The 72,089-nt window shown below is 29.3% G+C and overlaps 4 protein-coding genes across 4 annotated transcripts in view; all 4 read right to left on the bottom strand.

The window, feature by feature from the left end:
• Nucleotides 1-4,830, bottom strand: part of LOC136075352 (succinate dehydrogenase [ubiquinone] cytochrome b small subunit, mitochondrial-like) — a 10,550-nt gene extending 5,720 nt beyond the window's left edge. Inside the window, exons 1-2 of the mRNA XM_065788233.1 lie at nucleotides 4,675-4,830; nucleotides 2,910-2,969 (exon numbers count right to left, since the gene is read on the bottom strand). Of these exons, the coding sequence (XP_065644305.1) occupies nucleotides 2,910-2,969; nucleotides 4,675-4,741 (127 nt within the window). The 5' untranslated portion in view covers nucleotides 4,742-4,830. The remainder of the gene's footprint in view (nucleotides 1-2,909; nucleotides 2,970-4,674) is intronic.
• A 2,250-nt stretch (nucleotides 4,831-7,080) lies between these two features.
• On the bottom strand, nucleotides 7,081-8,184 carry LOC136074425 (uncharacterized). The gene has a single exon (XM_065786743.1). The coding sequence runs from the start codon at nucleotides 8,182-8,184 to the stop codon at nucleotides 7,081-7,083; it is 1,104 nt and encodes a 367-aa protein (XP_065642815.1).
• A 23,673-nt stretch (nucleotides 8,185-31,857) lies between these two features.
• On the bottom strand, nucleotides 31,858-36,963 carry LOC136071641 (formin-F-like). Its single transcript, XM_065788232.1, has 2 exons — nucleotides 36,832-36,963; nucleotides 31,858-35,233 (listed from the first exon to the last, which is right to left on the bottom strand). The coding sequence occupies exon 2, from the start codon at nucleotides 35,193-35,195 to the stop codon at nucleotides 32,265-32,267; it is 2,931 nt and encodes a 976-aa protein (XP_065644304.1). The 5' UTR covers nucleotides 35,196-35,233; nucleotides 36,832-36,963; the 3' UTR covers nucleotides 31,858-32,264.
• A 489-nt stretch (nucleotides 36,964-37,452) lies between these two features.
• On the bottom strand, nucleotides 37,453-59,338 carry LOC100201946 (formin-J). Its single transcript, XM_065788231.1, has 2 exons — nucleotides 58,903-59,338; nucleotides 37,453-40,824 (listed from the first exon to the last, which is right to left on the bottom strand). The coding sequence occupies exons 1-2, from the start codon at nucleotides 59,018-59,020 to the stop codon at nucleotides 37,817-37,819; spliced, it is 3,126 nt and encodes a 1,041-aa protein (XP_065644303.1). The 5' UTR covers nucleotides 59,021-59,338; the 3' UTR covers nucleotides 37,453-37,816.
• Between the last annotated feature and the right edge of the window lie 12,751 nt (nucleotides 59,339-72,089).

Raw genomic sequence — 72,089 nt, 5'->3', positions numbered from 1 at the left:
GCTGACCTAAAACGGTTCTTGATCGGCAGTTAGGTCGACATTGCTGAATGCCGACCCTAATTCTGAGGGCTGCCTAAAGTATAGCATTTAGAATTATTTAGTTGGTAAAAGTAATTTACTTTAACTATGGTTTCACATCATTGAGTAAAATTTATAATTTGTTATTTTACTGAGGACACATTACACCAATTATAATTAAATAATTTGTTATTTGGGTCATTCTATGCCAAGTGGCATATACTGACTATTTTGTTAATTAAAAAAAAAAACCCAACAAAAACTTTCAAATTTAACATTGACCACCTTAGATTTTTATGAAACTGTGGGTTAATTAAAATCAATCAGAAAAACAAATACTCAATTTTTCAGCAAAAATCATTTTGTGACTCATGAGATATGGTCATTTGATTTTTCTTAAAATAAAACCTTTAGTAGTAAAACATTTCTCAAAACAAAATCTTTAATACTTTTTAACTCTTTGCTTTAAAAAAAATATCAGAAGAAATATTTTTTTATCATAGACAATTTTGGACTTCAGCAAAAAAATTGACATTGAATTTTATGTCGTGTTTTATCCATAAGGGCAGAGAAAAAAAACTTAAAAAATAATTAGTTAGCTTAAAAAGTTAACTTTTCAGTAAATAATAATGAAGTCCAAAAAATGGCTTCAGCTAGAACTAAAAAATGTGTCTATTCTTCCAACTACTAAAAACTTAGGGATCGAAACTGTATTTAATAACCAATTTTTTTAATATAGGGTACAGTGGTCCAGAAATGTTACTTTTGATGATCTTTGTCATTTTTGAAGCTAACACTGTAAAATTTTTGGTGAAGAATTATTTTACTCTGGCCTATTATAATAATTATTGTTATTCCCCTCACCATGCTTCTGATGGGCACCAAAAATACAAAACTAAAGACAAATGATATAAAAAGTAGATATGTGACACATGTTTCATACTTGATTCTCAACATTCTATTGATTATAAATAGTTACCAGGATGTATGATACATTTTAATTTAATTGTATAAATATCATTTATGTGCAGAACACAAAGAACACATAATATAACAGAATGTTTCACACTTTTTTTTATAAACTTATTTTAACAGACATATTTTTTAAAGACCTTTTAACTAAATAATCTCAAGACATATGGTTAATGACATCTTGCTAGACAGCATAAACATGAAGATTAACACATCAAAGACAACATAAAGAGCACAAAGTAACAACAGCACATAGCATAAGATTGTTGCATACCAAATATTTAAAGTAATGGATCATGCCATATGAAATTATCTAGACCATGTCATCTATGACTCAAAAATGTTTTGTTTTTACATCATTTGCAGTTCATATTAAATAAATAATAACTGCAAAAATTTTAGTTGAAATACTGATTCAGCATTTTTGTTTGGTTTTCTCTGGGTATTCCATCGAGGTGATTGCCACAGACCTCTGCATTGATACAATTGTAAGGGGTTATTTGACACGGGTGTAACAGTAAGTACAGTGATTTGTTGCACTATACATTGAGGGTTGGTGAGAGTTGTACGCTGTTTTAACTTCCTATAGCTGTACATATGATATATATAGTCATTGTAAAGTATGTGTATATGTGTACTGTATTAACATGTATCATCTGTATGAATAATTAGTACAAAATTAGTCGAAAGTCATTTAAATAAGTTTAATGTAAACTGAACATGGATTTTTGCAGTCATATAATATATATGACTGCAAAAAACATACAACAATACCCTGTATACTTTGCAGCAAATAGCATTAATAATCTTAAATCATACTGGGTATTTATAGTTAAAGTATTTCTGTATTATCCCAAAAGAACTTATCTCAGGGCATCCCATCAGGACAAGTGCATCCCATCAGGACAAGACCTCCACATTAACGTTAATAGAAATAGCAGATATTATAACCAAAAAAACTTAACCCATCACAATCGATTTCTGATATATCAAACATAAATTCTTCTCTACCGCCAAACTGACTGCTGTACATTTGATTGAATTGTCAAATGTGTTAGCAGATTAAAAGATGTAAACAGTTATTGTAGAAATTTGATACTATCAGCTTTCAAAAAAATACTCTTTTTTCATCAGCTTTAAAAAAATACTCTAACTTCATCAGGCTTAACACTTCTAAAACATAACAATGATTTTCTTGTTGATATTAATGATGGCTGAAAATAGAAATTGCTATGAATCTATATAAGAAAATACAGGTGGTAGACAGCTTAGTCTTAATTTTCCTTAGACTAATACTTTTTCTTATACTTTAGGCCTTCACGAATAAAAGTATTTGGGGTATCTGGTATATTATCTATCTAGGTATAGCATTTACACATTTTCTTCTTTCTTTATCCAATTTTTTTTTTTTTTTTTGGAAGGCAAGAAATCTTTACAAATTTTGTAACATTGTAGCTATCTCTGCATCCACCTAAAACCCTCGAAAACCACATTCTTACTATTTAGTTCTAGGAAAAAAGCAAATATACATTAAATATAATTGATTTTCATCAAATATTAAATTGAAAGACACTGCATTTTTTTTTTTAATGGGCTGATATAAAAAAATAATATAAAAAAACTTGCCTGCAGTTTTATCAAAAATAGTATGACTACTTGGCTTGTTAGTATAATAGGCCATAAGCAGAACACATAAGTTTGTTTTTAGAAATGCAATATAGTTTTAAATAAGTAAACTTTTATATACATAATTTCTAGTAGTCAGGTAGTAACTTTTAAAAAGTTCGTACTCATACTCAAAGTATACAGGCTTTTATAGAAGAAAAAAAATTTAATAAAACTATCTACTTTTTTAAAACTAAACTATTTCTATTTTAAATAAAAGAACATAAAAATTAAAAGCTATAATTATAAATAACCTATTAATGATGAAGATGAAGGCAAAACAAGTTTTACTCTTAGTCTTTCTGATGTCACACCTAAAAAAAAAAAAGTTTTAAAGAATAATAAAATATAAAAAAGAAAAAAAAAAAAAACTATAAAAAAATATATGTTTAAAAATAAAACCATAAAAAAACTCATCAGAATTCCACTTTACACAAACTTATATAAGTTTTAATATACTTGTGTGTATGTATGTATGCATGTTTATGTGTCCATACTGGACACATAAACATACATACATACATACAATATACATACATACATGTGTGTATGTTTATAGCAATATTGTATATAATATAGGTTATATATGGTTATATAGATATCAACTAATATAGGTAATTAAACAAGTTTATTATTTAGTTAACCTCTGTGTTTAGCTTGTCATTATGCAGATACATGCTTAGACTGCTTTTGAAATTACGTTGGTGTTTGTAAAACTATAAAAAAGTCATTTAAAACTTGAAAAGTCATGTTTCATTTGAAAAGTTCTTTTTTAAAACACCTTATCACAGCAACTGAAAGCTTCTTTCTTACTTTGTCATTTAGAGTAACGCAAGTAACGTTCCACAGTGCAACAAAAAAATATTTGACATTTGACAAAAAAACATAATTATCATGAATGTTACTCTCCTATATCTTTCTTTATAACTAAGCAAGAACCTTGAGGTTTTTTGCATCAATTAGTTTGATATAGAAAGTACTAAGTTTTATATGGCTTCACTTATATATTATTTATGTCTTGAGACCACTATTGATAAAAAAAACTTGCTGCAGGAATATTTTTTCAAAATAAGTTTTTGAATTTAAGGATTCCTAAGTACCAAAACATATCAAATTTGTTGAAAACTTTCATATAGATTAAAAAAGGGATCAGGATTCTAATGGAATGGGGATCCTTTTTAAACATTATACATAATTGGTTAATTCTCAAAGTTTAAATACATTTAAATTGCTTTATTAAAAAAAAAAAAACTTTAAAAAAAAATAGTTTTTTCTTTTTTAATAAAGCAATTTTAATGTATTTAAACTGGGAAAAAAGCAAGTATAGGCTTTTCTCTATTCAAACCAAGTATTTAAAAAAATTTTTTTTTTTAGAAATTATGTATATTATGCATTTTTTTCATTTGTGTACTTTTTTTTTTTTACTATTTGCGATTGATTTTTGATTTGATTTTATTTCGATGCCATTACACAGCCAATTTTCTGTGCAAAAGTACAAGCTGTTATGTCAAAAAATCATCAGTTTTTCCAGCAAAAAAAATTGCAATAACTTTGGATCTACTTTTTCGGATCCACTTTTTTGGATACACTTCTTTGGATCAACCCCTCATTTTTTTAATTCTAAACAATTATGTTAATCATATATATGTCGACGAAAAAAAAATCCTGTGGAATGGTTATAACCATGTTAACGTTAACCATTGTGTTAACGTTAACACAACATGCTTAATTAAACATATTTTATTCGGCTTTTCAAAGATGCTCCATAGCTTCAAATTCATTTTCATATTTCCACTATCATACACAAATAAAAGTTTAAAAATGAACACATTGTGTACAAAGTTTAAGAAGTTTTAGGTTCAAGTTGATCAACCAACTTTAAGTAGGTTGATTAGATCAGTAGGTTGATATCTCATAAATATAGTTGAAATTTTTAAATCTAACTTTTCGTTCTAAAAATTAAAAGATCTGATAATAAAGTCCTTATAAAAATATTGCAAATAATGTTTTTTTCATTACCTTTTAGCATAGAAAATTTCGGTCTTCCGAAACGGATGGCAGCATTGTACAGGGTACAACCGGCCATTTTCTAGATGTTCTTTACTAAAATATAAATATAACTAAGTTTTAAGAAAATCCAATACAAAAACATGTCTCCGCCAAGTCGGTTAAATAACGCCTTCGGCGTAATAGCGTATAATTTTTAGATTAGTTCTAATTATTTTTTTTATTATTATTTTTTTTTTAAACATCTTCGCTTCAAACAAGGCTGCAAGCAGCCACTAATTAAAGTTGAAAGTTACTGTAAGAGAAAAGATGAAGATTGTAGAGCAAGATAACGATTGACGGACGATTTAAAAGATTGCAAATTATATGAATTAGGAAAGCAAGATGAAGGAAGCGAATTCCAAAGAACTGATGTTCGAGGAAAAAAACTAGACGAATAAGCGTTTTTGGAGCACTTAGGAACAGTCACAGAAAAAGGATGACACTTAATTGAATGACGAGTAACACGAGAATGAATTTTAGTAGATGGCACAAGAGACGCTAGCTCTTTCGAGCAGTGCCCATTATAGTATTTGTAGAAAAGAGAAAGAGAAGCAACATTACGACGATGTGATAATGGTTGAAGGTTGGCTGCAAGAGCAGGTCCAACTATGTTTACAATGCGTTTTTGCACCTTGTCTAAAAGAGAAAGGGCATCATTAGAAGATCCACCCCAGATATGGCAACAGTATTCCATACAAAGCCAGATTTGAGATTTATAGAGATAGAGAATAGAATCCAGAGTAACAAAGTGGCGAGCTCGATAAGGAGATGCAACCTTAGCAGATGCTAATTTTGCAACCGATTTGATATATGGTTTCCAAGAAAGATTGGAAGTAAGAGTTAATCCTAGAAGATGAATAGTAGGTGACTCATCGAGTACATCACCGTTCATAAATATAGGAAGATCTAAATTACTGCGATAACGATTGGCTGAAAAAAATCGAGTTTTATCTGAATTAAAGTTCACATGCCACTGTGAGCCCCATGCTGTAGCAGAAGTGAGATCCTTTTCAAGCTCAAATGCCCCCTCCAAGCAATCAGAGGATGTTGGTTTTTTATCACGACAAGAATAAATGGTAGTATCATCAGCAAACAATGCCACCTTAGATGTGAGAATATCTGGAAGATCGTTAATGTAAATTAAAAAAAGTATAGGGCCAAGGATAGAACCTTGAGGAACCCCTGAAGTTACAGAATAAGAAGAAGAATGTTGTCCATCGAGGACAACTTTTATGCTAGGATTGGAAAGGAAGGATTCAATGATCTTAAAGATGTTGCCGGATACACCATAAGAAGAAAGCTTATGGAGAAGACCAGCATGCAAAACTTTATCAAACGCTTTTGAAATGTCAAGAGCGATGGCCTTAACCTCTCCACCTTCATTGGTCAGAAAGTAAGTTATTAGATTCAAGATGAGAAATTAAGTGTTTGTTAATTAAAGATTCAAAAACCTTGCTTATGATAGGAAGAAGATTTATGGGACGGTAGTTAAACGAATCAGATCGCTCCCCAGAATTTTTGAAGATAGGGATAACAGATGCGGCTTTCCAGCAGGCTGGAAAACAAGACTCTGATAAGCACTTGTTGAATAGTTTTGAGAATAGTTTTTATAGACGACAGGTCCGGAGAACACTTCTGCAAGACAATAACAGGTATGTTGTCTGGGCCACAAGCTGTAGAAGAGTCTAAGCAGGAAATCACTTTAGATACAGATGCTGGAGTGATATGAATGTCAAGCAATGAATCAACCTGTTTGTTGGCAATATCAGGTAGAACGCAATTAGTGGAATCAAGAGATGATATTGATGAAAAGTTTTTAGCAAACAGTTCGGCTTTGTCTTTACGTGAGGTGACAAGTTGTAAATATTTAGGACCTTAATATTTTCATATTTTCTTTTTTTAGCGCAGTTTATTATTAACACATTTTAACTAAGTACAATAATATATATATATATATGTATATATATATATATATATATATATATATATATATATATATATATATATATATATATATATATATATATATATATATATATATATATATATATATATATATATATATATATATATATATGTATATATATATAGGGCTGCTATTGTCCTGATCTTTTCGCTGGAGAACGCGATAAAAGTTTTTATTTTAATTAGTTTAGCGCTGGGCTCTCCTCCGTAAAAATCAGGACTATGGTAGCCCTATATATATATATATATACTTATATTCACGATATATCGTGAAAGATATTTTATGTGTGAATAAATTAGGCCTTTTAGATTATAATTCCAAGCGAAACGTTTTTTTTTTTAAATCATAAATCAATATATACTGCAAATAAAATAACTTTCTTAACAATTTAATTGATTTTAAACATATTTTTAGTTAGAAAACGGAACATGCCTAACTTTAGATTTTGCAAAATTTAATCTTAAAGTATCGATATCTACAGATTCAACAAAGATGTTTTCAATGGAAATTATTGATAAATCATTTAAACGTTCCTGGCCCATTGTTGATTGTAAATAGCTTTTTATTAATTTTAATTTGGAAAAACTACGTTCCCCTGTACTCACTGTTACCGGTAGTGTTAATATTCGTAGGGAAATACAAACATTAGGAAACAGTTCTTCAAGCTGACAATCATAGATCCATTTAAGCACAGATTCCGGTAATTTTTTCCCATCTAATTTCCGTGATAACAAATTAAGTTCCAGAAAAAAATCCTCTGAATACACATCTTTTGATTCACCATGAGTCAATACTTTTTCCAGTAATCTGTATTTATTAATTATGTCTTCTTCTCCTATTTTATCAATATCTTTGATACCATACACAAACTCGAACGGTTCTATTGTACTTGAAAAGCTTTCAAATTGTTCATTTATCGATTCTTTAGCTATTTTAAAGAGAACATCAAAAAACTGCTTTTTGAATTTTTTGGTTTGGTTGTATATCACATCTTCTTCAAAAGGTACATCATCAAAAAATCTTTTTCTTTTTCTTACTCTTTTACGTGAAATAGAACTGAATTCGTCATTTAAATTTGCATCATTAGCTAGAATTTTGGCTTTTGAAGTATATATTTTGTAAGAATCTTCAGTGTGTTTAGTAACAAAAAAATTGATAGTTTTCTTTAATGCATTTGCAGCAGTCTTCGCGTATGCAGTTTGAGATTGTAATAGTTTGCTAGTACAATTAATTTTAGTTAATACATCGTGCCAAACTGCAACACCACATATGAATTCAAAATTTTCTAGTTTTGATGCAAGTGATTCAGCAGTTAATTTAGTAATAGAAACTTTTTCAATGTTAACAACTTCTTTCAATGCACAATAAATTTCTTTTGATTCAAATTTTAGAGCACGAACAGCATTTACATGACTTTCCCATCTGGTAGTACTTAATGACTTTACTGTTAATTTGCAACATTTTGATTCAAAAATTTGCCAACGCTTTGTAGTCGCAGATAAAATATTATACATAGCTTGAATGTATAATGAAGTCTATTGAAATGGACTTAGTACCTTTGCATTTTTAGTCATAGATTTAGAAAGACCTATATACTTTATTTCTAAGCAGAATTTTAATTTTGCGCCTTTTTAATGCTGCGCCTGTGTGGCGCAAGCATTAAAAATTTGCCTCAATACTACGGTTCGAGTTAGATATCTATATATTTATATCATTGACTAAGTATTAGTTGTATTTAAATTACACGGAACAAGCGTATTCCATTAGCTAAACAACAATTTACCGTGCTTTAAGTTGTTGAAGATTTGCAGTTGTAGGTCTTTTTTGGTTGTTACCGATTCGATTTATCTTCTGGTAACATTGCCGTTAGTGTCGTACTCGTTCAACGTTTGCTTACGAGTGAGGAAACTTTAATTTTCTGAATCTTGCGGAACGCCACTGCCCAGTGGGATGTTTACACACAAAAGGGTGACCAAAATGATTTTCCGAATACCTGCACAAAGTTATTATTATTTTCAAAAAGTTCATGTACAGAATTTATGTTCAAAATTTCACATAATTTTAATCTTTAATTGCAAATAAGTAATTTAAAAAAAAAAAGTTTTTTTTTTCTTATCGATATTTTCAAAGTTGTTTGTACTTTTCAAACGAAAATTTCATTTTCTTTTTTATTTAAATTATCACCAACTTCTACATTTATATTAAAATTTTTATTAAATTGATTAATATCAATGCCATTATCTGATGTGTCATCATTTTCGTCGTTGCTTGTATTTACGTCTATCTTTTTTAATATATAAAGTCAGTCTTTTTTAGAAAAATATTTTTTATTTTTAGATCCTGTATTTAAAGATAATGAACATTTAATTGGATCTGATGAGCCTTGGAACAAAAATACCCCAAAATATTCTTCCCTTAGCCCAAATGCAAAGGTAATGAATTAATATTTATTTTAATTTATTATCTTATTCTAAATTCAAACTCATTATCATGCTTCGAATTACATTTAGCTATCTTTTAGTGTTAAAAAGGTTTTGAACATGTAAAGTTTTTACCCCCATCAAAATGAGGATGTTGTAAATTTTATATGGTTATATCTCAAAGATAATTTAATGAAATTAAAAATCTGTGGATAAATTGGAGTTTAGTAGAAAGTAGTAAATTAAAATGTATAACTAATTACCCTTGCATTTAGATTAGCAACGGTAAATCTGTTAGAGTATTTTATTATTGTTTCCAGGCTCCAATGAGCCTAATTTTTTGCAAAATATTCTCATTCGACGTGAGCATGGAAGTACTTAAATTTAGAATTTAGATAATTTCTAAAATTATCAAATCTAAAACATTAAAAAACCTGGATCCGGCACTGATAACAGATGCAGCAAAAACATTTTACAAATACCTCGCATTACTAAAAAATAGTTATTTAAAAAAAAGGGCTTAAAAGTAGGACTACATCTTTTTACTAAATTGTTCTTGAGCACATCAATAAATGTTGAGACGATCCTGTAAATAGTTGTAAATCAGTTTTCTAGCTCAAGTAAAGTTAAAATAATAGATTATTTTTCAATATTTTGACTCTAATTTCACAACTGTATTCAAAAAACTTTAAAAACCCTAAGTTATCTAAAACTAGTCTTATAAACCCAAGCCGGCGAGAAGAGTGTATGGGGGTGTTTGACCCACCCACCCTCCATCAATGAATTTTTTGTTTATTTAGTCGGCAAAGTTGATCCTTTTAGACTAGTCAGTCGGCAAATTTCAAATAACGAGGACCTTTTTTTTTTTGTCTGCAAAAATTGTCATGGCACCCCACCCTCCTTGACACATGAAGGGTGGGGTGACGCAAGAAGGTGTCACCCCACGTGACACCTTCTTGCGCCAGCTCTGCATAGACCTTTCCATAAACGTACATATATTTCGAAAAATATTTAAAAATAATTTTATATAAATTGGTCGGAACACCACCTATAAAATTTCTCTTAAACTAAACTTTTAGCCAAAAATTTTAACTTTGCATCTGAATATCTCATTATTATAATGTTTAAAATTTTTGACATTTGAACATACTTTTATTGAATGTAGGTAGATTAGGGTAATATAAGCACCTTGGTACTAAATAATTTCTAATGTAAGCAGTGAAGTTTAAGTTGCTTTGTATTTTTTGAATCGACTTTATGTGGTGATAACAGTTATCAATATAATTAGCATAAATTTATATGCAGTAATTAACGGCTCTCATTTAAAAATGTTTTAATATTTTTTACAATACTAAATATCTTTCTGTAATTTAAATTCAAAAAATTTGTGATTTTATCATTTGAAGATTTGAGTTAATAAATTTAAAAAAAAAGCGAACTAATTTTGTCTTTCCGCATAAAACATTGTAGTATTGTTTCAATAAAAAGTGGTACAAAATTTGATATTTTAATGATAAGTTTTTTAAAAAACAAATTATTATATTCAACAACCTAAGGTGGAATGCAAGAAGCGAACTTGAGTGAAGTTCGACTTGAACTTTCAAGTCTGATTTTATCAAGTTAGACTTCAAAAAAAAACTTGCAAATGCGTAAACGAAACTTGAAAATTTCAAGATCACCCTTGAGTCAGTCAAACTTGAAAAACTTAAAAGGCGTTGATTTGAAGGCGGAATCGGAAAAAAAAACTTTGCAACTAATAGCGACAGAGTATTTGAGAAGGAAAAACCTTTTAAATTAAGCAAATTAACTTTATATTTTTTAAAATAATATTTCTCAGTTTTATACCTTAAATTATTAACTTGCAAAAATAAATTAAAAAGTGTTACAAAAAGAATAAATTTATTTTTTGTATTCTAATTAAAACTTGATATTTATTAAAAAACGCTGGATTTATTATTATTATTTTTTTAAGTGCCCCAAGAAGTCTTAACGGTCTTGTTATAGTGCACCGCGGAAGTGCATTTAAATAGAAGGTTCACGCCTCCTTCCTTGCCGTGACGCGAAAATAAGCCCAGAGCTCGTTTCGAGCCTGAATCTCCTGCTTTTAAAGCAAGCGCTCTAACCACTGCGCCACGGTTCGTGTTACCTTCTATTTAGTCCAAGGCTCTAACTACGACGCAACAACTGATTAACATTTAAATGGCATATATGCTGCTATCAATAAAGCATATTTGTCGAACACAAAGTTTTAATTATTCATTTTTCTTGTTAAAATTTTTATTAGAAAAAGAAAAAATTAAACTCTTACAAGGCTGCAAGCACTCATTACGTTTGGAGTTAACAGGCTACAAGCACTCATTACGTTTGAAGTTAACAGAAAATTAATTAAAAAGTATGACAACAGCTTTCAATACCAGGACGAATATAATATTTATAGAGATAGAGAACGAAATCAGTAGAAGAAAATGGTTAATACAAGTTAGATTTCATCTAATGTACGACAGAACCTATTTTTATTGCAACGGTTAACAAGTCAGCAATAGAACGATCGGGTCAAAATCTGTATAGATCAGAGGCGCATCCAGCATTTTATAGTCTTTGAGAAAGCTAACCTCCGGACACAGAGCAAGCTCCAAACAATTATGTTTAAACTTATGTCAAATAAGAATGCTTTGTAAAAAATTGCCCCTCAGTTCTAGCTGACTTGTATCATTGAAGTGACAGGAAAAGTGCGGTCAATATATGAATTAGAGAAAAAGTTTTTTTGCATTTATTAAGTTTATTATATAAACAATCAATTTCAGCTAAATAAAATTATTTATTTTTTGAATTTTAGTAAAATAAAGGAAAAGAAGACTGGTGAAACTGGTCTAATTAAACTCTAATATTCTAACAAGAGTCGACATTTTGCAAATATTGCCACAAAATTATTTAATTCTATTTTAAAATTTTATAGGGATAATGCAATTATCCATATATATATATATATATTTATATATATATATATATATATATATATATATATATATATATATATATATATATATATATATATATATATATATATATATATATATATATATATATATATATATATATATATATATATATATATATATATATATATATATATATATATATATAGATATTATTTAAATAGGTTGGTAAACCCGGCCCCAGTGATGAAAAGCATGATGGTTCTAGATATTGAGAAACTTAACACATTACAGATATTAATTTTTATGTATAAGTATAAAAACAATCTTCTACCAAGCGTTTTTTCAGATAACTTCCTGATATCATTTTCTGAAAAATATAATCTGCGTTCAAATACTAGGAGCGACTATCAATTAGGAAAAATTAAATCACAGCAGCCAAGTTTTCTAATTACAAACCGTGGTCCATCAATATGGAATCGTTTCCAAAATAAAAATATAAATTAAATAGATTAAAAACGTTTTTTATAAAGGTTTTTTATGTTTACGATGTTATTTATTTTATATGAAAAATTGTAAAATTGTTTAATCAGCGAAATAAAAGTTAAATAATAATAAAATAAATAAATATATATATATATATATATATATATATATATATATATATATATACATACATATATATATATATATATATATATATATATATATATATATATATATATATATATATATATATATATATATATATATATATATATATATATATATATATATTAGCTATTATAATATAATTATAGTAATAATATTAATACTTTCTCACCTGTAATAACCAGTACCATAAAACCAATATTTAATTGACAGTTGTTGTACTGGTGAAATGTATTTATATAGTATAAAATAATGATTCATTAGTAATCCACTCATGAATCGATTAAATTGACGAAAATTCTATGTAACTTTTTACCGCATATTATACAAAATGATAATGGCGATTTGTTTTTTTATTTCAAGTTTGCTTTCAAGACTGGTCTGTACCAAACTTAAAAAAAGACTTGAAATCAGATTTTTCAAGAACGAATTCATTTCAAGTTTGTTTCTTGCATAACACTTTAGTCAGACTTCAGATTTGAAGAAAAACTTGAAATTTCAAGTCCGCTTCTAGCATTCCACAGTGGGCACACCATTTTTTAGTATAACTATCACCAAATGTTTTAGTATAACTTTCAACATTTTGAGCAGCCGTGGCGCAGTGGTTAGAGTTTTATACTATATATCTATATATATCTATATATATACTATATATCTATATAGTATATATAGATATATACTATATATCTATATATAGTATATACAGATATATACTATAATTTCTAATATGCTCTCCCGCGGTGCTCCGTGATAAGACCGTAAAGTCTTCTGGGAGCACCTAAATAACCTAAAAAAAAAAAATGTAACTGGTTCTCGACCACGTCCACTTGCAGTTGGCTCATTGTCTTTTACTGACAACTAAGTATTCATTAAGCCAATTCATAAACTTCTTTTCAAAATTTTTGACAGTATAGTTTACAGATTTCCATTTTTTTTTTCAAGCTAACAAATCGTTGAACAGCATGCCTAAATCAACGTGTTTAAATTCTGTAATTTTTGGCTGAATAAATTATAATATATCTTCAATAATATTTTGTTTTGAAATACTAAAACTGTTCTTTTGGATAAAATTAGGAATGTCTAAGTTTAATAAAACTATATCTAAATAATTTTTATATTAAATATTTTGTATTTAAAAGTTTAACATTATAATATATATGCCGCGTAGAGTACTAATTCTTGTTAGTAATTAAGTTTCTACAAGTGTTAGCAATTAAAATTAAAATTAATTAAATTACTGTGTGTTAGTAATTAAATTACTAACAACTACCGAAAATATGTTGTCGCTATGCTAATATGTTGTCGCTATGCTATGCAAAGTAAGATATCCATAGCAACAAAAAAAAAAATAACCTTTTAAGAATTGGGAATCTCATTTTAATACATATGGCCAATATTGTGTTCTTTGCGCAAATAAAGTACTGTAAAAACAACGATAATGTAAAAACGGATTGTTGCTATGTAAAATTAACTACCATAGCAACCAAGTTTAAACATAAATAAAATCTGAACGGGAATGCTTCTTGCATTCCACTCCTAGTTCTAATAGTCAGGCTGATATTTTTTTACTTAATGTTTTTTTTTTTGAGCTAATTTAAAATGATTTAGCTCAAAAATTACCAAAAAAATTGCCAAAAGTTGGTCATAAGCTAAATGATATGGTTGTGTCATTTAGCTTTGACACAACCATGCTAAACAAGAACTTAGTTTGATGAAATGACAAGGTTGTGCCATACCTTGTTAGAACCATACCATTCAAAAAGTTATAAAAACTACTCTTTAAAAAATATTTGAACTTATACAGGGGTCAAAATAGGTCCCAGAATTTAATGCATCTCTGACCGATCTCAAGACTCACTTGAAGGGAGAAAGCTATTGTTGTAAATTTTATCAGAAAATATGACCAATCGTTAATCCCCCTTCCTCTCCTCAGACAAGTCTTAAAACAGTATAAGACGCACTTCTGTAGCACTTTTTATGCAATAAAAAGAAATCAAAACCGAGTTAAAAGAGAATTAACATCATTTTTAGAAAACATGATTGTTTATTGAACATTAAACAAAAGTTTTCCATTGAAACAAACAACAACTTTTTCCAAATATTTTGCGTAATTTTAATGGTTATCAGACATTTTATAATGTTTCTATGCTTCCTTTAAAAACAAGTAGTGAACAGCATCCCCGAAACTGTATGGTTGCATTATAAAACTACTTTTGAAATTAAAAATGTTATACGACACAAAAATTGTCCGCGGAAGCCTGTGCTGAGTAAAATTTTGTAGGCATTAGTTAAACTTTACACAAAATATGTTTAAAACGTCTAAAACATGTATGAAGACGTAGACACAAGACATGCTTAAAACGTCTAAAACATGTATTAAAACATATTATTATGTTTTTTAGACGTCTGAAACACGTCTTGTGCCCACTGGGTATCGTTAGTCAATGCTTATACATTTTGCACTTCTCTTGCTTAGTCAAAGTATTTGAATTGAACAAATTATAAAATAAATAATATAATACATACATTAACAAAATATTAACAATATTTTATGTTACTATTACAGTACTAAAAAATTATTTAACTAATTAAAAAAAATGTTATAGTTTTAAATTAGGTAAAATAACTCACCATTGCTGACGATTTAAGTGAGTAATATTTTTTTTAACCAATGACTTTTTTTCGTGGCTAATTATTTTACTTGCTTAATTACCACTAAAACTAATGAATACGGTCAATTTATTTTTTGTATTTTGCCGAAAGTAGGTAAAAGTGTTTCTATTTGTATAACAGTATTCATTTTTTTTTTTCAGCAAAAGAATCAAAATTACTTTGCAAAGTTCTGAGGGATGGGGGCATGGCCCCTCGGGCCCCCTTCCCAGTCGTTGTGGCCCATGAGCAGCTGCTATTTGAAGGAGCTGTTCATATAATTATTTAAATGAAATAAAAGAATTTCTCAATTTTAACACTTTGCATTAACATAAGAAACTTATCATTATTTATTTATTATTTTTTTTACATAATCATGAAAGAATCACTTTGTACTTTCAGTTTAATTTGTATGTCAGAAAATTGGCGCAGGTCAGATAACGCGAGTCCTATAACAAACAAGTATGAAACTTCGTATAACTTTTTCTTTGTCATTTTTTTGCAAAAAATTTATAATTTTTAAAATGACGATGTTTGATTTCTTTTATTTGCTAGATATTCAAAAATACATGAAAAAATTTCAAGGAGAAAAATCACATAACAGAGTTATCGATTTTTGAGATGGAAAATACCGGTTGGTCCTATAATGCGGTGGTTTAGTAATTTATATAAAAGAATTCTTGAGGTATATTATCAGACCTGATATAAGTAATTCTAACTACAATAAAGCGGTTGTAAATAATAACAGTTGAAATTGTAACCTTAAAAAAAAAATTAGTTGAAAACTAAGTTGTTGCTATTGACCACCCTCTGCTCAAATTGAAAACTTCAATATATTTTTAAATGATATTTTAAGTAAAAGCTTCATGAAAAGAAATTATACTACTTAACAGGTGATATTAATTCGGACTGTTTTCAATAACACACTAATTATAGAATAAAAATTTTTTTAAACGATATATTTGAACATGGCGCATTTTCTTAAATTAACAAACTAACAAGAATAACTGTTACATCAGCTACCTCATTAGATAATATAAAAATAACCGATATTTTTAATAAATCGCTCAAAAAAGTTATAATTAAAAGTATATCTCTGACCACTTTTTTCGCAATTAATATTGCTGCAGTAAAAATATCTCAACAGAAAATAACGTTTAAAAAACGTTTTTTTACTACAGCGAATGTAAAATCATTTAGAGAACAATTATTTCTGCTTCATTGCAAATAAGTAGATGCTTTTACATATGCGAATCAAATTTTTATGAATTTGAAAATTTAAAAATGAAAAAAAAACTTTTTATGAATTATATAATGACGTTAATATTCGAAAATCTACTGTAAATAAAAAACCCAAAAGTATAATGTAGCCATGAATCACAAAAGATCTCAGAAAATCCTCTAAATTAAGCAAAAATTATCTATCAAATATTCAAAAACCAAAACAGAGAAACTAAAATTCTTTACAAAAACTGTGCCAAAATTTTTGAAAGAAAAAGAAAAGTTTTTACAAAATTGTACTACTCCAATTTACTTGAGATAATCACGAATAATTCAAAACACAATTGGGAGATCCTAAGAGAACTTACTGGAACGCACCTGGGAGATCCTAAAAGTAAAATAGATAACAATTCGTTATCATAGAAAGAAAAATTTAAAGAATCAAAATTTAAGGAAAGAGTAAGATCAAGTGAATAAGAAAAAATAAATAAAATATTTTATCATTTGCTTAAAACTTAAAAATTTAAACTAAGATTTAAAAATAAAAAGTAAATTAATTAATATACACTATAGAAATAACATTAATAAATTAGTACACTTCATCGAAATAACGTTAATAAATTAGCAAACGCCATAGAGGTAATACCATAATTAAGGTAACGAAAAAAAAAAGTGACAAATTTTTTATTAATTATTTTTTTGTATTTGAGTTTTAATTTAAAAAATTATTTAAAATTGGATATATTAAAATCCATAAGTAAGGACGCCTGTTTTGATTCATTTTAACTAGTCTTATGTGTATTTACAATCTTGGCAAACATTTCCACAAGTAAGGTCCACGATAAAGAACTGAATATGAAGTTAGTTTTGAATTACATTTTGGGACAACAAAGTCATCCAAAAAACATCCAAATTTTGTAGGATATTTATGAAATATTTGCCAAAATAGGATTGAAATATTTTAGGAGATATTCCTATATTTGTTTTATACATGAACATTAAAACTTTATGTAAGTTGATTTTATATATAATTAATGCTCTAAGTATCAGCGGAAGAGGCTCACAAGGTACAGTTCTATCAGCTCAAAAACTTGTTCTGCACGCGTTTTTGTTTACAGTACAATTTTTTTAATTATGTATGGTTTGTACTTGCCCATTCAATATTGCAATAAATTAAATAACAATTAATAAAAGAGAAATATAAACTTTTTAAAGAATTATTATTTAAAATTAATTTAGCCCTATATATCATAGCTAAATTTTTTGATATTCTATTTTCAATACTTTTTATATGTAAACTCAACGTAAATGTTCATCTAAGGTTACGCTTAGAAAGTTTACTGAGTTTTCTCTTTTAATGTTAGTGTAATTGATTATTAGATTAAGCAATTTGAGAGGAATATTTTTGGATTTATTCACTTTTTGTGAAACAAAATAAATTTGGTTTTATCCACATTTAGAGAAAGTTTATTACTTATAAACCACTCATTAACTTTCGATAATTGTTCGTTTGTTGTTTCAAATAGTGTATTAATATCTCTGTGGGAATAACTGTGTTAAAAAGATTCATCTGCAAAAGGAGTCATCTGCAAAAAGAATACAACTTAATAGGTCTGTTGCTAAATTTAAATCATTAATCTACACTAGGAACAACAGTGTCCTAAAATAGAGCCCTGGGAAATCCTACGGCAGACTGGAATGTTTGTTTTTGTTCATACACTATAAATTGTTTTCTATCGGTCAAATAACTTTTGAGCCAAAGTAAATTGTTTCTTTTACTCCTTAGTGTTTAAGTTTTTTTATTAGTATATTATGATTAACGGTATCGAAAGCTTTTGACAGATCAATGAAAAGGAAAAGTAGTTACTACTGAAAGCACTTGATATTTGATTGACTAGTTGAACCACTGCATGTTCAGTTGAATTTTTTTTTTGAAACCAAACTGTTTTGAATATAACATGTCGTTTTCTGATTAAAAAAGTGATTAAAAAAGCATACTGTACATTATTCTCTCAAATAATTTTGAAAGACAAGGTAAAATAGATATAGGCCTAAACTTAGAGATGTTTGAGTCATCTCCAGACTTTAATATCGGCGTGATTCGTGCAATTTTTAGCTTTTCAGGGACAATACCTGTTTTAAATGAAAGATTAAATATGTGAAATAACGAGGGTTCTATTATATTATATACTGATTTTACAAAATTAACGTTAATTTTATCAAATCCAGCACTTTTGTTAGTTTTAATGTATAACTTGTTGAGTTCCCTAGGACTCTATGCTCCGACTACTTCTCTTTTTAATTTACTTTAATAATCTCCCTAAAGCGTCAAATTTAATGACTGTTATGTTTGCTGATGACCCTAATCTGTATTATAACATTATTTCAAAATATGAACATTGAATTATTGAGAACTTGTGAATAATTCAAAATGAATAAATTGTCACTAAATGTCGATAAAACAAAATGGTCACTTTTTCATCCGACTTCTAAAAAGAAATTTCTGCCTCCCGACATTTCCTTACTTTTTGCATACAAAATCCAAATAAAATAAATTCTAACATAGCATATGTTGATCAAAAGCTAGAACTATCACATTTTTTGCACAACAAATTTGCTAAAAGTATAGAAGTAATGTATAAGACTAGAAATGCTTTAAATAAACAAAGTTTAACGCTTTAAACTATATTTTTCTTTTATTTGTTGTCATTTAAACCATGTAAATATTACTTGGTGTAGTCAAGGACGGCGCGATGGGTGTGTGTGTGGGGGGTGACACAGGCAGGCAGTCGACAAATTTTAATAAACGAGGGCCTCTTTTTTTAAGTTGGCAAAAGATGTAATGGCACCCCTCCCCCCCCCTTCCCTCGCCAGCTCTGTGTCTAGTGCCAATAAAAGTAAACTGGAACCTCTTTATCGTCAGCAGAAGCGTGTTGATCGTCTTATCAATTTTAAGGACAGATTTACAAATACCAGACCTCTTTTATTTGAAATGAAAATTTTAATATATATCAGTTCAATGTTTTTAATACTATTTGTTTTATGTGCAATTGTTAAATTAACTCCTCCCTAGTTTTTTCCCATAGTTTATATACCTTGAAAGGTACAATTTATGAAAAAACTATTTAACATGGCAACCATTTTATTAAACTAATTTTGGAAAAGCAAACATTGCATATCGCGGAGCTTCTCTTTGGAATAAAATAGTTTTAATTACCTCTCATTTAAGAATAAGCTTACAGAAATTATTTTATCTATTGATAATATATTTTTCTATTTTAAAAGTTTAATAAATTTAATGTATTATTTGATGTATTCATGATGTCAAGTTTTTATAGTGATATACAACTATATTTGATTTGTGATTTATTGAGATTGTTAATTAAGATCGATTCTCGATGACAAGACCTGATGAAATTTTGCAAGTCTCCGCGTTCTTATTATAACAAATTATATTAGCAAATAATATTCAGTAAATAGTATAAAACATATATATATTATAACAAATTATATTATCAAATAATATTATATTCAGCAAAGGTTGCCTTATAGTATCTAATAAATCATAATCTATAAAAATGTCTTTTAAAAAGTAATGTTAAGTAATATATTTAAAGATATATTATATCAAGACAATACATACACCAACTATAAAAATAAATAGCACCTGATAAGAAAAGAGATTTTCAAAGATTGAGTATGCATTAGTCAGAATCGTTCTCACAAGTAATACAGACAAAAATGTTTGGTTAAACTTCTTGCGATCCCTAATATGCATTGTGGTACCATTTATAGCATTCCTGGCATTCAATGCAGTTTCTTTCACTTGTATCTTCACAAAAAATTATTTAAAAATTGCTTTATCTTCACAAAAAATTATTTTGCGTGACCCAGAAGGAGTTCTATCTTTATAACAGTTTTTTTTTGTTGTCAATTTTCCCTTTTTTCCTTCGATAACTTCTTTGATTTTTGAGTTTTCCTTTTTTTTTACAGAATTGTTAACGTAAAAAAATAAATGGAGCAAGCAGAAGACAATGGTCTTATTATCTTGCCCCGTTAATTTCAGTTATATTTTACAATCAATATCAATAAAATATAAAAAAACCAAAAATTATAAAAAATTTGTAGCACATATCGTCGTTGCGCAGGCAATACCGCCTATGTGATCAATTCCAAAGTTTACAGGAGGAAGAAAAAACTGAATCACAGACGCATTTTTCATTCCAAAGGCATATAAGCTGCTTACTTATATGTGAAATATGTATTATAACACTATTATATAAAATAAATTTAAGAAAGTGAATTTTTTATTAAATTGTGTCACTTAGGCGATACTACCTTATTTTTGTATCACATAGGTGTTACTGCCTTAGATTAAATTCTATGTAAATTACTTTTTAAGATTTGAAATTAAATTAGTTGCTACTACCAATAACAAAACAAACTATTTCCTACGAACTTCAAGGATATGTAGGCTTATTTTCTGTCAAAACTGTAATATTTACAAGTAGTAAAAAAGACTCTGCAAGAAATAAATGTTTTGATTAACGTTTAAATTTATTCTTTGAAAAAAGCAAGATAAATCAATTTATTTATCAATGGTTCGGTTTCTAATTTTTATATTCTTTAGGGTAAAAACAATAAAAAATTTTGACTATTAAATACAAATTTGTTTTATTGACTTGTCAGTACGCTTTGTGAATGGAAAATCCAGTTCTTAACGGAACTTCCTGCCTTACATTTTATAACACTATTATGCTAAAATTAGAACTAAAAATTTTTGACTTTTGAAAAAACGCTATTACAAACAAGTTCATATTACAATATTAAAAAGGAAGGTCCTATGCAATTAAATCACGTTTATAGAGGCTCAGAGAGGTAAGCTATCATAGGAAGCGTGGCAATCACTCGGCAGAACGTCTTTGAGCTCTTGAAGATGCTGATATATTTTCGGTTTTATTTTTAGCAAAGGTGAAGGTTAAAAGTAATCGGAAAGTTAATTTTCTTTGATCTTCTTGGCAGAAGTTTTCAATCTTCGTCAAAGTTCAGTTGTTTTTTTTTTATACTTCTTTACAAAAGTGTGATACTCCAAATACATTGAATGGTAAAAGTTTCGGGCATGCGCATTTAATATAATAGCTTGGATAAATTTCTTTCTTTTTTAAGCTCTGTTCAATTGTGCTATGTACTGAATCGCACTCCATTTGGGTGCGCCCCTTTTTCAACAATTTTTGGTAGATGTAAATATTTAACTCTATGCTTAAATGAATCAGGGTATTTGACATAACGCAATTGCGGTTCTGATACGTACATCCATCTGAATATAAAATCACAGGAAGTTTTCCCTTTTTTGTTATTTCTCTTATTGCGTAAACTTGCAAACTTGTCAGCAGATAAATCAGCTTCTGATTCATTAAACCAGTAACAAGTGCCATCATGAGTGGAAAAATTGTAAACAGTGAAATTGTGGCAGTTCAACTTAGTTTTGTAGTATAGGGCACTGGCGTAAAGGCAAGGGCTGATTTTCACCGCTTGAACGTCCATAGTAAACGCATGATGTCTAATCTCCTTTTCTGTCTTATCTTTATTTAGGTTGTCTTTGTCATTATTTTTTCTTCTCTAGCTCGGTTCTTTTTTACAATGTGCCTGTCATAAGTTTGTTTGTCAACTTGATTCACTTCAAATGAGCAACAGACATCGCATTTGTCCTTTTTAGGTGCATACAAAGCAAGATTCAGTTCCTGAAATATTTTCATGAATAGTTTTCTTCCTACTGATTTGATATTTTTTTCATCACTAAACTCCTTGTATACCTGGTACAGTTCAGATTGAGAAGTGTGATATTGTTTAAAGTACGTTTTAATCGATGAACTTCGGCAAAAGTGAGAGGGGAGAATTGGCAAGGACTGCAAGAACTCGTATGCCAAGTCTTTTGAAGGTTTCTTTCTTTGCGGATTTTTTCGCCTGCTTCTATTTTGAACCTTCTTGCATTTGTGGATACCACTTCCAATTAAATTAGCGAGCCACTACCTCACTGTCCAAGCTTTGATTCCTAAAGTATTTAAAAACATAGTCCAACAGACTAGGACCCTTTTGTTTCTAAGGAAAAGGTGAAACTTTCTACTTACATCCCTTCTAGAAGTTCCTTCTCTTGTCATTTTTCTTTTCTTATCTACATTTTGTGCCAAGTTTGCGACAAACACTTTTTGTTGATCCCAATTCATTTCAGTCCAGAATTTGGAAAATATTTTTTTAATATCTTTTTCCGTTAATTTTTCACAATCCCAATTTTTTGCCTGAGCACACTTTTGTGATGTGCAGGCCACTCCTATTTTCATTCCATCACGGGTTGTATCATGCCTACTATTTTCTCCTTTCGGTTTGGAGAATCCTAAATATGGCAAGCCCTCCATTCTTAGTCTTTTATTTTTTTCTCTTTTCCAATCTAATGGTGATAGTTCTACCTTTCTTAGAGGTTGTTCCTCATCATTCTGATTAGGGTCTTCATTTAGAGGAATTTCCACCTCGTTAATAATCTCAGCATCAAGATTATTACCCAACTAACAATTTTAATCTGGATTGCCAATTGAACTCACTGCAATGGAATCATCGGCTGCGTTAGACGTGTTCATCTCAATTTCTTCATTTGAGTCGTACGGAATTGGAACAGAACAATTTGTAGGGTCTACATTTAGCACCTTGCAAACACTCAAGTCATTTAAATTTAAACTACTCTGTGATTTGTCAGTAGTTTGAAGTTCATTATCGAACACTGTATCAAAATTGTTGTCACTACTGAGTGTTGAAACAATTTCAGCTTCAGGCATTACTTGAGCATTGCTCCTTTCTTCAGAAATGGAATCCGGCATAATTATGTTGACTCTATCATTTCCTGTAACATAAGAGAAAAACGATCATTAGGTACTTTCAAACTAAGTTAGTAAGTCATAAGTAAACACTTCATGATCCATATTGTACATGCGCTGAAAAATTATTTCAGTTTTTACTTGCAAAAATAGGTTGTTACGTTTTTTCGAAAACTAACAAGTCTTTTAAGAATAAAAATCTGTTAACTAGACTTCTAAAAATCAGATTGTACTTAAAGTTATATAATTCTATGATAATCAATGACAAAACAAATGATAAAACAGCTTTAATAATTGTTTTCACATTATTAAAATTTTTTTTTTTTAAAAACATATTTTTTAAAATTCAAACGCGTTTAAATTGTATATTTATTTACTATATATATATATATATTTCCTTAGACTAAAAATTAAAGGAAAAAAGGAGCGAATAGCGGAAATTTCCAAAAAAGTCACCAAATTGTGGAAGAATAAACTAAGTTTTCCTCGTCTATCTGATTATTTATATGAGCAAAAGTTATACGAGCAAAGCTTGAAAAAATACTGAAATGTTATGATGAATGTGTCAAGCGGGGAAGCTACGAACCCCTTAATGAAATTTTGATATTACTAAAGTGAATGGAACATGGTTATCTTTCGAGGACAAGCAATTGTACCATCTCCAAGTGGAAAGCAAAGGAACAGTGGAGTATTCTTCAGGCCAAGAGGCCAGTAAAGAAATGATCCATCCCTCTAAAAGACAAAAACTTTCTATTAGGTCATCCAACTCATCATCTTACTATCCTGCTTTTAGTATTCTGACTCTGAGGCTGACGACAGTGAATATGAAAACAATGAAGAAGATGAGACTACTCCGACACCAACTAGAAAACATCATAAAAGTAAAATTGCAGTCAACTTCATCAGGCTGGAGAGATGATATGAAATTTTTATTTCATCTCACTCGAGTGTTCCGATTTTTTGATAAAAAGGGACATTTGCCATTGATTGGGTTTCAGAAATTATCTAACATCAGCAATGCAAAGTGGAATTTCAGAGCTACACAAGTGATTTTGGCCTTCATTTTAATTCCTTCAACAAGACCAGTTCTGCAGAGAGTATGTCAATTTATATCGTATGGCTGGGCAGACCATTGGTTTACAGACCAACTTTACAACGAAGTGGAATTTAATAACTTGGCTGAAGTACTGAATCCATACAAGATCCCCAGAAGTAATAAATGCACAGAGCGCGCAATCAAAGTAATGAAGGAAATGTATTCGTCATGAAAAAATAAAGGCAAATTTCACCTTCTATTCCTTCTATGCAACAAGCAAGAACAGAAGCAAGGTCAACGGTCGTAGTCATCGTTGGATTGAAAATTTATTGTATTACATGACTATGACATTCTAAATACATTTAAATACATAGTAGTATTTATGTCAAAATCGATTTTTCAAAGGCGGGTTAAACTTTTTTTTAAAAGATATGCAAATAATCAAAAAATCAATATTAGCTCATGAATCAAAGCATTTGTTTTAAAACAAATAAACAAAAAATCAATCAACAAAATCTTCAAGAAAGGTTAATAAGACGTTTTTACAGGAATTATTTGAGCTTTTCTCGGGAGCCCAAATTTCAATGGCATTGTTCTAGCTCACCTTTTTAGCCAAATTTTCTTAAATCGAACTAATCAAGTATCATTAACGCGATCCTGGACTATGGTCGAATGGAGAGAATTTTTTACATTTTTCAGTTTAATAAATGATTGCTTACCCTCAGCAACTGACTTAGGAACAGTGTTAAAAACCCGATGTATGATGCAAATGTATGGAAAAGGCGTTCAAGCTTTTTCTCGAAGATTTTATTGAGTAGCTGCATTGAATTTCCTTGCTTAAAACTGTTTTGTGGCCTTTTTTAAAGCGACGAGCTTCTTCAATGAGATTCTCTTTGTTCATATCTCTCAGATAAGACCATGCAAGTTCTCAAGCTTTATTTTAAACGAATAGGTCATCATTATTCAACCAGAAGAATGAAAATATATTGCCAACCAACCTGCTTGCCTCAAATCTTGAATCAATCTGCTAGGTCAGACCATCTAAATTAAAATTAAAAACGTTCACTTTGAATTCTTTTGTTTTGCTGTCATGGAAATGGGATGTGTTTGATGCCTTATCGTGAAAGCGCTTTAGTTTAAGCTTTCTTTTCGTAGCAAATTTAGTTTATCCTAGCGATTCGGCTACAGCTACAGCCTCTTGGAAAATTTTTAACAAAGAGCCCGTAATCCGTTTAAGATCTTCCAGCAACTGTCTAATCAATCGTAGCTTATCACCAAACGGTAATGGCTTCGGATTGTAGAAGACGACTAACGTCGTTAACAGCAGTAAGGGTTTTGTCCCAAAACTAGCAATATAAACTTAAAAGATGATCATCATTTTTTTAAGTTTCTTGCTTAACTGAGCTGCTCACTAGTCAGATCTACGTTTTTCATAGCATATTTAACAGCTGACAATGTTTTTCTCGGCCTTTTGGCAAGTGGTTTGATCAAACCGCTACAAGAGTCCTATCTTGTCATAAAAAGTCTATTCAGTATAATTCTTGTTTCTAAAATGAGGATCTTCCATCGGGCAAGACTTACACTAAAAAATACGTACCAAGATTTGATATTCTCAAAGAATACTTTGATCTCAATGATTCAACTGCGTGCACACCAGCCAAATTAAGACTGTGAGCACTACAGGAAACGTACAGAGTTTCCGAATAATTTTGCCTAATTAAGACTTGAGCTCCCTTGTTAGCATCTGGCATAATGAATCCATTTTCGTGTATATGACGGCAACAGTTTCAAATATCCTAGCCTTGAAATCATATCAGAGATAAGCTTAGCTATATCGACTACTTTCTTCCTCTCAAAAGCTTCAACACGCAAGAATAGTTCTTTGATTTGCCAGCAATTAGTTTTTCTTTCATAGAGAAAAAAAAATAACAAAAGTTATCTGCTCAATGTGAGATATATTTGGGTACCACCGGCTATAATTGTTAAGTAGATATCAACTTGGATTTCTTGCACTTGCTGCACTTCGGGTAACACCACCATATTCTCTGATGAACTCATTTTGAGAAAATAGAGAGAAGTAAGAACACACATTCTGGAGCTCTCTTGTTGATAGCATCTTACATTTTACAAATGGGATGCAATGACGGGGTTGTGGCAACCAAATAACTCCATACCAGCCAGAAAGTTTCCATTTTCTTTGCCATTCACGAGTGTTGTTTTATTTGCAAACATAGTTGTACATAGTAATTATAATTAAATTATACGATAATTGTATAAATAATTAAAATTGATGCTGAGAGAACTTTATAATGAGTTATCTAGAAAAGCTAAATTCCTGGAAGCCAAGAAAAGAATCACATCCGAAATTCCACAAAAAAATATGCTCCATTTAGCTGTCTCAGAATTTATTCACTTCTGGAGTTCTGAATACCAGTGGAGATGGTAAGACGAATGTCTGCCTCTTTCTAATCCATGTAGAACTTTTGGTACAACGGACTGGGTTGATGCATCTTCACGCAATCTATGGTTTCCTCCATTGGTTCCTAGCTACTCCATTCCAATAAAGAATGAATGGTTACCCGCTTTTGAATACTGCTTTCGTGCTGAGAGCTCCTTTAAAAAATCACATCTCAATCTTTTTGACTCAGACCTCAAAGAGGTGTTAGCATTGATAATTACCAAGTCAAGTGGAACATTCAAGTCAAGTGGAACATTCAAGTCAAGTGGAACATTCAAGTCAAGTGGAACATTCAAGTCAAGTGGAACATTCAAGTCAAGTGGAACATTCAAGCCAAGTGGAACATTCAAGTCAAGTGGAACATTCAAGTCAAGTGGAACATTCAAGTCAAGTGGAACATTCAAGCCAAGTGGAACATTCAAGTCAAGTGGAACATTCAAGTCAAGTGGAACATTCAAGTCAAGTGGAACATTCAAGTCAAGTGGAACATTCAAGTCAAGTGAAACATTCAAGTCAAGTGGAACATTCAAGTCAAGTGGAACATTCTCCGCGAATAATAACAAGCAGTCGACACTGATAGCACTGAGAACTTTAACGGAGTTTTCAGTACTTTTAGTGTCGACTGCTTCAATGACTCAATATTGACTGATCAGCTACCATTATAATTACCTCAGCGCATCATCTTCAGTGCAATCGAACACGAGCTAACATAGCTAACTGTTCATGGGCTAACAGAATAAGCCCGGTTCCATCTTTCAACAACAACTAAATCCTATTTTTTTGTAAAAAATAGTTTATAATTGATTATAATAACAGAATTTTAAACTTAAACTACTTTTTTAATGTGTATTTTTACTCCAGATACTAAATTTTCAAATACAAAAACTAGATCTCAAATACAAAAACTAAACAGGTTCAATTATTAAAATGTTTTCTATTTATTGTAAAAAAAACAAAAAAAAAACTAACGGATCGTCTGGCGCCCCTTCAAGCTTGGTGCCCGTTCAATTTGCCCCCTTTGCTCCTCCCTCTCGAAGGTTATGTTTGGAATCTATTTTTGTTGACATCCTAAAAGCAAATAATAATTTTTATTAACCTGGTAAAAAATAATTGGCTGCATCGTACTCTATTTTTCGTCAAAATGAACTGACTCGGAATTGACTGAAGATTGCAAAATTTGCAAAAACTTAAGAAAACATTAAACTACAATTAAGAAATAATTTTTTTAAAAGAGCTAGAGATTCAGTATTTTGACATTCTAAATTCAGATATAAAAAAAGATGCAGTCAAATGCAGTCAATGTATGTCAGATGCAGTCAATGTATGTCAAAAATAATCAACGGCAAGGTGTATTTGCATATAAAAAAACCAGCCAAATTTTAAAAATTTGAAAACCTTCCAAACGCAAAAAACTCAAAATCAAGCTAAAATTTGTCTAAGCTGTAATTTTCATACCATTTTCATTACGAAATAAAAATGCAATCTCAGCTACCCTTGAAGTGTTTTAATCCACTTTTCTGTCAACGTCATCACATATTCTTTAATTGGATGTACTTCTCCCCTTATTTGCTATCTTTCAGTATTTAATTTACATTAATTCTTTAATGAAATTATTGATTCTTCTCAATTCCAAATCCCACTGGGTTACTTATTTTAAATTCAAGTCACTATAAAATTTATTGCCAATTATGTAATTAATTGCCTGGTCTTCACCATGGACCCAAACTTGCATGAGCTGAGGTTGTTCACCATAATTTCACTTTCCTAAATTATGATAAGCTTGCTTATATACTCTCATAACTAGTGTTCCTCCAAACTTTGTTATAATGCCAGATCCATTTCATGATGAAAAATATAGTCTGTTGTATGCACAAATCTTTGTTTTGAATGCTTTACTCCACTCATCTTCACCTGTAAATAATTTCCAAACAAAATCTGTTGTTTTAATAGGCGGCAACAGTACTTAGTAGTGACAACATGTGCTAAAGTTACCTTTCTCATTGGACTCACCTCTAAAATGCAATGTACCACAACAAACACATATATAGTTGATTGACACAGTAGTATTTGCTCCCCTTAATAGTAACTACACCATTACAACCACTGCCTTCTGAACCCACACTAATTACATTTAGCATCAAAGTATGTCATATAGCATTAAAGTTAACTCTAAAGTTAACACACCTGCAACCAAGCTTCATATTGTAGTAATCCCGGCTGTTTAAGGAAGGAAGACAATTCAATAAAATTGTTGAAAAAAATTAAATCCGGCCTAATTGCTTTCCGCAGATTTTTAAAAAATGTTTCCCATCCAACACGTTAATACAAAAAACAAAAAAATGTAGATGTTCTAATTCAAATGAGAGTGTCTAAGTATTAAAATTCAGATTAACCGATGTTGATAACGCAAAAGCAGCCAACGAAAACTTATCTTTGATGATAAGTTTATAGGTATGTTCTGTCGGAAATTTAAGACCTACAAAATTGAAAATTGAAAATAAGCCAGGTGTAGCGAAGGTGCAAGCGAAGGTGCAAGCGAAGGTGCAAGCGAAGGTGCAAGCGAAGGTGCAAGCGAAGGTGCAAGCGAAGGTGTAAGCGAAGGTGTAAGCGAAGGTGTAAGCGAAGGTGTAAGCGAAGGTGTAAGCGAAGGTGTAAGAAGAGCAATTGTAAGAGAGTGTAAGAGAAGAAAGTTTCAACAAGTCAAAATGGTGATTAGTATATGTGCTAAAACTCAAAATGCAAGGTTTGGTTTTTGTCAAACATACATGCCAAAGTGATATGATATGTAAGGCACCGAGTTATATTTAACAAAAAGTATTAGATATAAGTGACAACTAAACCTCTAAAACCTCTCAATGACATCATCACAATATTACCCATCAACGACTCAACATCATCACAATATTACCCATTAATTGACATATTTTATTCTCCCCAAATGTAAGAGTAGAATAAAATTGTCTATTTCAATTATATTAAGTTTTTTTAAAAAAAAAAAAAAATTATTATATCAATAAGATCACATATCTAACCCATTTTTGGTAAAAAATTATATCAATAAAATTTAAAATTATACCTAAAATAGTAAAAATGGGGTATTAAACAGATTCTCTCGAAACACAAGGGGCCAAGATTTTTCTTTTTTTAATTTGCGCCCATTTTCACATATTAATATATTTTCTACCTTAATAACACAAAAGCATGTTGAAGAAAGGGTCAGTCCCAGTAAGTTTTTTTTCTAAATTTTGAGCAAACCATAGTAGGATGGTTTGGGTTACTAGCTGAATATAGTTTTGAAAAGTTTGAGCAATCCTTTTTCTTGCAGAATATTGTTTTTGATAAGGTTTGATTTTTTTTTAAATTTAAACTGTTATTGGAGTGGTATATCAGCTCGATTGCTTAAATTTAAATCTTGAGACCGAAAGCATGTTTTTAATTCATATGTCAACGCGAGTAAGGAGTTAATATTTTAATTATTAACCATTAAACATTTAGTTGTTGCTAATTGAAAGTATTTGAAAAATATTTTAAAATGTAATAAATAAATTCTAATAATAATAATCACTGAAATTTCAGTTATTGCTAAATTGGGTTACTACTTGTTGGGTAAAAAACTTATACTATAGAATCATGGCGAGTGGGATATCTAGGCACAACCCTTTTAAAATGGACAATTTTGTAAAAAAATTTTATAGATGAGGAAAACAAGCAGTGAAGCTAAGGACAATAAATAAACGAGAAAATATTTCTTTGAGAAGAGATTAAACGGATAAATTAAATACCAAAATGGAGTTTAATGATAATCAATTATATAACAACTTTAGAAACTACATATAAATACTACTATTGTAAATAACAACTCTGTAAACAACGAATCTGGATTTAATTTATTTTCTACATATGTCGGCAAATAAGATTGAGCTAAAGGCCTGTTCCACATCTATCACAAGAATGAAAGTATCTGGACATGATATATATTGCTCTATATTGCCAAACATTTTTAAGTCTTTTTTTCTTGCATTTGCATCAAAGCTGTTTATCAAGTACGGTAATTGCAAATATTAAAATGAGTTTTAAACATCAAAATAATATAACAGAGGATATGACACTAATTGTTGAAAAGTATATACATTGCATGCACTTTGACAGTGACATTCTGGTATAAAAATAATCACTATCTTAATGAATATGCCACAACAAGTTATGCAAAATAATTATTATAAGCCAAAAAATAATTATAATAAGGTAGCTGTAAAAACAGGTGCTGTCACACAAGAAGTTATTAAAGATGTTTAATGCAGTAGCAGAACTGCGCAAGCATGATGTTAATTATAAAATACGATGAGTAGTAAGATCTTTTGATAAAATTTAAAATCTGTCAATGAAACTTTATCTATGACAAACATAAAAAACTTTTATATGGTCTTAGGAAACGTAGTTCTAAGATCGAGGCAATCAGGAATCGGAAAGGGGTTGGGTTAGTTTTAATTAGCTAAAATTTTTGCGAACCCCATTTGATAGCAGTATCAACTAGAAATTTGAGCTAAATGTCTCTTAGTTATCTATCTTGAACAACAAAATACTTGGGTGATCGCCTAAAATACGTGGTTTGTCCCCAGACCCCTAATGAAATTAGTTATTTTTTATATTTGTGGAATAGGGAAGAGTTTTCTGATGGTAGGTTTTAAAAAAAAGTTCAGAGTTTGTGTTGCAAGATCTTAGCACATGTTCCTATGCAGCATTGATAGGTTGATAGAATTACAAGTGTTTTGTAGAGCATGATAGAATTACAAGCACTTCATTATGCACAATAAAACCAATAGTGTTTTTTTTTTTTTGTTTAAACACAACAAAACACTTGTAGCTCTATTAAACACACTAAAAACTTGTAATTCGGTCATTGCAATTAAACACTCGTAATTCTATCGAGCACAATAAAAAATAATTGTATGGACATACCATGTACAATAAAACACCAGTAATTCTACAAGTTACAACAAACTTGAAACAGAATTCAAATTTTCTTTATTTTTTACTTTTAAATATTTTAAATATCATTTTTTAGCTAAACTTCCATATAGGTTTGGAACGCAAATGAACGAAAATATATGAAGAATAAAAACTTTTTTAAATGTCTGCATCAAGTAATAACAAATGAGTTTATCAACCGGTAAATGGTCAAAAGATCAATCGGTTTTTGGTCAAAAAATATCAAAGTTATAAAAACTAGTTTCATTAAGTTTTTAATATTAAGCTTTTTGTGATATTAAATTTTTATTTTCATTTTTAGTCATGTGATTTGTCATGTGATTTTGACTATTAGATGCCTCTTTAACTTTTGTATACTGATTTCATTCTCATTTCTTGGAGGCATAATGCAAAAGCAATTTTAGCCATTTTGATATAACAACGTCATTGTCACCTCTAAGTTTCCAGTCGCGGTCATTCTGTAAAATATTAATTATGCAGTTATTTTTTGGATCGAGAGATATAGGAAAACCTTTTAAATAAATATTGCCTATTAAAGTTCCTCCTTTTTTTTTAAAGTATTGTAAATACCCGTTTTCTGTTAGTTCAAAATATCTCAAATCCCATTTCGCAGCTCGTTTCTTGCCTCCACTGAGCTTTTCTAAAAACCCAGATAAAACATACTTTTCGTTTGATTTTTCAGTTTCTTCAGAATATTGTTTTAATGAATGTTGCTCGTAAATATTCGTGTCTTTGTTTTGATTTATCGTATTATTAAGGTCAGCTTGAGTATTTTCACTCTGGTCAACTATTTTTAATTGTCCTCCAGTTGATGAAGTATTAAACGGTTTTGTTTCAATTAATAAGCTGGTTGAGTGATTTATTAAGGAATGCAAGTTATTTTCCTTATACTTTCTTTCAGCATTTTCAACAGCCGTTTGCAAATGTTTTATAAAGCATCCAGTCTCGCCTAACCAACTTTCAACATCAAGTGAAGAAGACTCTCCAAATTTATTTATTAACAAAATATAAAGATTTTGTACGTTTTTACATAAGACTTCTATTTTTGAAAGCTTTGCAGAATAACTCATGTAAAACTCATTGATGTTTTTGCATAATTTTTCTCCAAGATCTGCTTCTATACCTTTGGATTTTTCTTTAAGAGATAGCAGTTCTTTTTGCATAATTTGAAACTCTGTCATCAAATTTTTTAAAGAGAAATCTATTGGAGTTTTTAAGGCCTGCATACCTTTGTAACAACAAATGGCATCTTTGTCTATATTCCATAGTTCTTCAACAATAAAATCTAATAATGTATGTTTTTTATCATAACTTTTAACATCTATAAGTTTAGTGAGAACAGATAACTTAAAACCATAGGCAGCTCCTCGAGGTGTACCGCCGTTCATGTAATTCCCAAGTACTAAAATATATTCCAGCATCCGTGTAAATTGGTTGTTTTCAGCGAGACATAAACATGCATTTGTAAGATGTTTTAGAGGTATTTTGATATTTTTTATTTCGTCAGGTAAGTCACTCATTGTCAATAAAAGATCCAATCGTTTTCCTAGATTTGGAATATTGCACAACTTTATCATAAACTTATCAATGTCTGTTAACTTTTTGCTATCACCCTGATACTTTTTATACATTTCAATTTCATCCACAGTTGGATGAAATCTTTTTAATGCAACAATTTCTTCGTTTGTTAACCCTTCGCTAGTGTTATACATCATAAGTTTTTCTTCAATATTTGTTTCGTTTATCTTAAAACCGCTCAAAAATATGCCTAAATTTTGAGCTTTTCGTTGTTCAAGTAAAGTCACGTTTTGACTATTATTGCAATCTAGATCTGATAATTTACTTGGCTCTTTTTTTGAACTCTCTTGACTAACCTGATGAAACAAGTCTTCCAATTTCTTTACATTTAGTAAATGTGATTTGTCTTGAGAATTTATCCAAAAAGAATTCATTATTTGCGAATCTGGTAATTTGTTCCAAAATAATGGTTTTATTTTACATGTAGGCGCTTCATTAGATTTGACAGGTAATTTTGGGCTTAACCCAAAAAAAGGTGCGACTGGAACTGTGAAAGGTGTAACAACTAGATTGCTTAAATTTAATGCATTTGGTGCGTTTATTAAAGAATTTGGTATGAATGGTGGAGCAAGCGGTATGTTCAAGTTTTTATTATTGTTAAACTCTGGAATTGGCATCAAATTTGATGGTGGAGTAGTTGGAATATTGCTACTTGGATCTTTGGAAGGTAATAACACTGCAGATAAAGTTTCGTCATACGATGGGTCAGTTGTTGGTAACGTTGACGGTAAATCAAAGTTATTCAAAGGTTTACCCGTGTTTTTCAACTTAAAAAAACTGTTACCGGTTTTTTCAATTTGGTTATTCGACTCTTTATAGATGCCAAGATTTGAAAACAGTTTTGATTTAATTTGCTCACTAAATAAAAAAACAGTGTCCTGAATCTTTTTCAAATGTTCAAATGCTTGAAATGGCGCCATAGAGTATAAAACGCTTTCAAATTGCTTTACTTGAAGTGTTATTGAATTAACTGCATTAATATAGAGTTGCTTTTGATCAATCCCATCTATAAAATCTTCTTCTTTTTTGTTTGAAGTTGTATTTAACGCATGCTCAATGGCCATTAACCAACTGTCACGCTCTAGTTCAACGTTATTGTTTTTGAAAGGTATAATTCGAAATGTGTAATCTTTTTCTTTTACCAGCAAAGTAAACCCACTATCAAAATTTCTTTTCAAAATAACATCCCCAACTGTTAAAGAGATAATATTTAAAGCAGTGCTTTCATTTTCTTGATCACCTACTTTAAAATACATAATTTCACCTGGTAAAACCTTAACATACCGCTTTGTCCATTTTAAAAATGCAGCATTACGTCCTTTTTTTTCAAGAACTCCTTCTAAAATAATGCTCTCACGCTTTGCAACTATACTATTTAAAATTGGTAAGTAATGCTGGTCTTGATTTAGAATGGAAAAAAATAAATGGGATAATTGATTTTTTTCTTCTAATGACTTAGACTCTATTTCTATATATGAACCATTCTCGAACTGAACAATTATTCGCGTTGAATCATCGGAAGTATCAATATTTTTTATTGAATCAAGTTGGTAACTGCGCTGCCGTACACCTCGTTTTATTAAACACAAAATGTTTTCTTGGAAATTAAGTTGTAAAATATATTTAGAGCATTTATTGTTACTCTGGTATTTATAGATACTAAAGTTATATACTTCATTAGACTTTGCAGAAAAATTCTGGTTGTTTAAAGCGACTCCCATTTCTTGAGCTCTGCGTAAAGCTTCTTCTAATGGTAAACCTAAAATTATATATGTATTCTTTATATATATATATATATATATATATATATATATATATATATATATATATATATATATATATATATATATATATATATATATATATATATATATATATATATATATATATATATATATATATATATATATATATATATATATATATGTATATACATGTACATTTATACTTAAATGAATATAATTTAAATACAATTTAAATGAAAAAATTAAAAAACTTTTTGCGGAACTTTGAGTTAAAAAAAAAGCGCTTAAAAAGCAAAATTAGTATTGCAACGCGAATTGTATTCACTTTAACAGAATCAAACTTTATCAGGTTATTAAAAACAATATCCACCTGTCGAGATTTCTCGTTCTTTAATTAGATTTGTTATAATAATTCAGTTCATTTGTAAATTAATTTGTTTACAACAACTACCCCAATTTCATTATGTATGTTATATTACAAAGAAGAATTTTTATAAAGACTTTTATTTTGAAAAAAATTTTATAGCTTTTAAGTGAGAAGTTACTGCCTAGAAATCTTGAAGTGCTAAGTGTTTATGAAAGTATTACTTAAACAAAATGATACCCTTTATATTAAACGCTCTTAAATAATTTTGAAGTTCTTTTCTATCTAATAAGAAGAATGCACTGATTATGTAATGGTAATCAGATACCAAGAATGCACTGATAGTGTAATGGTAACCAGGTACCTTTGACTAAAAAATCTGAACTTTTTATAACCTATTGAGAACCAAAACAGTTAATGACGTCTTATTTTGTTTCATATTTAAGAATACAATCCCCTCATTTCTTTACTCACAAACACATTGATTTTACTCACAAGCACATTGGTTTTACTCACGAACGCATTGATTTTACTTCAAAACGTTGCTTAGCACTAACGTAACTAAGGTCATAAAATTGCTTAGTAAACAAAAAAATAAAGATAATCACAAACATAGATCACTTCTCACACTCACAAATTCTAACTTAATATTCTAAATGTATATAAACTAAACCTTTATCAGATTCTTATCTTTAAGTTCAATCTTAATAAAAAAATCAATCACATTTAATTCAGTTTTAAAAATATACAAGAATTACCAGACTTTCAAATTACAAATACAATCAAAATTTTATTATACTAAATTTTTTTGATTAAAAAGCTTCGACACAAACACATTGATTTGGATTTTTTTTTTTTTTAAGTTAAAGAATAGTAATAAGTTATTAACTCTTTTTATTTATTAACATATTTATTTTAAACGTCTTTTCATTGTAAAATTTTTAATTTTTGTGTTTATTTATCTTTTAGTTTTTACTACTTGTTTGCATTTACATTTTAGGTAAAACAAAATTGAAAAAAAAAACACAAAACTTTAAGTAATAAAAACTATAAATTGAACCAACAAAAAAATGTATTCAATTCATATTTTCTCATTTTACAAACAAATTCTTAAATTTAATTTTTTGAAATAATAAATATTTTAAACGTTATGTGTTGTAGTTTTGGTATATTTTTTCAACAGACTTTATAGAAAAATAAACTTATCGATAAACTTATCGATTATCGAAACTTATGAAAAATACTTACATGACTGTTATGTAAAATAGTTACATGTGACATTGGTAGTGAAGAAAGCGCGAACTTTCTGGTTAAATGCTTTTCCGCGTTGGTCTGAGATAAGACCGTTAGATTTTTTTTGGAGCACCTTAATAAATAAAATGTGTCAATATTTTATCTAATGGTAATGTATTTTTCGGGGCTTGGTGACTAAGTTTGTCTTTTTTAGTCCGAGCCATGTAAGCATTTTTAATAAATGTTTTAATTTTAGTTATTAACATACTACATACCATTAACAATTTAAAAAGTGCATGCGTTTTTATGTAAAAATACTCAAAATGTTACAATATAAGAAATGCAATAACCATGATATTGCAACTTACCAATAAACGATGCTGAGTTTGGAAACAAAATCAAGGTTTTCCTCAAATCTACAACAGTTTAAAAAAAATCCCCATATTTAAGATGTGTTCTAGAATTCGATTTTGTATTTAAACAATTGAGTTTTTTTTACTTAAATAGCGCAAAATACCGTTATTCTTTCCGAGCGCTTTTCTTTTCTAAACGCTACGTGTATTAACCGCTATTCTAAGCTCGTTACGCTTAAGATAAGTATTTTTTTTTTTCAAAAATATTAGTTGAGCAATCGAGTTTTTAGATTAACATTTTTATTTCATTTGTTCGTATTTATAAATATTTTAAACTCTTAAAATAGTAATTAATTATTGCTTTACAATAACAGTAGATATTCTAAGTTTAGATAAAAATGGTTATAACATGATTAGTTTTTGCTTTTTATTAACAGTAGATGTTTTAAGTTTTGATAAAGATAAATAAACTTAAAAAACTTCAAAACAAATAATTCTCTTAATATATAGGGAATTAATTTTTGTATTCAAATGTTAATTAGTTCCTCAAACATTATATTTTCAAAATATTTGTGAACAAATGATAACATTTATTGTAAATCAAAACGTTATATGCAAACGTCATTTGAACAGTAGATTTCAACCAATTACAAGTTACAAACTAGTGGAGCTTTATCTTTTGAAGCATGATATAAAAAAGCGTTTAGCCATTCTGCAACAATAACATTATTGTCACCTTTAAATTTCCATTGTCTGTTGTTCTGTAAAACAATAATTATACAGTTATTATCAGGGTCAAGAGATATTGGGCAGCCGTTTAAATCAACGCTACCCTTAATTGCTCCTCCTTTTTTTTTGAAGTATTGAAGATAACCATTTTCTTTCAACTCAAAATATCTCTGATCCCATTTTGCAGTTCGCTTCTTACCTCCACTAAGCTTTTCTAAAAAACCAGACATCTCTTTTAATTGTTCAATTTTTTCAGAGTTTTGTTGCAAGCTTTGTGGTTTTATTGTGACGTCAAGAATGTTAGATTTTGTTTCATTTTGAAGTAGTGCATTTTTAAGCTCTGAAATCACACATTGAGTATTTTTATTCTCATCAGCATTTTTGGATTGCCCTCTGATTGGCTCAATATTTTTAACTGGTGCAATGTTTTCTATGAATTTATCTGGGGTGTTTGAAAGATTCAAAGCATGACTTTTAAAAGGTTCAATTTTTGTATGAACACAAGTTTCTGAGTTTTCATTATTTTGATTTTTGGTGTAAGAGGTTTTATTCGCCTTATTTGAGTCAGATATTTTTGTTGATATAGACGAACAATCTTTACTGTGCTTTCTTTCAGCAATCTCAACAGCTGTTTGTAAATGTTTAACAAAACCTCCTATTTCACTTAACCAAGCCTCAATATGTAATGATGACTGTTCTCCAAACTTTTTTTTTAATAAAGCACACATCTCTTCTATTTTTTGACACATGAGTTGAACCTTTAAAAATTTTTTTGAATAAGTTTCATAAAATTCGTTAATATTCTTGTATATTTTTTCTCCAAGATCTGCCTCTATACCTTTTTGTTTTTCTTTAAAAAATAATAGTTCTTTTTGCATGATTTGAAACTCTACAAGCAAATTTTTTAACGAGAAATCTATTGGATTTGTTAAAGGCTGCATATCTTTATAACAACAGATGGCTTCTTTGTCAACCTCCCATAGTTCTTCAACGATAAAATCTATTAATGTATGTTTTTTATCATAACTTTTAATATCTACGAGTTTAATAAGAACAGATAATTTAAACCCATAGGCGGCTCCTCGAGGTGTACCACCGTTCATGTAATTCCCAAGTACTAAAATATATTCAAGCAACCGTGTAAAATTGTTATTTTCCAGCAGACATAAGCACGCATTCCTAAGATGTTTTAGAAGCATTTTGATATTTTTTATTTCATCCGGTAAATCATGCATTGTCAATAATAGATTCAATTGTATTGCTAGATTTGGAATATTGCACAGCTTTATCATAAACTTATCAATGTCTGTTAACTTTTTGCTATCACCCTGATAATTTTTATACATTTCAATTTCATCCGCAGTTGGATAAAATTTTTTTAATGCAACTATTTCTTCATTCGTTAACCCTTCACTTGTATTAAACATCATTAGTTTTTTTTCGATATTTGTTTCGTTAATCTTAAAACCGCTTAAAAATATGCCTAAATTTTGAGCTTTTCGCTGGTCAAGCAAAGTCGTGTTTTGACTATTTTTGCAATCTAGCTCAGACACTTTTTTCTGCTCTTTTTTGGCGATCTCTTGACCAACGTGATGAAACAAGTTTTCCAATTTCTTTACATTTAACAAATGTGTTTTGTCTTGAGAATTTAACCAGAAAGATTTCAAAACTTCTGCATCATTTGTTTTAGTCCAAAATAGTGGTTTCATTTTACATGTTGGAACCACAGTAGGTTTCGCAGGTAATTTTGAGGACAAACCACTCAATAAAGGTGGAGTTGGGATAGAAAATTCTGGAGCAGTTGGAATGTTTAAAATTGGAGCATTCGACACGCTCATCATTTGAATAGGAGGTATGTTTGAAAGCAGACCTGTTTGTAAATTCAAAGATTGATCTACTGCCTTGTTAAAATTCAAATTGGAGGTAGAGCATGGTGAATCGATTTCTATCTTTTTAATGTTTTCTTTGTTGTCATAGTTATTAACTATTATTTTTTCATCAAAAAAACTTTTCTGTTTAATTTTTTCTCTTAGAAATGATACTGTTTTTTGAATCTTTTTTAACTGTTCCCACGCTTCATACGGTGCCTCGATTGAATGGAGAATGCTTTCAAATTGTTTTAGCTGAGCTTTTATTGATTTAAATGCGTTAGAAAAGATTTGTCTTTGATCATGTACATAAGAAAAACTTTCATTTTTATGCAACGAAGACGTTTTTATTGCATTTTCAATAGCTTCAACCCAATTGTCACGGTCATTAGAATTGCTGTTTTTAGAAGGTATTATGCGAAATGAGTATTCTTTATCATTTAATAGCAAAGTGAATTCACCATCATTGTTTTTTAAAACAGCATCACCTAACTTTAAAGGAATAATACTTAAAGCAGAGCTCTCGTTTTCTTGATCACCTACCTTAAAATACATAACTTCACCAGGTAAAATTTTTACAAACCGTTTGGTCCATGTCGTAAATGGTGCTTTGCGAGCTCTTTTTTCGAGAAGACCTTCTAAAATTATTTTTTCACGCTTCGCAACAAGACTGTTTAAACGAGGAGGTTCTTGTTGATCTTGGTTCAGAATAAACAAGAGCAGACGAGATATTCGGCTCTTCTCTTCTAATGATCCGGGTTCAATATCTATATATGCACCATTTTCAAAATGAATTACAATCCGCGTTAAATTATCTACAGTGTCGATATATTCTATTGAATCAAACTGATAACTTTTTTGCTTAATTCCACGTTTAATCAAACATAAAACATTTTCTTGAAAATCAAGTTGTAAAATGCATTTGGTACATTTATTGTTACTTTGATATTTATAAATCCCAAAATTATATACTTCATTAGACTTGAGCTGAAAACTTGTGTTATTCACAGCTATTCCCATTTCCTGGGCTTTACTTAAGGCTTCTTCTAATGGCAAACCTAAAAGTACATAATACGTTCGCAAAGCTTTCAAATATATGTATATGTATATGTATATGTATATATATATACATATATATATATATATATATATATATATATATATATATATATATATATATATATATATATATATATATATATATATATATATATATATATATATATATATATATATATATATATATATATATATATATATATATATATATAAACAACTTTAAAATGTATTCTACACAATAGAGTGCTCAATGTTCTTAAAAGAACAGAGCAATTATATATTAGTAGAAAATCACTTAACAAAATTTTTTTTCATTTTACACTGTTTCATCCACAAAGATTCATCAGAAATTTCTGATGAATCTTTGTTGATGAAACACAGTGTAAAATGAAAAAAATTTTGTTAAGTGATTTTCTACTAATATATATATATATATATATATATATATATATATATATATATATATATATATATATATATATATATATATATATATATATATATATATAATATAGGGTTAAAAAATATAATAGAAAAACTTTAAAAACATATTCTTCAAGAAATACATTTTCATAAGTTAAAAAATAATTTTATTAGAAAAAAAATAAAAAAAACAATAAATCAAATTTATTTTATTTTTTTCTATTTATTATTCAATGAAATATATATATATATATATATATATATATATATATATATATATATATATATATATATATATATATATATATATATATATATATATATAAAATACTTAGCAGTGTGCAAAAAACAAAATGTTTTTACTTTGTTAAAAAAAAAAAAAATACCCGGTTTTAATTTTTGCTGATTTTAATTTTTTGATTTTAATTTGTGATGAAAGTTTTGCTGATTTTAATTTGTGCTGGTATTAATTTTTTTTCCGCTTTTGTTTACAGTAGAATCAATTTAATTCTCGTTTTAATCAATTTAAACCTCGTTTTAAATAGATTTTGCAGACCCATTTTCTCACTTGCAAGCAACTTTTAAAATTAATCCATCAAACTTTTTTACATATTTCAAATAGCTTAGCGAAAATTATGTCTTTAAAATGGCATCAAAAAAACAGTACGAAGAAAATATTTTTAAACAGAAAATATAAAATTGTAATAGAATGGAACAAAAGAAAAACAAATGAAATGGTTTCAAAGTATTTTAATTCTCCAATATTTATGTAGAAAAAGAATATTGACAAAAATTTTCCCAAAAAGAATAAATATGCTAATCCATATGCTGATCCAATTATCTCCACAGGGAGCAGTTGTTTAAAAAGTGATATTATTATAAAGCAAGTTTGAAAATATCTTATGTAGAATTTTTTTTTTTTTTTATAGCTATTTTTGTGCTCTCAGAAGTCTCTTACGGTCTTATCATAGAGCACCGGGAGAGCATTTAACTGGAAGTCCACGCCTCCTCCCGTACCAATGTCGCTTGTTGGGGCGGAGCGGGCGTCGAACTTCTGACTTCTGGATTCTGAGCAGGAACTCTATCCACTTTTACAAAAGCACAAATTTTTAAAGTGTAAAAATATAAAAAAAGCACTCAAAACACCATATATTAATTAGTATACTCAAAATATGTGTTAATAAGTATTGTCAAAAATGAGATAAAACAAGCATGATCTAGTTCTAAACTCTGGTATGGAGCAATCTCTGTTAACTTTAGATTCAAGCCAACTGGCAATAATTGAGTAACAAAAGCAAACATTCTCAACAACCAAGTTCAACCAACAATGAAGAAACAAAACAATTTTATTCAAATGTTTCAAAAAAACCATTGAATAAGTAACTCACTTTTGCATTCAAAACTGCCTTTCCAAAACAACTTTTTTTAATTTCAGCTTTTTAACAATACTACCCTTTTTAAAGTTTAAAGGTGTAAATTCTCAGGTTGCTCCTCGCGCTGTTTCCTTAAAGGATTGTATGGCAATAGACTTCTTCTCACATAAGTGACGAAGCGTGAGTTTCTCTTGCAGCTCATTATGTATGTCGAAAGAAAACTACTAGTCGTTATTCATAATCCAAGGTTTACAAATGACAATATGTTAAAAAGTAGATGGAGGTTATAATCTAACTCAACAGCATCATCTTCAACAATTGTTTTGTTCCCATGGATGTTATACATGGGATTAAATAAATTGAACCACTCAATATTTTTCTATGTGTTGTAACTACCGCACGCGAAAACTACCTAAGTTATTTTAGAAAGGCAGCTCCACCAATCGCCCTTCTTGACATGCACTTCTTGAGTTAATTTCTTTGCTGTTATATGTGCAAAAAATCACACTTTGAGCTTGTGTATTATTGCCGTGAATGCCCAAATACTTCGGGCATCACCACAAATTTCTAAGTCTCAATTTCGTAAGATGTTGCATTTGCATGTTGAAAGATGTTTCGAAAGATGTTGCATTTGTATGTTGCATTATAAGTTTGTATTTAGCAATTTTTTTTAACATGCATTGATTAATGTGTCCATCCAATTTTTCGGACGTAGATATAAAAGATAAAAATAACGACATCACTTGATAAAACCTTTTTTCAGCAACTCTCGTCCATTATATAACAACTACTGACACTAGATTTGGGAATACCTAAACTTTTTGTAAATCATAGATAGGGTTTCAACATCCCTGTTATGAACTTTTCGTACATAACGTTTAATTAAAAAAGTTATTCTCAAACAACTAAAAGCGATTGATGAAAACAAGTCAATGAATTATCATAAAACTAGTACTTGTATATTTAAAGACACACATTGATGCTAACTCCACTAATTTCGATTTTATTTGTCAGATATTAAAATATCTTTTAATAATATCTAATAAAATTTTTAGAATCTTGGCTCACAGCAAATGTTACACCTTAATTCATAAGAAAATCAAATATTTTCATGGCTTTGCGAAGATAATTTACAAAGTTTTGCTTATTAAACTATTGAAAATATAAAGTATAGTAGGTGCTATGACAGAGGGAAAAAAAACGTTCAAATATTTGCATGTGACTGTAGTAGTTTCTGTGCTCACCGATTCAATTTTGAAAGACCACAGTGAAAACTTAAAACTATCCCATTTGGTTATAATAACTAAACTGGGGAGATATGTCGAGAACGCAAAAAAGCTATACTTTAGTAATCAAAAAGTGAAATCCTTGAAAACTGACCATGATACTAAGATAATTAATACTATTAAGGAGATTACTAGTTTTAATAAACAAATTAAGGAGATTGCTAGTTTTAATAAACAAATTTACACTCTTAGAGGTATTACTTGAAAGCGCTATACTTTACACCCTTAAAGGTACCATACTTTATTTCAGATATGATGCAGAAGTGTCTTTATTTTAAGTGGAAAGGCAAAAATTATTGACAGAAATAACTTTGATAGTAGCCAACAGTTTTGAGATCAAATGCGTGAAATAGGGTTGACTTTGAAAAATAGGGCTTACTAGAAAAAACTACAGCAACAAAAAAAGTATTTATTGATAGGAAAGCTGAAATTTAGATCTGAATATTTTGACCTTTGTTTCTAAGTTGATTGTTTCTTTTTATGGCTGGATAATATAAAGCATAAAGTTTAGTTTCAGAAGTTATATGTATAATGGTTAATGATTTTTGATTATTTATTATTTTTTCACTTAGCCATCTATGTAATGCAATTTCAAATTCGATGAATTTAAAATTGCGGGGGTGTAGTGTCGCAATTTAAAACTTAATCCAAGTATTAAATGTCTCTACTGGATTTTTTGTGTGTTTAGGAATGTCGATTTATTTTAAATAATATTGGTATTGTCCTAATTTTATCTTATTTATTTTAAAATGATATTATTTTTGTAAAACTTATAAAATCTCCTAAATTTTTATTCATTTTTTTAAGTTTTCCGTTAACATCTCTTTAAAAATCTTGTAAAATCTCTTAAATTCTCAGACTAAAGACTAAATTAAAAACTTAAAAAAAGATAACATTTTTCAGACAAAAAAGTGTGGCAACACTGACCTAAAAATAAAATTTTTTTCCTGTTCCAAAAATTCAAATAAAAAAAAATTAGGTTGGTCATTGACTCTAAGAATCCTAAAGTCCACAAAAAGAACCAACGTAATATTTGGGAAAAGACGTCACGAAAAGAAGACACAAAAGACAACCAAATATTTGGGAAAAGAAGAGAATTTTCAAATATTTGTAAACAGCTAATTTTTAATAGTGAAATCTATAAAATAAGCTAAAAATAAATAGTCAATCTTTTTTATTATAAACTCTGTTTTGATGAATCGACATACAAACTGTGTTTGAGCAGATGAGCTGTTAATAAACGTTTTAATTTTTCATTGTCCTAAAAATGTTTTATGTTTCTTTACCTTAATTGTTACACAGTCGTCATAATTGCAAATTAACAAACAGTAGTATATTGGAATATTTTGCCGTGTATTTTACTTATGAGAAATAAAGCTAATGATATGAGATTTTTGACTGAATTAAATAAAATTATATACTATTTTTTTCAAGGCAGACCTCCATTTTTTTCAAGGCAGACATCCAAATTAGATTTTAATTTTTCGAGCAAGACCTCCACTCTTTCTAAGTCAGACATCCAACCTCAATTCCGCTTCCATATTACTTTTTGCGCTAATTTTACGTCACACTTCAGTACATTATACATTATGCATCAAACTTCAGTGAAAAAAAAAGCTGACGAATGTATTAACTCATTGTGCCCATCTAGTTTTAAAGAAAGACCTGTCGTTACAGTCGTTCTACTAATGTTAATGCGTTTTCAGAGTTTCATGTGGTTATACTACAGATGAAAAACTATTAATTTCTAATCCAGTTTAAAATAGAGCATTAAAAACATAAGGGAGACCGGGGCAAGATGAAGAATGTCTTAAACTTTTAGTTTTTCTCTAGGTGGCAGCATTAATCAGACTCTCCTATCGGCTGTTCGTTAAAAAATAGTATGGAGTTGCTGATTTCGCCATTTTTTTATTAGTTGAGAAGCTTTGATTGTTTACCGCTGCCAAGTTATAACTTTTATGCGTGTGTGAATAAGCTCTGCTACAGAAATAGGTAAGCTATTTCGTTTCTATTTAACATTTATAAGTAACTTAGTTTAAGTACTACCTATTAACAAAAAAAAAAAGTCAATCGCTTTCCTTTATGGCAAGGAAAACGAATATTTTTAAACAGAAGTCTTGCCCAGTGTTTCGGAATTTATTAAACTAACCATGATTACGATCCAGAAGCTGTTGCATTGGTTTAATTAAGTATTACTTATCTATTATATCGCAATTTAAGAAGGAGAGAAACTACCGCGAAAAAGACTCGATTGCAACCAATTAAAGATAATTACGAAAATTTTATGTATGAGCTGTTTGAGTGCTGCAAATGCGTTTAACGTACGTGAAGCTACACTTTGTCGCCGCTTGAAAAAAAATATGAAAATGTGTGGATAAATTTTGAACAGATTTTAAGAAAAATATAAATTTGAACCCAGTAGTTAATTGACCTAACCTCTTAGTTAAAATCCTGTTATTAAATCTGTATTCAAATATGTAAAGTGTGAGTTCTGAAATATTTTTTCACTAGAATGCTTATTTTTATTACAAGAGATGCCGGTTCATGGAGGAAGATTTAGGGAAGTCTTTAATGCTGCTCAGCAAGAAGATTTAAAATCCTACATAACAGCAAAGGATAAAATGTTTTTTGGATTAACAAAGAAACAGTGTAGAAGACTAATTTTTGAATTTGTTCAGGTATATAGTATTTCGCATCCGTTCAACAAGGATAAAAAGATAGCAGAAGAAAATTGGCTAGCTAATTTTACAAATACGCATAAATTTCTTGTACGCAAACCAGAAGCAACATCGATTGCCAGAGCAATGGGTTTCCATAAACCAAGTGTAGACAAGTTTTTCAAAATATTAAGGGAGCAACGGGAAAAATATAAATTTCTTGCTTCTTCGATGCAAACATTTTCTAATTTTTGCCGGAAAACGAATGTTTCCTGAACTTGTAGAAAGAGTCCCACCAGGAACTGTTGGCCACTGTAGTGATAACGGTTGGAGCAATGAGAGAACCTCTCTATATTTTTTATAGCACTTTTATCTACACGCGAAACCAAGCCAAGAATCTTCTGCTCTATTAGTTATCACAAAACTCACATAACTTTGGAGGCTATATTATATTGCAGAGAGAAAAAAAATACCATGGTTGGGTTGCCACCCCACAAATCACATCGTCTCAAGCCCCTTGATGTGTCATTTTTTGACCCATTAAAGACCTACTATAGCCAAGCATGTGACAACTTTATGATCACTTACCCAGTACAACCTATCACAGACAAAATTGGTGATCTTTTGAGCACCACTCACTTTAAAGCAGCTTCAATTGGAAATGCCGTTAATGGGTTTAAAGAATGGGATCGAGCCTTATAATCCGCTTGTTTAGGTAAACATGACTTTGCTGCAACAAAAACTACTGACACTGATGTTGTTGGCAATCAAAATGAGAACAATAATGCTTATCCTTAGACCCAAGTAGTAGAAAACCGTCATATAAACTATCGAGAAGAACTTATAACAAATGCTAATTCAGATGCATCAAAGAAGTTGGTGAGTGTTTTTGGTTTCAACCATTGCCTAAAGCAAAAGAACATGAGAAAAACGAAAAAGCTAAAAAATGAGCTTAAACATTCTCACAATGACACCCTTTAAAGAACTGTTAAAACGAAGAAAAAAGTAGAAACAAGAACAAGAAAGTTTCAAAAAACAGAAAAAGGAAGCTCGCGAAGCTAAAAAGGGCGTAAAATAAACTCATGCTAAATTCCTGTAAGGCTAAGTCTATAAAATCCACAAACATTCTAGTTGCATTCAGGCCCGGTTTTAAGCGTAGGCGACGTCGGCGACAGCCGACGGCGGCACTTTTCTAGAGCGGCATTTTCTTAATTTATTTTGTGTTTTCCCAAAAAAAAAAAAAATTTTTAATTTTTTTTTTGTAACAAGAAATTATTTTTTTTTTTTTTTAAATTTCCAAGTTCTTCTACGTACTCACTCCATTTTTATAATTTAAAGTTATGGATTTTGTAGATTATAACATTTCCTATTTGTCCATAAATTTTTTGCTTAGGCGGCGTTGTATTTTACGGGAACTTTAATACATACTAATTTTTTCAAATAAATAATAGTAATAAAAGCGTTTGTTTGTATACATGTTTTATATTTGGGATTTGGCGAAGAAGAAACAGTAAAAAAAAGTTTCTTTTTTCTTTTTCAGGGATGGATGTTAGCAAACCGCCAAATATACAAACAAACGAATTCTATTGGTTCATAAAATACGCTGACTAAGCAAATTAAAGTTCCAGAATATTCCTAAGAAACTTTCTTAAAAATTTTATTGAAGTTATCTTTGAGATATCTATTGTAAATTGTTATAAAAGTGTATTATTAAACGAACTTTAACTTTGAAAAAAAAAAAAAAATTATTATACCCTTTTATAAATTGAATAATATTTGTCAAACAATAATTTTTATAAGTAAGTAGTTAAAGTTTGTTTTTTCGTTTTCTTTTTCATGTATTTGAATAAACTTATTATTATTATTATTATTATTAAATATAAAAATTTAGGTATATGTATCAATGCTATATTTTTTTTAAGTTTAAATTCTTTAAACGATACAATATAATGGACCGTGGTAAGAGACAGCGCTTGTCTGAGTCACAATACAAGAAAATTAGGCTTCAACGTGAAGCAAATTCTGCCAAACAGAAGAATGCTTTGTTGCACTTTTTGAGCAGGTCATCAAGCGAAAAAGCACTGGCACCTATCGTAGCTTCAACTTCAAACCAAAATGAAGTTGAAATTGAAATCGAAAGCGGTGGAGAAATAGAATATGCGGATAGTGTTAGTGTTAATGAATATAGAAATTCTGGAAATGATATAACTGCTAAAGAACCAGAAAATGTTGATGAAGTGGAATTTATCTCCAATTTAAGTGAAGTTGTTGTACAGAACGTCGATGATATAGGACAAAATGAAAAAAATGAAGATCAAAGTGGTGAAGACCCCAAAACCAATAAAGATTTGCCTCTTAATTTTAATGATCCGGCAAAATGGCCTATAATAGATGGTAAATTTAAAGCATTGCTGATGGAGTATGGTCCAATTCAAAAATTGCCGTCTTTATTTCCCGAAGATGAACAGGGTAGAAAATTTTCAAGCTTTCATTTTTATCGCCGAATGTCTAATGGCGATAAAATTAAACGCACTTGGTTGGTGTACTCCATTACGAAAGACACTGTATTTTGCTTTTGCTGTAAGATATTTAGTCCGAATAAATTCTCCCTGTCATCGCATGACGGCTGCCGAGATTGGAAAAATATTTCTGTTATTATTAAACGACATGAAACATCAAGTGGCCACACTACTGCATATCTAAATTGGAGAGATCTGGAGGTGAGACTTAAATCAGGGGCTACGATTGATCACATTAATCAGAAAATAATTCAATCTGAAACTCAACATTGGCGACAAGTTCTTGAAAGAATAATAACGTTAATTAGAACTCTTGCTGGACAAAATCTAGCATTAAGAGGAACATGTGAAAAGCTTTTCGAACCGAATAACGGAAATTTTCTTAAATTTATTGAATTCTTAGGAAATTATGATTCTATTATGAGTAAACATATTCAACGAATAACAACAAGTGAAATTCACACCACCTATCTCGGAAAAACTATTCAAAATGAAATCGTTGAATTGCTTGCTAATAAAATCAAAAATCACATCTTAGCAAAACTAGAGCGAGCAAAGTACTACTCACTTATTTTAGACTGTACCCCCGATATAAGCCACATGGAGCAGATGACAGTTGTTTTTAGGTTTGTCAGTGCAACTGAATCATCTTCGGAAAAACCAGCTGAAGTCGTAGTTTCTGAACACTTCGTAACTTTTCTTGAATTACAAGACACAACGGGAGCAAATATGACAAAAGTTGTTATCGATAAGTTGCAGGAATTAGGCGTAAATCTTGATGACATGAGGGGACAAGGGTACGATAATGGAGCCAACATGCGCGGAAAATATAATGGTGTGCAAGCCAGAATTCGTCAACTAAATCCTCGAGCTTTTTTCGTGCCTTGTAGTGCCCACTCGCTCAACTTGGTATTGAACGATGCAGCTAATTGTTGTATGGAGGCTGTCGCATTCTTTGATTTAATTCAAGGCATTTATAACTTTTTCTCAGCATCAACTCACCGTTGGAGTATATTATTAAACCACCTAAGCGATCTGACAATAAAACCGTTAAGTGCCACTCGTTGGGAAAGCAGGGTCAATGCCGTACGGGCACTTCGATTTCAGATTAGTGGAGTTTACGACGAACTAATTGAAATCGCAGAAGACAATACATTAACTACTGCACCACAAGTCAAGAGTCGCCCAGAGGCTAAGGGAATAGCCAGAAATATTTCAAATTTCAAATTTGTTTGCTCCTTGGTATTGTGGTATGACATTTTATTCCAAATTAATATTGTCAGCAAAATGCTCCAATCACAGGCTTTAGACTTGTCACTTGTTCTAGAGCATTTAAACGCTACCAAATCTTTCCTATGCGATTATCGCTGTGATGAAGCATTTGCCGCAATGGTTGAAAATGCAAAAAAATTGGCAGTTGAACTAGAAATTTTTGAAGGATTTGATGTGGATGATCCCGTACGCGTACGCAGAAAGAGTAGACAATTCCTATACGAAGGTCGTGATGAACCGATAGTATCACTAGAACAAAACTTCAGAGTATCTTTTTTCAATCGAATATTGGACATCGCAATTCAAGCAATAAATGAAAGATTTACGCAATTATCGGAATATAACGAGTTATTTGGGTTTCTTTACAATATCGGCAGCAAACACTTTACGGATGATGAGTTATTGAAACACTGTAAGGACTTGCAGTTAGCGCTTATGTCTGATGGCCAATCTGATATCAACGGGGTCGAACTTTGGTATGAAATTAAAGCTATTGGGAGACGACTTGATACTTCCAATAGCGATCCAAAAAGTGTATTAAAAAGTATTTACACATCTAATGTTGTCGAAGTATTCCCAAACCTTTCGATAGCTCTTCGCATACTACTAACGTTACCAGTCACAGTTGCTAGTGCTGAAAGAAGCTTTTCAAAGCTGAAAATAATAAAATCCTATTTCAGATCACAAATGTGTCAAGATCGTTTAGTTGGTCTAGCTACGATTTCCATCGAGAAAGAAATTGCTGATCATTTGGACATAGAAGATTTGGTTAAAGATTTCGCAGAATTAAAAGCTAGGAAAATTCACTTTTAATTACGATTTGTTTTTTATTTTTTCATGAATGGAATTTGTTTTGTTTTCTATTTTTGTATAAATTCAGTTTTTTTATTTACTTTGTTTTTGTGTAATTTTTCGTAATAAAATAAAAATATATTAAAGTTTGATTTTCAGTGTTTTTCTATTTTCCTTCAAATTGGAAATTATTGCATTTTTAATTTTTGCGGCGGCAAATTTGCATCTCGCCTACACATAGAAAACTGTTAGAACCGGGCCTGGTTGCATTAACAAAAAAGGATGATGTTAGAAGATATCCTGCATGTGAAGAAGAATATTGTGACCCTCCAACCGAAGAATGGATTCAGTGCTGCAAATGTTAACAGTGGTGGCATAAGGAATGTTTCAACTATGAAAGCTGTATTTTTATTTGTGATTATTGTTAGCGGTACAACTAAACACTTCAACATTACTTTACATTGCATTACGCTTAGATTGATAGTTTATCAGATGTAAAAACACAGTTATCATTTGTTAAACAATGTAAAATATTCCAAAGTTAAATACATATTTAACTATCTTCTGTGTTGTCATCTTGCTCCATGGTCAAAGTCATCTTTCCCCAGTACTAGGGCAAGATGGCAGTTTGTTGAGGTTGTGAAAAAATAAGAAAAATATTTTTTTTATTTGAATAATTAATGTTAATATATTTAATACCACAAAGAAATACTCTAACATGTTTATGTAAAATTAATTTTACCCTTGAAAATAAATTAATAAGCAACAAAAATTGTTGACATTGTCCGGTCTCCGTTTTTTATTTTTTGATATAATCAATTAATCATAAAATGCAAAAACTTTTTTTTATTTTTTGTTATTTACCCAAGAAGACCTAACGGTCTTATCACAGTGGAAGTGCATTTAACAAGGAAGTTTACGCCTCCTTCCTTGCCGTGACGCGGAAATAGTTGAGAGTTCATTTCGAACCTGGATCTCGACTTGTTGAATGCGCAAATATATATATATATATATATATATATATATATATATATATATATATATATATATATATATATATATATATATATATATATATATATATATTATTCATTCATTTTTATTTAACTTGTTAAGAGACAAATTTAAAGCTCCAGCTGGTTACATTACATAGAATTTATTTTATCAAGTTTATAAAAAAAATCAATAGTTAAGCAGAAATTCAGTTATTAAGCATTAAAGCAGAAATTTAAGTTCGGCAGTTATTCTGTAAAATGTATGAATATTTTACGTTAACCTTACACATTTTTCATGCTCATATCACAACATTATGGGCTACCGAATCTTGTAACTCCCATTATCTTTGTCTATTGATCGTTTGCTTGCAGAAGACTTTACTTTGTAACAATTTATAACCTTTTTTGGTTATAAATTACTACAAACGGTGGTAGATTAGTGTATTTTTTATGAGTATGCACCAGTGAAAAGATTTTCGCTGTAAGAAGTCTGCCAATGGAAGATAATAATTACTGAGAAAAAAATATTTGTTCAAAACCCATTTCAAAACTCTTTTTTTGAAAATATTATGCAAAGTATTACTTTATTATCTACAAAAATATCAGAGTTTCAACTTTCTGAAGAAAGCATGTTACTGATGCTATAGCGAATTATACAACTGAAATATTGAAAAAATGATTTCGCTGTCAACCTTGTGGTCAAAAAAATGGTTATTAATGACCATGCTCTTAATAATGAATACCTGAAAATATTATTTAGAGTTGGGCATATTTAATTTAATTTAAAAACTTTATTTTTTGTTGATGGTTACAATAGTTTTAACAAAAATAAACTAATTAAAATCAACACATTTAACAATTATAGACAATACACACTCACATGAAAATCGTTAAAAATAACATTAAAAATATTCAAAATCAAATTCAAATTACAACCGTTTCATTACAGAAAAATGAGTAAATATTGTATTATAATGTCAGGATAAATAAAAATAGTAATTAAAAACGACAGATTTTACAATAACAATTTTTTGCATACCAATTTTTAATATGTTTTTTGAACACCTCAGAACTTTTAGAGGACATGGTCTTGTTATCTAGAGTGTTCCATAACGAGATGGCTCTAAATATAGTACAACATGTATCCTTATATTTGGAGCCATTTGAAGGTAGAATCATTTTTTTGCTACAACGAAGTTTAAAAGGAAAGTTTTTTGCATTGAATAAATCCTTCATAAATTGTGGATTTAGACAATTAATTGATTTAAAAACTTCTATCATAAGAAAGCGCAAATTTCTTAAGTGGATCCTCGGACTATTATCAAAACTTAACAATTCATCAAGAGATAAGTCAAACTTTTTATGGACAATACAAAGAGCTTTTTTATGAATTTTATTTGGTTCGGATATTCGACTTTCGTTTTTTTTACATAAAATTACTTTTTATAATGTTGAATTTGGATACCATTATAGCACATGGTTTGAAAATTTTGAAGCACAATAATATTTCAAATCAATTTAGAAAAATAATTTTAAAATGACTTTCCAAGAATTTAAAAGCAATGCTCCTGTTTGGGAGTATTTCTTAAAGTGCAAATAAAACTGCTCAATGCAAAACCTGTAATGTCATTGTAACAATTAAAAGAGGCTGCACAAGTGTTATGCGAAAGCATCTAAAGATAAAGCATAAAATATAATTACCATTATTACATCCTACAAAAAAAGTTCAAAGTTCATCCCAAAAAGATATCAGAAATTTTGTACAAGCAAAAGATACTATTGCCAATATACTAACAGATCTCATTGCAATTGATGGACTTTCATTTAACACTGTTGCTAAAAGAAAGAGGTTGCGAGAGTTTGCTTTAGCTAAAGGACACAAAATACCTTCTTGTTTATATTCCATTAAAAATACATTTTACTAGATCATGCTAAAGACATTAAGGCTCAATTAACAGCTGAATTAAAAACATAAAAGTTAGCAATTTCAGATTTAGTTTAACTGTTGATAAATTTACATCAATTAAAACGCATCGTTATATGAAAATTAATGTGCACACAAATGGAAGTCTTTATAATCTTGGGCATGCACGTATTGTTGGGAGTATGTCATCTGAAAAAGCTGTTGAGATAGTAAGTGAAAAGTTGAGTGAATTCAAACTGGAATTTAATAATGATATTGTTAGTACAACTACAAATGGTGCATAAGTTATGGTTAAATTTAGCCGTTTAATCAATCCACTACATCATATTTGCTATGCCCATGCAATCTATTTAGCAGTAGGGGATGTACTTTATGTAAAACCAACTAAAGTTTTAGACCAAAACGATAATTTTGGAACTAATACAGTGACAGTGAGGATGATGGTGAAGCTCTTAATCAAGGTGAAGAGCTGGGCTACATTGTATTTGAAAATAGTTGTTATAAAAGATTATTTTTCAATTTTAAAAAAAGTTCACACAATAGTAATAATTGTTTAAAAAATTGCCTGTTAAAAATGATGATGTGTTGCAGAAACATGTAAAATCAGAGTTTGGACATGAGCTTAAACTTATTTTAGGCTGCAAGACACGTTGAAACTCGTTGATATGGTTGAACGCTTTGTCAAGTTAAGCAAATGTATTAAAATGGCACTTTAATTAAATAAATTAATCTATTTAATTAAAGTGTAGTCTCCAATAACAATATCAGATTCAGAGCAGCTAATTCTTAAAGATTTAGTTAAGGCTTTAAAGCCTATGAAATTAGGAGCCGAAGCACTTTGCCGTCGAGACTCAAATTTGCTTACAGCAGAAAAAGTTTTTTGTTTTGTTTTAAGTCAGCTACAATCATATTAAAAAACTTTAAAAACAGGAGTTTTAAGGATAAGAAACCTTTGATAACCTTTTGACCTCATGGAATATTTAATCTGGTACTTTAGATGCTTTTGGAGCCAAAAAATTAGCAATTATGTTGTTAGCTAAAAAGCTTTTGCTAAGGCTTCAACTTTAAGCAATCAAAGAAGATTGTAAAGAAAATACTAACAATGATTTTGAAATCAAAGTAGAAGAAAATTTTGATATGAAAATACAGCTAAAAAATCTATACAAAGTGCTTAGCTAAAACAAAAATTCAATAATAAAGATCTCAGTATAAAATCTCTCTATAAAGAATTTTCTGTCTTTGAGTCAACAAAAAAACGTACTTTTAATTTGGAGATTTTATTTCAGTGTTTAAGAACTATCCAACCAACATCTGTCGAGAGTGAACAAGCTTTTAGTGCATGCGGATGATTTGTAACCAAACTTAGGAGTAGCTTAAATGATAATACTATTGATACCTTAAGCTTTTTAAAAAGTTACCACAAAAATAATAAACGTGAGGAAAATTAAAACTAAAATAAGTTGGTTTATATGAAATGCTACAAAGAACTTATTTCACAAAGTTAACTGTGGTTATATATATATATTTTAAATATAAAAATTTCTTGTGTAAAATAGTTTTTTTTATTTGTTTTTAAGTTAAAATTGGATCCAGATTTGAATCCGGGTCCAAATCTTAAAAATCTGGGTAGGATCCGGATCCGGATCCTAATTATTTTGCCAGATTCGTTATGCCCTTCAAATGATAGAAGAAAAAATGTTGAATGTACTCAGCGATATGATAATTGAAAAAAATAGCAATTGGGTGATTCTGGTACAAACTTTACGTGGCACAAACTTGACGTGTCAGATTTCGCATCATAGAATTGAGTTCGCAGCGAAAATTTAAATTTCAACGTGAATTGAAAGTGACATTAGTGGAAATCAAAACTAAGATATTAAGACAATTTAATAAAGACGTCAACACAAAAAAATCACCAATTACTTCAAAGGCAGATTATTTTCATTATAAGAGAGGCTCTAGGAGTCTCTACAATGAAACGTAATAACAAAACAAAAAAAAAGAGATAAATGTTATAGAAATATCAACGAACATATCACAAATGGTCGCCAGATAGTCAGGTCGGATAAAACAAGTTTCAACCTTTTTTGAAGAAAAACGCAAAAACGCGTCAGACAAGTAAAAAAGCCATAATAAAAATGCTTCAAAAAGTTTTAACACCTTCATTGCAGCTAATAACAAATTTCTTCATGAAAGAAACTCGTAAAGGATCATTTAACGCATATTCTTATAACAAGTGGATGGTGGTTTTGCTTCACCAGTGGGTTACATCTGGGAATCGTATAGAGAATTTGTTGTGTATTATTTGCTGGGATTACTTTGTTTAATTTTAATTTAAACATCGTACTTTTTTTTAAACAAATTATTTATTTTATGTTTTATACATTATTCATCTGAACTCTTATTTGAACTAAAAAAAATGACAGTTCAAATTGATAATCGATGGGATTTATCCAGTTATCACCACATTGCTAAAAAAAAATTTACACTATTTTTATTTTATTTATAATATGTTATTTATTAAAATAAGTAATGAGACGGATCCAGAGACAGGTTTTAAATCACAAAGTAAATCAAGGGTAGAAAATCAAAAATACATAGAACTTTTTTTTAAGGATCTATATTATAGACCTTTCGTAATTACAACTTTTTGTTCTCAATTGCATCTTTCAATTTCTTAATTACAACTTTCATGTTCTCAATTACATCTATCGCTACCTAATAACAACTTTCGCGTTTTGAATTGCACCTTTAAAAGGTATCGTACTATTAAACCATTTTATTAAATATGAGTAAAACATTAATATTGCAAGCGCAAGCTTTCAAATATTTGGCGTAAAAAAAAATAAATCCGTTTAATTTCAGTAAGTCATGAAACCATGTATATTTTTAATTTAAATACTCAGTATAACTTTTTTCGAAAATTTGAAAACATATCGATAAAAAAGATAAATAAATATACAATATAATTCTTTTTTTCTAAAGTTTGAACTGTTTTAATTTAGTGTTTTTTAAAAATTAGACAAAAGCAAATAACACAACGCGTACTTTAAATATATTAGTAAATTTATAAATAAAAAGCCAAGACTTTTTTGATTAAAGGCTTATCAACTTAACATTAATAAGAATAATATCAAATTAACGTTGTGACATAATTAACATTAATAAGAATAATATCAAATTAAAATTGTGACATAATTAACATTAATGAGAATAATATCAAATTAACATTGTGACATAATTAACATTAATAAGAATAATATCAAATTAACGTTGTGACATAATTAACATTAATAAGAATAATATCAAATTAACATTGTGACATAATTAACATTAATAAGAATAATATCAAATTAACATTGTGACATAATTAACATTAATAAGAATAATATCAAATTAACATTGTGACATAATTAACATTAATAAGAATAATATCAAATTAACATTGTGACATAATTAACATTAATAAGAATAATATCAACTTAACGTTGTGACATAATTAACATTAATAAGAATAATATCAACTTAACGTTGTGACATAATTAACATTAATAAGAATAATATCAAACTAACGTTGTGACATAATTAACATTAATAAGAATAATATCAAATTAACGTTGTGACATAATTAACATTAATAAGAATAATATCAAATTAACATTGTGACATAATTAACATTAATAAGAATAATATCAAATTAACATTGTGACATAATTAACATTAATAAGAATAATATCAAATTAACATTGTGACATAATTAACATTAATAAGAATAATATCAAATTAACGTTGTGACATAATTAACATTAATAAGAATAATATCAAATTAACATTGTGACATAATTAAAATAAATTGATCTCATTGAACAACCTTATCCAGACACCACAGCTGCTTTTTTTTTTTGATGTTTATTTTCTTGGCATCGCGAAAGAGCATTTAACAAGGAAGTTCACTCTGCCTTTATTACCGAAATCAAATATATGACCAGAGTAGATATTGGATCTCAAGATTTTGAAGCAAACATTCTAACCATTGCGCTACAGCTGCTTGCAAACTTATTTTCGTCAAAAAAAAATTTCATTTCATTTAACAATATTTTAGTGTCAAGGCCGTGTAAAGTGACCGTCATTTTTTTAAAATATATTAAAATATCATTTTAAAACATTTTAAAATATCATTAACAACCAACTGTATAATTTAACCATTGCCTACTAATGTAAGGTATTTACAAACATACCGTTTTTTTCTACTTTTCAGATGCACTGAGTATTAGATCCGCCTGGTGGAGTAAGCGCTTATTGCCTTTTGATATTTTTTCCACACCAGCATTTTTATCGCTTTTTATTTAGTCTTTTTTAGATTTATTTAGATAGCTATATAATGTTAGTTTAAATATTATGTATCTAATAAAGATACATAAATAAGCTTAAATTATAAATACAATTATTTTTATTATTTTAATAATAATTATTTATTTATGTGTATAATTTACTTTGTATTTAATAATTTTAAATAAATGTGTTGTGTATTTAATAATTTACTGTATTTAATAAAGCTTTCAATCTAAAATTTTTTGTAGCCTATAAATTTTTCAGGATTTTAAAACAAAGTGGTGTTGTTGTTTTTTTCCAGTTTAAATAATCGTAGGTAGTTAAAGAAGAGATAAAGAATTAAACTCGCACTTAATAGTTTGAATTGGATGAAAGTTTTATCCAATTCAAACTATTAAGTGCAAGTTTAATCTTTCATCTCTTCTTTAACGTGTAAACGTGTAAAGTTTTATGATAAAACTTTACACGTTGTGTTAATAAATTTTATTGTATAATGGTTATTACCTTCTTTTACCAAGTTCATTATTTCAATTCGTTTTTCGTCATCAGGTTTTAAAAAATCCCTGAAATTGGATGCATTTGAAGGTTCTATCGGTTCATGAAGAAAAAATGATGACTTCATTTTGATAAAACTCCTTTTTTTCAGATATACTACAACCTTGTTTTGAAGACTCTTAGATTAGAAAACTTTAAGGAAGTTAATGAATTAAAACCACATTTATTTGCAATTAATTATTTCTTTAAAACGCAAAACAGTAAATTTACTAAAAACTAAATTCTAAACGTAAGCGTATCAAAACTTCACATCGAATGACAAAATTAAAGAACAAAAATATAATAACAGAAAAAGTTTGCTCGTAAATTTAATTGTTTCTCAAGTAACGCTTAGCAGTTTATAGAATGAAATGCAATCAAGCGCATTACAGAGCCTTTAAAGAACAAAGGACATTTTTTCTTTAAATTATAACTTCATGGTAATCTTTATTATTAAGAATTTCAATAACTTTAAGTATAGCTTTTGTGTTCAATGCGTTTATTTATAGCTTGCTATATTTTCCCAGATCATGAACATGCCTTAGAATAGTGATGGATTAAATCTAAACAAAGAGATTTAATATAGCTAGAGAGAGAACGAAGTAAAAATACATGATTTTTCAAGGAACAGTCTAAGTAGTAACATAGTTTTCAATAAAAATACCGAGTAATTAACACAATTTAAAGTTAACCAATCACATTTTTTAAAAAAACTATCCACTTTAAAAAAAAACTATCCAACGGTATTGTTTCAAAACGTCATTAGCAATCAAAGTATTGCAATTAAAAGAAAAATTAGTAAACAATGTTTAAGAGATTTAGAGTTAGCTCAAGGGTGGACGCAGATTTTTAGTTTACTGAGTCGAAAAAAATGCGCCATACACCATGTTTTATGTAACGTAAATACACCTGCTGAGCAAATTAGGGAGGAGGAGTAGGTTAAAGTAATGACTTACTTTTAGTTGCAATGAAAACCCATATTTTAGTTTTATTTGTCTTAATGCGAACACTATTCAAAAAACTTTCCATCAGTTAATTTTCCATCAGTTTGTTTTTAACATTTTTTACTAATACGATCCTTTAATGGATCGTATTAGTAAAAAATAGGAAACAAATAAGAACATGACTTTACTAATTTGTGCCTGTTTTTAGTAAAAACAGAAAACAATATGAATAAAATTAAAAAGTTTGACACGCTACTTTTGGTTTGAATTGGTTGCAGTTATGTTTTAAATTAAAAAATATTTTTAAAGGATTTTTCAGTATAATTTAATTTTCAGAACATTTTCAATCAAGTTATAAGCCAAGTTATAACTTTTAAATTCAAAAATACTTTACATTTTGTGTACTTATTATGGTTTAACAAAAGTATAGTTTTTTGAGAATACACGACTACGCTTAATACAACGTTCATTTGCAACCAATCAAATGCTAACTGCTACAGATGCTGCAAGTTATAGTTTACACTGCAGAATTTATTTTAAAATGAATCAGATTGCTACTTTTTGTAACAAGGAACCAATTAACTTATCCAATTTTCTCATATCCTACAAAGTATAATTTACATAATCAAGTTTTGTAAAATGATTTTTGCAACTTTTGCAAAATATAGTTTTCAATGTAAACTTTTTTAAAAAAATATTTTCTAACAAAAATATAAAGATGTCAGCTTAATATTAGGTGGGTTGTAGTCTTCATAACACCAATATTTGTATTAGTCTTTTACCCTGTCACTTACGGGACTTACCGAGGCATAGTTATTTTTTTAAAGTTGTACTTTTTGAAACAACTTTTTATAAACTTCTAGATTACAACTGAATTAATAAATGTCTACACCTTTTCAAGATGTAATTGAGTAGTTGAAAGTTGTAATTAATAAACGTAAGATGTAATTGAGAAGATGAAAGTTGTAATTAAAAAACGTAAGATGTAATTTACAACATGAAAGTTGTAAATAAGAAATCGTAAGATGATTTTTTTCGCATCTCTTTTTCTGTTAAACCAATGACTTGAATAATAACATAATAAATCTGATGCATTATTTTATAAGTATATTTATTTTTGAAACAGGTATGCTTACGCAAAAAGTGTTAACCTTTTGAATCCCAAGTTACAAAAAGAGAAATGAAATTACTTTTGATGTACCCAGTGGACATGCGTTGTCCGGGAGACGTCCATCGAACGTCATACGGACATCTGGACGTCCATTAGACGTCTGACAGACGTCCTCCGGACAACGTGTGCCCATTGGGTAATTGATTCAAAAAAGACGTTTTATGAAAATTAATGACAAACGTGTCTTATAACTACACATTATTTTCTCAACATTATATGTTAACTCAAAGCAAATAACAAAGCGAATATTAGTCATTAAACAACTAATGATTTTTTTTTCAAACAAATATTTTAAATATTTTCTGTTCTTTGTTTAGAATTAACTACTTGGTATAAAAAATTCATGACCCAGTTTTTTTTAATGACCCAGTCATGCTTTAGTTATACAAAATAGTTATTATTTTGAAAAATCATGAAACAGTTTTTAAACTTAGTTACACATAAATGGCAACCGCACTTTATGCATTTCAGCCTCACGTATAAGTTGCACACTTATCGCACATCCTTATTTTAGTTCTGTGTTGGTAAGTGGTCCATGTTGTTATACTGCCCTGAAAAGTTGAAAAAAGTTAGTTTTTTTCTTTTTTGTATTAGCGTGCTGTTCTTTACTCTGGTATTTGTCTTTATCTTCATCATTTTCGGCTTGTTGAGAAAATCTTGAAGGGCGACCTTGACTCTTTCGAGCATGGAATGGCGGTAGCTTTTCTTCAGTTATGAGATTATTACTGATACTGGCGGTGAACTCTGGAAGATCAAGCTAGTTCTTTCATGGAGTTTCATTCTGGGCTGTGTGACGAAAACACAAGATCCATCCATTAACTATGGCTACGTTAAGGACCCAGAAAAAAAATGCGACAATACCACTTACAACTTTTTTGATCCAACTAGTAAAGTGACATCAACATGTTAAAAAGATCAACCCCACCATGTGTTCATTGTATTCTTTCACAATAGCAGGACAATCTATTTCAACAGAAGTCCGTTTCTTTCTATCCGATCGATTTATTTTTGACAACGGTTCTATTTTAACATGAGTTGGTGATAACTGTACAACCGAACTATCTATCCAGCGAACAACATGTAACCCACTGTTGGCATCAACTTGTAATCAGGTGATCCGTTTTCTTCTTTATTCAACTCTTTCTCTGATTTGAGGTCACATCCTTTAGTCCAATTTGATTGAAAAGTTCTAACAGACCAGATGCCTGATTTTTTCAGTTGTGTGTGTAATTCAAGGAAGGTGAAACAGTTCTCAAAGAAGACCTTGAAATTTTTGTCTATTAGAGATGGTTTGCAAAGTTTTATGACACCAGTTTGATATCCACAAGTTTCTGACGCTGAAGAACAGCTACCATTACACAACAGAAAATTGTAAATCAATCCGCTAACTCCGCATCATGCGATAGCCTTAAAACCCCATTTCTTTGGTTTTTTAGAACGATATTGTTGTAAACTGTTCTTCCCATTATACGGAATCATTTGCTCATCAACAATCATCTTCGCTAAGTTTGTAGGCAAGCATCACGTAGCATAGTCAGAATGGCCCAATTCTTGAAATATATATTATATCGTGGGTCATCCCGATCAGTGACAAGCAACAAGTTGTAATTTAAATGAATGAATTTCTTAAGCTCAGCAAATCGATTTCTATTCATCACATATGCAACTGGAGAAAATCTTATTTCTTTTTCCCAATACAACTGGTATCTAGCCGTATGCACAATGCCTATCTTCACCAGAATACCAAAATGTTTCTCAATTTCATATCAAACGGTTCTGACGCTGGAACCACTTTGCACAGCTTTGTTAGTTTGATCAATAATGTGTTGTATTAGTTCATGGGTGAAATATTTATGAAAGTATTCAATAGGTTTATGTTTTTCAGCTGGTGGATCACTAAATGAAGATTTCAAGTTCATATCTCGTTGCAATGATAGCTTAGTCTTCTGCCATCTAATTGCACGCCCAGTTTTCCGATTTTTTCCATTTGATTTCTTTGTTGTTTTGTTTTTTGCGCGATAGTTTGAAAGGGGTATGTCATCTTCAGATGAAGAATTGTCATCTTCTATTTCTGATGATAAACTATTTTCATTGAATAGTTTCTATTTTGAATAGCGGGCAAGAGGAATGTCTGTATCTGATGATGAATCATTGTTCGGATCTGATCTGATCTAGTAGCAGAACAATTTAAATAGCCAATCCTCCAGATCAAGTTTACTGACATTCAACATTACAATCCATGCTTGTCTTTCTACTATAAATTTTATATACCTAATAATAATAATGATAATAACTTTAACCCTTCGGACCATTGACTCCATTTGGAGTTAATGACAAAATTTTCCTAACTAATTTCAAATAAAACTATTTTTAAATGATTCTTTTTGGTCCTTGGGTTAAATGCAGTCATGAAAATAATTATCCAGAAAATTTATCTAATTTTAATTTTTTTTTTCAAAATTAGCAAAAATTTTCTAGCAGACAACCAGTTTATAAACAATTACTACAGAAACGCCATTTAGTGAATTAAATATTTAAAATTACTAAATATCAGAGAAAATATCTTTAAAAAATATCCAGCATTTGAAATTATACTATTGCACACTAATTGTGACAAAGAAAAATTATAGGTCTTGACTCAAAATGAAGTCAATTTGCCTGAAATGGGCTAAGAGGCTCAAAAACACGCTTTAACTTACAAAAATGAAGGGCTTTCTTTTATATTTTGTAAAAAAGACAAAAAAACTTTCTTCTCTTCTGATACATACATATTTTTGTTTTGCACAAACACACACACGCACACACACACACACACACACACAAACGCAACTTTATTAAATAATTTTCATGCATCAAATAAAAGAGTTCCGGTATTAATAGAAATGTGCTCATGTTAACTTATGTTTACAAAACACGTGTAATTTAAGGTGTTTCCACTCACCTTAAATTACACGTGTTGAAGGAGATATATCAGGGTTTTATTTTTATCAACCATAATTTTTATCAATCAAATTGTTACTTTTAGTGAACAGTACATTAAAAATTTTTTTTATATTTCATGTCTTGGCACATGCTTCACTTGCTGAACGATAACTGAGAAGGTAGTCTAGGTGAAGAATAAGGAAGAAAAGAAGATGGTAAAGGCAGCAGCATTATTTTTTTCTAAATGCTATGGATCCTTGGTCTTAAAGCCTATATGATAATCAAGTCAACTTCAAATGACTTAGTTACCATATAGGTAACCAAGTCATTTGAGTTGAATTGGTTACCATATAGGGTAAAAGCTACTTTTAAGCCATTGTTTGAAATAAGGGACTACTACCTAAAACTAGGGCACGTTCTTCTTATCAGTATGCAGCGTCTTATACTTAATAGAACAGTTAGTTTTACTGGTACGAGTTAACAATCATGTTGAAAAGAAGGTAAAGAAGAAGATTTTATCCAAGTGTAATGTCCCCAAGCAGTTTCATATAGGCTTACTGAACTGGTAGGTTCCAAGAGCTGGGTTCTGTTTAATTTAGCTGAAGATCTTGTTGGAAAGGTAGAGAAGTGGATTAAGGGAGATGCCAGTGAGATGTTTGATCTTTTTAAAAGTTTTTGAAGTCGATAGTATGTGCCAATGACTGCGTGGAAAAGAATATTAGACTGATCCAGAGCTTTGTTGGAGGTTACAGGTCGGATAACATGAAACAGTGTCTCATGCTTGTTGTCAAAGACAAATGAAAGGAACTAAAGAAAAACTTGACAAAGCAACTCAAATATATACATTTTTTAAACTGCAAATATATATTTTTAATAAATTTTGTAAAGCACGTGTTTGCTTTTTCTTTAAAAGTAACATTTTTAAAAAAATATGAAGTTTTGCAAATATCTCTTTCAAATGAACAAAAATAGTTTTTTTTTAGCCTACTTAGAGAATGGGAAAGTTGAGAAGTATTTTTTTTGGCACACTCAAGTAGTACTTTTTGATAGTTTGAACTATTGATATTAACTTATCCGTTCAACTTTTTAAAGGGTAATCCACTTTGACTTTTTAAATTGTAAATTTTTAAATTCATTAATTCACGTCGATAATTAAAACTAATAAATCTTTAAAAAATTTGGCTTTTCATCATCCGGAATAGCAACATTTCCAATTCTATTGTTTGTGTTAAACTTAATCTTTGAATATGAAAAATAAATTTCATCAAATATCTATCAGCTTTAGAATAGCTTCAGCTTTATTTGGAAAATAGCTGACATATGCAGTAAAAACAGTGTCATGAAAAGTATTTATTTGGAAAATAGCTGACATATGCAGTAAAAACAGTGTCATGAAAAGTATTTATTTGGAAAATAGCTGACATATGCAGTAAAAACAGTGTCATTAAAACTGTTTATTTGGAAAATAGCTGAAATAGGCTGTAAAAAAGCTGACTTATGCAGTGAAAACAGTCTTATGAAAAGTATTTAGTGCTTAGCTTTCAAACTATATCTAGGAAACAATTAACACTTTGTTTATTGTTTACTAGATATAATTTGAACGCTATCTTTAGGTTGCTAAGTTTTCATCTTTCTTATACATAATGTAATATTTTTTTAATAAATCAACACTTTCATATTAATTAGATAAAATTAAAAAAAAAAAATTCATATAAATTAGATGTAAAATTAAAAAATTTGGTATTATCTTAATTAACAACTGAATATAAATAAACTAATTAATTTTATTACTGCATCTTGCGCAGTACACTTCATGAAGATTCTGAAGCCAGAACTCTAGCCCCTTTGCCACGGCTGTTTAGTTCTGATATCATAGTGATTATCATTTTACGAATTTGTATTAAACACGTGTTTATTAAAGCCTGGGGACAAAAACACCTATCATATTTACCTCCTAGCTGCTATGGCAATGAGTTAGTATAATACTTTAACTTACTGTCTTATACTATAATAGAAGTTCATTGACATATTTCAAATTTCATATAGTTCTCTTTTATTGTTCGAAAGTTATGACAGTAGCAAGTTTCCACAACTGATGAAATTAAAAACCATGTTTTAAACTCACTAACTTACAAAGCTCATAAAAAAGCAACATATTTTGAATGTTTAAGCTTGCTGAATGAGTTATTAAACTGTTTTGATATTGATAATTACTAAATTATTTTAGTATCATAAAAGTAATGATAGAAATTAATAACAAAAATAATGGGCAACAAGCAAAACCATTCATTTAAATAAGCTTATTCATATAGACAACACTTATGCAAAAATTTCTTTATATTCAATTCTACAGCAAATAAAAGTATAGCAGATATGTAAAAGAAAGTTTAAAACAAACAAAAGATCTACGTTTGCTTTTAAAGAAGTAGGAAGAGGGCCAAGCCTATGAGTCATTTCAAAGTTATTTTTGGAAGCGTAAAGCTTCCGAAAATTACTTCAAAATGCAACACTTTGCTTAACAAAAAAATTTTTCTACAATCACTTCCTATATCAAAACAACCTGTGTCTGCCTTAATTGCTAAAAAGAATGCTTTAAAAGTTCCCAAATTAGTTAATAATAAAAAATTGATTATAACATAAAAAAACATATATTATTGACCACTTACTTATTGACCATTTTTGACCCCCTGCTTTCCCTGCCCCCACATTGTAACAATGTCGTAACTCTTTCATAACAATTCCCGCACGAGTCGTCGCAAAACCGTCCACTTCCCTTTTCCGATGTAAAATTTTTATCTATTATTACTTCTTTCAATCCATGTTTTTGTATAACTTTAAAATAATTTCAAAATGTATCACCTATATATATGTATACTACTCTATATACATATATATATATATAAAATATATATATATATATAAAATATATATATATATAAATATATATATAAATATATATATATATACATATATATACAAATATATATACACACACACACACATATATATATATATATATATATATATATATATATATATATATATATATATATATATATAGGGTGCGGAAAAAGTTCCCGTACAGAAGTATAATTTAAAAAAAATTATCTGTATGGTGTTTTCTTTAAATATATAGTGTGTTTTTAGTATTCTTTTAGTATTTTTTAGTATTATTTTGTTTTAAATTAAAGTGTAATTTGTTTTTCGTCTCGTACAGGAATTTTTGCTATTTTTGCTGTTTATATTTTTATACGGGAACTTTATATATATATATATATATATATATATATATATATATATATATATATATATATATATATATATATATATATATATATATATATATATATATATATATATATATATATATATATATATGTATATATATATATATATATATATATATATATATATATATATATATATATATATATATATATATAAGTATGTATATATATATATATATATAAATATATATATATATATATATATTTTAGGGTAATGACTTTTAACAACCACGTTTCCCAGTACCATAACTTGATGAGCTTTCATTTAAGATTAAATAAAATATTACATTCAAGGGGATTCGATAAAAAAACCTCACGCGCAAAATGATTTTAAGAATTTTATTTATTAGCTTTTTGACCAAATTTTTGAAGTCACTGTAACCAAATACAAAATTGAACACAAGCTGTAGAGTCACATGCATACAATATTATATAGGATCATCAAACGCACAAGGAAGTCAAATATTCACGATAATGTCATTAGATGAATCTCAGTGGGAGGTTGTCTTTGCTGCGGCAGGAGTTGTGCAATTCTTGCATAACTTTGATGGCACTCTCGCAGCACTGGTTGCTTCGGGAAATGTTGATTTAGTCATCTGTTTTTCAGTGGGTTTTCAAGCAATTGAGAGCTTTTTGGTAGTCATTCAGAGCTTCAAATAGTTCTTCAAAATCTTCAACGCGGAACAATTGACTACTGAACCAATGGTCAGCCCATGAGTAAGAAATAAATGAACAGATTTTACGCAACGTGATCCGAGTTTCTGACATCAGAATAAACGCAAGAAGGGCTAGAATTGCACGAGAGTTCCAGCGTGTATTGCTGATGTTTTGGATTTGTTTGAAATTCACGAAGGGGATCTCATTCCTCTCAGTTAAGTGACGGAAGACACGAGTGAGGTGGTAGAGAAACTTCATGTCATCTCTCCAGCCGCCTGTTTTCTTAATCTCAGTTTTACCGTTGTTGAAGGCTGCTTTCAATTTATCGTAATTGCTCATCAAATCCTGCACAAAGAAATACTCGATGTTTGGTGATTTATTCGATCCACGGAGCTCATCGTCCATGACAACGCAAAGAACACGGTCTAGCTCATGGTGCTGGCAACTGATGAACTTGGGTTTAGGGTGAACTTTCTCTTCGAACATTTGCTTCAGGCAAACAACAACGCCTGTCTTCTTGCCGGTATTCACGTTTGTTGTGTCGGCAACAATCATCACAACTGATCCCCACAGCTTGAACTCCTATAGCACATCCTGGAGTCCTTCTGCGATTGTTTAAGCTTTCCCATCTTTCAATTTTAGCGCAGTCAACTTAATTTCTTTAGATTCATTCTTGAGGACCACGGCCTGATATTCAAAGCCCTCAATGTGTTTGCCGTCATAGTTTATTCTCCACTTCTCCAGATGAAGCGTGCTCACCAAGTGTTTCTTCACCTGAGCAGCTCTCGTGTAGATAGTCCTGTGGATTGCTGATTGACATTGGGTTGGGATTTCAATGCCCTCACCAGAAAGCTAACGGCACACCACTGCTGCTCCGTAGGACGATAGCTTTGCGCATGTAACAAGACGTCTTGCATTGCCTGTTTGGTTATGCTTCCTTTTGCTTATTGATGCTGCATTATCATCCTCCCAAGGACTGTCTGTACTTGGATGAACCCTTGCTACTTTTGGAACAATCGGTTAGCGCTAAGCTGGTATTTGTGGACACAGTCTCTTCCATTGCCCTCTTTTGCTTGAATGGGTGGATGGTATTGGCACTAGTAGGTTTCCCAGTCAAATAAACAACGTGACCTTTGCTCTCAATTTGCAGTTTGTAGAGGTTCTCATCTTCTTTGCACAACCATTCGCCTTTCATCTTGGTCATATCAAACAGTTCGAAAAGAAACTATAATTTACTTTTTGACATGACCAAGATGAAAGGCGAAACCATTCGCCTTTCATCTTGGTCATGTCAAAAAGTGCGAAAGAGTTACATGTAATTTACCAAATAATACAAGGATCTCTTTATGCTTAAACTATAGAGAATTGGCAATAATTGAAATAAGACAATAATAATGTTGCCACCAAATTAAGATAATTAAAACTCAACTACCCGCTTTGAACACCTCGCTTATATACCAGTGCATAGCAGACTACAAAACAGGTGAAGAAAATTTCAGAACTCTACAGAAGCTACTCGAACAATTACGTCACCATGACGTCACTGTCCTGGCTGACGGCGCACGACATACGATGTTCTGGAAAATTCTATACATTTCTCTGCTACATAAATTATTACACAAGTCGGTTTCATGACTTATGTTATATACAGTATATGTATATATACATTATATATAATATATATATATATATATATATATATATATATATATATATATATATATATATATATATATATATATATATATATATGTGCGTGACCTTTTTCAATATTTTAATGGAATAAACGTCATTTTAGTTTTTAATAGGCAAAAGTTCATTCATTCGTGCTACAGGAAATAATATTTGAGAAAAAAAAAATCATAAAGTCATCACCCTAATATATATACACACATATATACACACACACACACACACACACACACACACACACACACACACACACACACACACACACACACACACACACACACACACATATATATATGTATATATATATATATATATATATATATATATATTTATATATATATATATATATATATATTTATATATATATATATATTTATATATATATATATATATATTTATATATATATATATATATATATATATATATATATATATATATATATATATATATATATATATATATATATATATATATATATATATATATATGATTTGAATGTAAACATCGTATATAAAAGTGTATGTTATTAATTTTATATATATATATTTATAATTTTACAATATAATAATAATATATAATTATAATTATATATTATATATATATATATATATATATATATATATATATATATATATATATATATATATATATATATATATATTTCAATTCGAAAGTTCAATATTTGGAATTAACATTTAAAAATGATTTCGAGCATACAGTACCACGGCTATTCTTGACAAAGCGCATTTTTGGGCATTTTTCTCGAGTACTGTTGGCTTTATGTCGTGAATAACACGAATAATGCTGGCCATTAATCCTTCAACTGTTGTTGGTTTATCATCATAAACCAGTAACTTCACTTAGCCCCACAGAAAATAATCTAAAGGTGTCTAATCGCACAACCATAGAGGCCAATTAAATTGGTCATTTCAGAAGCACCATATAAGGTTTTGTCATCGCAGCTGCCGGAAATTTCCGTAAAAAACGCGATATTTTTTCAACAGTGTAAGTCAAAAAAAGCAACTTTTAAGTAATAAGAAAAATTTTTTTAATGAAAGCATTAATGATTTTCAAAAAATTGCCAAATATACTCGATACTAACTAAAACAAAATTAAAATTTTTACAAAAAAAATTACTCTACATATTTTTAGGTTTTGTTTTTGACTTGTTGTTTCTGATATGTTGTTTCTGAAATAAATAATAGTGTTTTTGTATAATAGAGTCTATTGTACATAAACACCAAGAAAAAGTTACTTTTAAGTAGTTATTTTAAGTAAAACTGTTTAATATCTTCATCATCTGGAATAAACGGCATAAGTTTATGGATGTCACCAATCTTCTTAGCAATGATTGGGATCACTCCATCCGGATAAGCTTTGGCTGTAGGAAGAAACGGCACTGAACAATTGGAACTTTTGAAAAAATGTCTGAAACTGAAGTCCATCAAAATAGTGTCTGCAAATTACTTTCTCTTTAGTTTCATTTTTGTGGCTCATATGTATAAGGGGTTGGTACAAAGGGACCTTCATCAGGTTCCTTTGCACCAATTCCTTCATGACATAAAAAAAATTTAACACTATTGTTTTAAAAGTTGCGTGTTCAAAAGCACTAATGGTCAGCTGTGTGAGGTAAAAAGTCTCTAAAACTGATATGCAAGTAAGTTGTAAATTTTGCATATAACCTATACAAATCCATCCTATTTTATCACCATCTTGACATTTTTGTGCGATTTCTTTAATTTTTCAGGTAAACATTTTGGCTCTGCGAATATGAATCATTTTCTCAACAGCTGCAGCAGTCACTTAAATATTTACTTTTAATTTTTACCTGTAACTCATCACATGTTCAGCATGCGTCAATATGAGGTAATCCAAACCTCAACAAAAATTGCTGCCTAAATATTTTCAAATAAAAGTTGTAACTTACATAGCAATCTTGTTTGTTTTAAGTTTTGAGACTAATAAATTTGTTCAATACCTTTAGTCGTTCATCTTCTCTCACGACTTCGAAACACTTTCTTCTGTATCTTAAAAAAGCAAAAGAAAATATATTAGTTAAGCGTGCTCTAAGAAATCAAAACTCAAAGAAAAACAAATTAAGTATTTACATATTTTATCAAAAGGCTTAGCCGTTAGGGTGAGCCTAATAATAAAATATTTTAAATTAAAAATATTACGTGTCTTTTAAATAAATAACAGTGAAAAACTCTTATCAACAAATAAATTTTATAAGTATCATGCGTTCATACTTTAAATTATCATTGCTTTACTTCAAAACAGTAACAAAACAACTAAGTAACATGCAAATTACATACGAACAATAAAAACATCCGAAAAAGTTATATTTTAACTTACTATATATTTTTAACTTATTCTCCAGGTTTTCTTTCAAGTCTATCCTTCCGTAGTTTGTGTAGGAGGTTTCATCTTTCATAGTTTGTGTAGGAGGTTTCATCTTTCATAGTTTGTGTAGGAGGTTTCAT

This window comes from Hydra vulgaris, chromosome 01 (genome assembly GCF_038396675.1).
Source record: "Hydra vulgaris chromosome 01, alternate assembly HydraT2T_AEP".
Lineage (NCBI taxonomy): Eukaryota > Metazoa > Cnidaria > Hydrozoa > Anthoathecata > Hydridae > Hydra > Hydra vulgaris.
This window is presented reverse-complemented; position numbering and strand designations above follow the sequence as displayed.

What these genes read in the sequence shown, in the direction of transcription:
- LOC136074425 (XM_065786743.1), bottom strand. Translation starts at nt 8,184, where the DNA reads ATGTATAATATTTTATCTGCGACTACAAAGCGTTGGCAAATTTTTGAA.
- LOC136071641 (XM_065788232.1), bottom strand. Translation starts at nt 35,195, where the DNA reads ATGGGAGTCGCTTTAAACAACCAGAATTTTTCTGCAAAGTCTAATGAA.
- LOC100201946 (XM_065788231.1), bottom strand. Translation starts at nt 59,020, where the DNA reads ATGAAGTCATCATTTTTTCTTCATGAACCGATAGAACCTTCAAATGCA. An exon ending in AATGAACTTGGTAAAAGAAG is followed by an intron (nt 40,825 to 58,902) that starts GTAATAACCATT and finishes ATGTACTTTTAG; the next exon opens with GTTTGCCATTAGAAGAAGCC.